Source organism: Pelodiscus sinensis, chromosome 29 (assembly GCF_049634645.1).
Source record: "Pelodiscus sinensis isolate JC-2024 chromosome 29, ASM4963464v1, whole genome shotgun sequence".
Classification (NCBI taxonomy): domain Eukaryota; kingdom Metazoa; phylum Chordata; order Testudines; family Trionychidae; genus Pelodiscus; species Pelodiscus sinensis.
The window spans coordinates 6,638,377-6,689,213 of NC_134739.1; the positions used below are offsets into that span (position 1 = coordinate 6,638,377).

The 50,837-nt window shown below is 44.6% G+C and overlaps 2 protein-coding genes across 11 annotated transcripts; both read right to left on the reverse strand.

Moving 5' to 3' along the window:
* Nucleotides 1-1,926: 1,926 nt before the first annotated feature.
* STRADA (STE20 related adaptor alpha) lies at nt 1,927-26,598 on the reverse strand. Of its 9 annotated transcripts, none has more exons than XM_075911650.1 (14): nt 26,470-26,598; nt 24,936-25,081; nt 23,746-23,807; nt 22,876-22,933; nt 21,234-21,262; nt 14,334-14,436; nt 12,667-12,788; nt 11,327-11,435; nt 11,082-11,205; nt 8,997-9,168; nt 7,094-7,198; nt 5,248-5,489; nt 4,104-4,146; nt 1,927-3,509 (listed from the first exon to the last, which is right to left on the reverse strand). In XM_075911650.1, exons 3-14 carry the CDS (start codon nt 23,755-23,757, stop codon nt 3,357-3,359), a joined length of 1,272 nt encoding a protein of 423 aa, XP_075767765.1. In that variant the 5' UTR covers nt 23,758-23,807; nt 24,936-25,081; nt 26,470-26,598; the 3' UTR covers nt 1,927-3,356. The 9 variants fall into 9 exon arrangements, with proteins under 9 accessions (XP_075767765.1, XP_075767762.1, XP_075767764.1 ...); XM_075911647.1 differs by having other exon boundaries at nt 24,936-24,963; nt 26,470-26,594; XM_075911649.1 differs by lacking the exon at nt 26,470-26,598 and adding an exon at nt 26,159-26,458 and having other exon boundaries at nt 24,936-24,963.
* A 6,196-nt stretch (nt 26,599-32,794) lies between these two features.
* Nucleotides 32,795-49,735, reverse strand: CCDC47 (coiled-coil domain containing 47). 2 transcript variants are annotated; one of them, XM_075911225.1, is made up of 13 exons: nt 49,352-49,735; nt 45,836-46,101; nt 44,198-44,305; nt 43,074-43,248; nt 42,614-42,735; nt 40,978-41,043; nt 38,939-39,040; nt 37,884-37,994; nt 37,214-37,299; nt 36,326-36,384; nt 35,263-35,372; nt 33,953-34,120; nt 32,795-33,610 (listed from the first exon to the last, which is right to left on the reverse strand). In XM_075911225.1, the coding sequence occupies exons 2-13, from the start codon at nt 46,094-46,096 to the stop codon at nt 33,530-33,532; spliced, it is 1,449 nt and encodes a 482-aa protein (XP_075767340.1). In that variant the 5' UTR covers nt 46,097-46,101; nt 49,352-49,735; the 3' UTR covers nt 32,795-33,529. The 2 variants fall into 2 exon arrangements, with proteins under 2 accessions (XP_075767340.1, XP_075767339.1); XM_075911224.1 differs by having other exon boundaries at nt 49,440-49,674.
* Between the last annotated feature and the right edge of the window lie 1,102 nt (nt 49,736-50,837).

Here is a 50,837-nt window from a genome sequence, read left to right on the forward strand (position 1 = left end):
CACCCCCACCCCAGGCTCTGGTGAGACTACATCACCCCCAGGCTGGAGCAGAGTAGACTGCATAGTAATCACACAATGCCTTGTCAGAGTGAGGCTCATTTTACAAGGCAGTCCTGGTTTGCCCGCTGAGCACAAGACGCAGCTGTTACGGGTGGTCTCTGCTCCCTGGCAAGTACGAAACCAGCCCAGTTTCTGCATCAGCTTGTCCTAGTGAGATTTTGTAAAATAGTTATACCAACAGGGGGAGAGCCCAGGAGCTAGATGCTCACCAGCTCCTTTAGAAGAGGCTAAACCGGTCCAGGGAAGCAGACTGAAGGAGGGAAAGACTTTCACAAATGTGAAGTTTCCAGTTCACAGCATTCAAAACAGCTTTCTAAAACCTCAACCCCAAGAAATTTCAGATGTCGTCCCCCCCCCCCCCCGCCGCCTTTTCTGGCATTACTGTGAAGGGCAGTGAAAGGATTTTATTTTGTCCATTAATCTTGCTTTTAAGAGAGCTGCTAGTCTCACATTTATTTATTCTACCTGCTGCCTGTGTAGCATTTCTTTACCACCCCTATGTTCTGTCATCCTACAGCAGGTAGGCCTGCCTTTCGCCGGCCCAGCTTTCCACCTCAGACTCCCACCTGTTGAGCACAGCAGTAGCTGAAAACAGCCCGTGCTCTTATTGTCCTGTCCTAAGTGCACTGAGAGTAAGCTTAGACTGCAGCCTCCTTCTGCTTTGATTTGCTTGCTTAGCCCCCATGCTGCACTAGTTTCTTTGAGCAGTGAAAAGCTTCAGGTAACCATGGTGTCACCACCTCAACTCAGCTATTTTGGGGAGCTTTAAGCTTCTGAAAATAGGGGCTGGGTAGCCGAAGGTTTTCACCCTGCCTACAGAAGTGACGGAGGGTGAAGAGGACTGGATTTGTCATGCACAAGGAATTATTTCTAGCATGTACTGTACTAAACAATTTAATAGATGTAATTTCCGAGAGCTTTGTTCCCCTTGATATCGTCAAAGGCTTCTTTTGCGTGTGCGTGGAAGAGCCTCCCACACCCCAACCCTGTTAGAGCCTTGCAGCAGTGTCTTGATTTCAAGGAAGCCCATTGCTAATAGAGGACAAGGGTCCCACAGGTGGTCACTAGAAATGTTGGACGTGCCTACTTGACTGCTCCATAGGCACAGAGCCCATTCCTACTCTGGGAGAACACAGCCCTTGGGTAATTGGAAGCAGTATGGAAAAGCCTCCCTTCCTAGGCTGTACTATGACACACACATATCAAAAATGAAGCTCAGCCAGTCCTTGAGGTTAGATCGCCCCTGAGATCCTCCTGTAGCCCATGCTTCCAGGGATCTGTGCTCTTCCTTTGCACCGACACTGGCCCTAATGACAGTGGCTCTGCTACCGAAGCTGCCGTCTTTTCAGGCATCACTAAGCTGCTGGCTAACCATATCTGTGATCCACCAGGAACCCTGGCACTTGTCCCAGGCATATTTCAATTCATGTCATTACCTTCTGCCTCAGGTTCAGTGGTGCTGTACTTGTTTCCGGTCCTTCGCTGTGGCCCTGTTAAATGGCCCAAGTTATCCTTTCCTAGTATTTCACCCAGCAAGGGCGAAGCCATTAGTGTAGGTAAAGCACCCAAGAAAAGGCCCAAACAGAACTATAATCCCTAGCTCTTTTCATCACTGTATAACTCAGCACTTTGCAAAGGAAGGTCAGTAGTCCAGTCCTTGTTTTACAGTAACTTTGCTGCCTCATAACAGCAATCATCCAGGCCTTCTCAGTGTAACATGCTACTGCAGATGATTAACAGATTAAGGCAGAAGGGACAATTGTGACAGTCTTGTGTGACAACTTGCATACCCACACAGGCTAAGTCAGGCTGGTGGAGGAAGACCGGGTCCCTTTAGCATCTGTACAGATCTATGGATACTTCAGAAATACTTAAATGTTTATTTGTTTTGGCAACAAAACTATAGTAACAAACTTTATTTGGGTTCAAGTACAGTTTATAAACACAAAAAGGACCTGCTGCCCACACCACTGCTCTCGGCGACCATCAGACAGGACCAGATTCTTGGTGCATCAGCGAGAAGGAAGATCTACGATGCACCTGGTGCTTAGAAAGGTTGAACAAAAGGCCTTCAAATGCAGCTTGGAGAACCTGATCACCGCAGCGAGGGAGGAGCTGCTACAGTAGCAGTTTGTCGATGGTGGGGCACAAGGTAGCATCAGTCCAACGGAACTGTATAAATGATCTAGAAAGGGTCTGAGAGCTGCTCTAAGTGGCAAGGGAGACCAATAAACCTGTTCAGGAGGAGAATTCTGCACAGAACATCCAAACAACAGGAGCAAGGAAGGAGGAGGATATGAGAGCGAGCGGGAGCACGCACGCTTCCAATTTACTGTTTCCCCTCCAATGGTAGGTTCTCAAAAACAGCATGCTGTGTGCAGAGACATTAGCCTTGCTGCAGGATGGGGCCAGCCAAGTAAATGGCATTTATCATATAGTATGGAGCAGTTTCAAAGACTTTTAAAACTACATCTTACCTTTAAAAAAAAAATGCCACCAGACCCGAAGGTGGCTACATGAGAAGACAGGAGCAGCTGGTTAGTCCCAGAAGCCTGGGATGCCCTTCTCACCTGCACTTGAGGGCATTCAGCACCATATGGCAAGAGTTTCATTTATAAAAACTAAACAAAACAACATATCTACAGGTCTCCCTGAAGAGACCAATCAAGCTGTGCAGAGGAATCTCCTCGCCTCTGAACATGATGGGAATAGAAGGGAACACCTTTCTCCAATACTGTCTGGTCTTCCATTTTCCTCCCAAAGTAGCAGGCTAAATTCATTATTGCCAAAAATGGGACCCCCCCCCCAGAAGAATGCTACAGAAGATAACCTGCCCATGCATTCCTTTCCCCCTTCCCTCACATTTGTCTCAAAGGCACCCTTGTAAAGGAAAAAAATAAAGGGTCTACCTAAAAATAGGCTCAAGACAGAGCCCTCTGAATTAGGGGCATCAGAGAATCAACAACATGAGAAAAAACAACATTTAGAGACCAGAGTGGGACCAACTCAATTCTTGCGAACAAAACTACTAATACAGCCACCACCTGGTTCTCAGTCGCAAGAACTGGGAGGTTTCTGGCATTCTGCAGGAAACATTCAACATTTCCGGCCATCCCTTTTTCCAGTTCCTTTCTGTCCACTGGCGATTCCCTCAAGTAAATGGCTCGGTGACGTTCCTTACCATGGTCATGTAAACTCTTCTGCGTGTAACATTCATCCCTGCTTCATTTGAGAGGGGTCAATAAATTACTATGTCCAGAAAGCTCTTTCAAGAACTGTGTATTTGCCACATTGCCCTAGAATTCCCAGTCATCCATCTCTAGCTGTTCCAGACTGGATACCAGTCCAAAAATGCCACTGGGATCTTGGGGCCGCGTACCTTCAAAGTTGGTGATGGGGGTGACAGGGCGCAGTAGTTCAGGAAGTGCCTCAGATGCACGACGTTTGATCTGAGGGTGGAAGAAGAGTTTGTTTTGGTTTGAGTCTCTAACGGAGATAGGTTTTACCTCAGGACTAGCATTTGCACCATGTGCATGACACTGTAATATGGACTGGTCTAAGAACAGCAGCACAACATGTCAGCACGTCTAACCCACTCTTCCCTTGCCTGAGTTAGTGCTGCAGTGTTTGGCACTGTGCCCTCTAAACCGGGAATAAACCTCCTCACACTTCATCTAGTGGCCCCCTCTAGTGGCCAATCCAGAGGAAGTGCTAATGCCCTTGGCTACTAAGAGAGGATGGCAGAGTCTGGGAAAGGGCAAGATTTTGGCGCCGACCCAGGATTCAATGAGATAAGTAAGAAAACCCTCATTAGGAAAGTGGGAGAGGAAGGAGGAAGGGAAACAAGCCCTTTGGACCTTGGTCCTTCTTGGCTTCAGGTCTAAAAGGTGCTTTCAGAGTGGAGCTACCGAGAGGGGAGGTGTCAACAGCAACATCTCCCACCCCCACCCTCTGAGCGCTGCACCCCACAGCTGAGGGGACAGCAGTGGCACAGCAAGGGGTCACTCCGGCCCTCTACCAGAAGATGAAAGGATCCTCTTTACCTGCTTGAAAAAGGAATGATTCAGCAGGGTGCTTGCGCTTGGCCTGTACAGAAGAGAATAAGAAGGGAACGAGTCAGCGTACAACAGACATGAGTGTGATTAAATGATGCTGACCTAACAAGCTCTCCTTTGGGCCTCAGAGTTCTTTACAAACACTCACCACCCTGTGAGATGGGTCAGGAGGAGTCCTATTTTACCGAGGGGGAAACCGAGGCACAGCCAGGGGCCACTCACATAGCAAACGAGGGGTGAAGGGTGAAACAGAATCCCAGTCTGACTCAGTCCTGTACCTCAGCCACAGGCCTCCCACTTCTATATGCAGTAGCAAGTTTTATCCTCTACACATCCCCAGGGGGCCCAACAAGGGAAGGAGTTAAGCACCTTTGCCATTCAAACCTGCTCCATGAGAGGCAAAGCTGTGGGCGGACGGCCAGGCTATCCCCTAAAGATTTCTCAAAATGCTTTGGGGTCAGTAGCCGATGAGACGGCTGTATGATTTAAGTGATGGCTCTCACGGACAACCTGTGTGAGGCAGTTCTCACAGGGACAATCATTGCCCTGAATACTCCTCTCTCCTGGACAGCGAAAGAAGCTGTACACAGGGACACAGCAAGAGCTTCTGCTAGCCCAGATTATGAAGAGTTGAGTACCACAGAGCAAGATAACAATACACTGTCATGGCTAACTATAAAATGCTGGTCTTGCTCTGTTCTCAGCGTTTATTCTTTGAAGTCTCCAGCTGAGCTCTCCTGGATGGATAATGAAACCTCTCTGCCTCAGTTTCTCCATCTGTAAAATGAGGACAACTTCTCCCAAGGTGGCTGGGAGGCTTAATTGAAATTCTTTGGGGTCTCTGGTGCATGGGCCTATCAAAGTGCTACCTACTCGTACTGCTTTCAGGAGATATATTTAAAGGTATTCCAGACAACTCTCTTGCTGTACGTATGGGGCACGATTTCATGCCACTGAGATTTTAAATCAGAAATCACTGAACAAAAAGCCAAATACTGGGACCCAACTCAGAAGCCATGTTGAGAGATCAGTATTAACTAGATCCTTGAACCAGATTCAGTATTAGTGTCACCAAGTCCCAAGTGGTGTTTGGCCCAGACCTGTAACTCAAGCATTCTCATTATGGCTGTACCTCAAGTCTGAGTTACGCTGCAGGCACTGCTCTACAAAGTGATGGAAGTGGGGCGAGAAGGTCCGATGATAGGGGTGCAGCATTGACTCCCCATTGGATGCCCTCACGTTGCTAACTGCCATGCCTTCCCCAATCCCGGAGTTGGCACACGAGCGGGAGGTTTTCATGGTCAGCTCCTCAGCGGGGATTGTGGTGGTGTCGAGCAGGCATGGAACAGTTCCATTCAACTTCTCCAACAGCATCTGAAATGGAACGAGATGAAAGGATGTCACAAGCATGGCATGGACGAGACACACGTAAGAGAGCAGGACTCCCTACAATAAAAGTATCTGACATTTAAATACTCTATGCAACAATCTTCAGTGGTGTCCTGCAAGTGATTCAGGGTCTGCATTTGTTGTATATTCACTCAGCGTTGCTCTTGCCACAGGATCGAGATACTACCATTCTTAGTTGCTGTTCTATCAGGGGAAAAAAGGGTAAGATTTACTATAGGTCGAACCTCCCTAGTCTGGCACCCTCGGGACCAGAGAATTTGCCGAACCACAGGAGATCAATATCGTGGTGACTGGCCAGTGTTCCTTGTAAGCAGAGTGCTTGAGAGAAAATCCAATAGGAGAGATTCAAATTCTGATTAGCCGAGTGCCCACAATCGGCAGCACATGTTTCTATTGGTAGTGCACATGCCTCAGTACACAACAAAATGTATTCTGCATGTGGATGGAAAAAAAAAAAATCAGAGGAAACATGATGAATGAGTCTCTATTCACCTCAGCGAAATAAAAATTAAAAAGAGGAACAATACTTGCAATGCTGCTTAGTCTGACTAATACTATATATGGGCCTATGCCTAGCCAAGGCTTATCCGCTCTCTTCATAACGGTAAGTGTTGTTACGCAATTTTACTGAATGTTGCAAGGAGCTACTAATAGCATTTACTCAAAGTCAAAACCATGTTTATCCTTAGTGGCATTACCCAGCACTTCCACTACTTGCTGGGCTCTTAGACATTCAGGATAAATTAGAGCTAAATAGCACAGAACACAGAGCCAGGACTGGCAGCCGTAAACAAACTTTATGGGACTGCGGGACACTTGGCCACACCTATGATAAGTGGACATCCGGCTAACTTAAATCATCCCTGACCACGGATGTTGCTGGACCAAAGAGTGCCAGCAACTTGTACACATTAAAAATGCTAAAAGATATTAAGTCAATCAATAATAATCTTACCACAGAGTCTTTCAGAGGGAACTCCACATTTTGAAACATTTAAAAGACAACTGGGAATTAGGGATGTGAATGGTTAACCAGCCATGTCTGAAGCAGCCCCTGCCCGTGGTGGGCCCAGTCTGGCTGGAGCAGCCTATGCCCCACCTGCCCTCATTAAACGGGATTTTACATCCCTACTGGGAATAGAGCACTAGAAAATGTATTGCAGGGAACAATCTTGCACTGGCAAGGAGAAAACCCCATAGGTCTTTTTCTAGCATGAATTTCTATGTATGCCTTCATGTACCTCTGGGACGGAGCCTCCACTGGAGCGGAAGTCAGCAGCAGTTTAAGAGGTAAAAAAGGAAAGAAACAGCAGGAATAAGGCAGAGACCGCACCCACTTAACCAACCTGCAATCTGACCAGGAGACTAGGGTTGTTACCCTTACTTTTATGCAAAGAGTGCCTCTTGATTTGTTCATGACGTCAAGAGGCCAGAGTGGGTTACATCTCTTTACAAACACAGCTGCTGCCAGTAACTTGGTTTTCATTGAAGTATCACTGACACACACAGCCAGCATGCAGCTGTACGGCTGGGATGCAAGTAGAGCCCACACCGCTTACGAAGCCTACCTGAGTAGCAGGCATGTCCTTGAATGGAACGTGTCCGTTTGCCAGTTCACAGGCTGTTATCCCCACACTGTAAATGTCGGATTTTGCATCATAACCCTGGAGATTCTAGAACCACAGGGGAGAGAGAATTAGCCATACATTCATTCTAAGGTTATGCTTAGGTCTGTGGGAATCTGATCAGGTATCTGAAGGGGAAGAACAAAGAACACTTAACCCAAAGTACCCTGGTGCCCACACTGAAGTATTTATAGATGTTTCACACAAGCAGGGCAACAAGAGTTGAGACTTTAATTGTATGAAAATGTAGCTCAGTGCTGCTCATTTGTTTCATTGGAAGGAGACAGAAAAAGGCCTGCCCGGTGGTTCGGGTACTAGCCGGGCATGCTCTATCCAGTTCCCCTCCATTTCACATAACTATGCAGATTCCCCTCTGGAATTTAGCCCCTGCATAGGCACAAAACCCCACAACCAATGCTCTAATATGGGCCTTTTTGAAAGCTTATTTTGCCCCCAGTGAACATGCACTTCCCCCTTGGGCTGGGCTGATCACACAGTTGCTGTTTATAAAGGAAAAAAGGAGGGATAGAGAAAGAAAAAAAATTCATCAGGAGGCAAAGTGACACTAAGGGCTCATCTAGACTGCATTCCTCTCTCGAAAGAGGAATGCAAAAGAAGCAGATCAAAATTCAAATGAAGCACAGATTTACAAATCTCACTTCATTTGCATAATTGCATGAGTGCTTTTTCAAAAAAGGGTTTTTTCAGAAAAAAACGCAGTCTAGATGGGGTTCTTTGGAAATAACATCCCTTTTTCAAAAGAACTCATTATCTTGAAAAAATAGGGAGTACGGGTTCTTTCAAAAAAGGGGTTTTTTTCCCCCTGAAAGAACCCCGTCTAGACTGCAGGGTTTTTTTTCCTGAAAAGCTCTTTTTCGAAAAATCGCTCCCACGATTATGCAAATGAGCGCAAGATTTGCAAATCCGTGCTTCTTTTGAAATTTCGATCTGCTTCATTTGCATTCCTCTTTCGAGAGAGGAATGCAGTCTAGACATAGCCTAATAGTCTCCGCTGGTTTAACTCTTTGAAGCAATGCACAGTGACTTTAAACAGTGAGTAGCCAGAAACCCACTTCTCACTGAACAGCATCATGGAGAGCCACGGGAACAGACTGACAGCACACAGGAATGTGTACAAGATCAGAGACAAGCATTATTATGCTGGTGATCACGCTAAGCTGCCAGCAGGAGTGTTGATAACAAGGGCTCACTGACAGACCTGGCATTCAGGAGTCCAGCCAGTTTTAAGAAGTCTGTTTTCACTGCTCTCGTCACCTGAGTGCCTGTCTGTAGGAAAGTAAACCGCCTTCCTCCCACTACACACAATGCCCTATGGAATGAAAAGGTGCCTCTACGTGCAGCTCAGAAGATTCACACTCAGTGTCACGGTGGCAGCCAGGCTAATGTGCTGTGCTTGCCACTGGCATAGGAAATGCTAAGCAGATGTTAATGGTGGGGGTCCAAAGCAGCATGCCCCATGAAGGCCAACAGGCAAGTTGTGTCATTAAATGTCCAGGGCCCAGTTTTCTTGATTGCAGAATCTGAGTCACTCCCTTTGAAACTCACAGCAGGGTGAGAACCAGTTGTCAAGGTCTGTTCTACCTTTCCCAAGAAACATTATATATAACTTATTTATTTATTTATTTTATTTATATATATATATATATATATACACACACACACACACACACACACTCCCCCCCCCCCCACAATCAGATACTCTCAGGCTACATCAGCCTGGAAATAGTTTGCTTATTGGCTAGAAATCCCAGCAACAGTGAAGGACCCGGGGAGAGGGGGGGGTCTGGCCACAAGGGGTGTCTGTAACAGTGGCTTTATACCTTACCTGTTGTAAGACTTCAGGACTGAGCCATGGTAGGACCTTGATGCTGTACTTGGGAAAGTCGTGGACAACTCTGAGCCGCTGCCCATGGTTGATCATGCTTAGGTTACTACGCAGGCCGGAGAGGTACACCTTCCCCTCCACAGAGATCAGGATGTGGCTGGCTTTCACACTCCTTAAAGCAAAGGAAAACCTCCCTTCAGCTGATGGTCTACACTTGACCAGGGTCTTATACCTTAGAAGGAAGCTAAATCCCTTAACAGCATCCATGTGAGATCACTCTATCGGGTTTCTGTAGAGGATTTAAGGAATGCATATTCTGAACCCTAAGCATACCTAGCATCCAGTGAAAATATTCACTCTGTCAGGTATCAATAGCCTAGAAGTATCACAGTTTGAAACCTACTTGGAAGTATGTGTGGCAGCTACGTTAGCGTTTATCAGGAAAAACATATCTGGTTAAAGATCCAGACTCTAGAGGCAATGCTTTCAGGGGAGAGATTAACAGGTGGTGCTTAGCCAGGTGAGATTTGCATAGACATAAATAAAGCCTCAGAACTTAAAATTAATGGTACCAAGTTGCATTTATCTAAAACAACCTAGGAGAGAGAACTAAGAGTGAGCGTGCCTGGGAAGAATGAAACCGTAATTTATTGGTCATTCTATTGGATGAAGGAACAGGCTATCACCTCCCTAACATGACACTGGGACTGTTCAGGGAACGATAATGGAAGGATGGGAATAAAGCAACCTGCTCATTCTCTTAAAGGCTGTGCCTGGATATTGTATGATGTCATTCCAACCACTATAGGATACAGGTGGTCCTGCTTCACTGAAACCTCAGTACAGAGGTGTAAACTGCATGCCAGGGGTAGAGAAGAATAATCACTCGAGGGAAGGCAAGTGGGTGGATGGCCATGTGCTCTCCCCTTTGGCCTATGCACTAGAGAGGGCAGCTTTAATTCCTACCTGGGGCTCCATGCTAGTTAGTATGTCCCCCAGCATGTCCTTGTCCCAGCTAGCCTCGTCCCAGTCCCTCCAATTCCCCTGGTAAAAAGGAAGAATGTCGCTGTTTTCTGCTGTCACAACTAGTGTTCCATTTTTTATATCCATGTGCATAATGAATTTTATTATGTGCACCAACACAGATGATGTGCAACACAACACCTCCATATTGATGCACATAAAATTAATTCTGCACACAGATGATCTATGGTGGCGCTGGGACCAAAGGGTTCACACTGTGGGAGGGGGGAGGGATCAGGGTTGGGGGGGATGAGGGCTCTGGAGATGAGGTGTTTGGGATGCAGAAGGGGGACTCCAGGCTGGGGCCAAGGAGTTTGGAGCGTGGGAATAGGCTCAGGGCAGGAGGCAGCTCAGGTTTGGAGTGTGGGCTCAGGTGATGGGGTGTTTACCTGGAGCAGCTCCCATCTGGGGGGTGTGTATGGAGAAAGAGGTAGCTCTGTGCTACCCCCCGCATCTCTCACTGGGTGCAATTCCCAGCCAATGGGAGCTGCGGGGACAGAGCTTCCCGGGGCTCACAGAGACAGGGCTCCAGCTGGGGGTGGGGTGGGGAGAAGGAAGGGCAGCTCAGAGCTGCCTTCCCTTCCCCCACTGCTTTATGGGTTGCAGCCCAGGGCTCTGGTCTGAGAGCCGCAAGTTGCAGCCCCTAAAGTTCCTTTCTTAATCTGGCCTTGCTGCTGAGTCCATAGCCTCTCCCCAGGCCGCAGCAGCCCTGAGCCTTGTGCGGGGCTTATTAGGCAGCCACGCAGTTTGGAGGGAGCCTTGCTCACAACCTCCCTCCTCTCCTCCTTCCACCTTGGGGATCCTGTGGAAGGGTTCACTTCAGCAAAAGTTTAATCTAGCCTTAAGATACTACTACACTTTGCCTCAGAAACTACTTCTGTGGCAGAGACAAGTCCGGGACTGAGGGCATGGACAACACAGCTCTCTACAGCACCAGCAGGGCAAGCTCCCCTGCGCTGGCAAATCATATTCTTATTCCGAATCCCTGGAGATACCTAGTCCCAACTGGCTTGATATTGTTTGTAAGCAGACTCAGTGATAAAGAGAGCATTTCCTTTTTACCTGTGTACATAGCCCATATGGTGAATGTAGTCAAGAGCTTTCAGCACGCCCTGGAGAATATAAGCAATCGCCAGTTCACTCATTCCATCCATGAAATGGGTACAGATCAAATCCTTCGCAGACCCTAATAAGGCAAAGAAATGGTTTTTAAACGGAGCAGGAATAACAGGACGCTTCACTGAAATGATTTCCCAGAAGCTTGAGCAGCCTGGTCGGATAGCAAATGTATTTCCCTCTCCACCTACCATAAGCCATGAAGGATGTCACTACCCATAGCTCGTTGTCAGCTACGAAGGTCGCTTTATATGGCACAATGTTAGGATGATTGAAGAGTTTGGAAACATGAAGTTCACCCTAAAAGCAAAAGGATATTTCGAATCAGAGATGGGTGAAATAAGTGCAAAAATCCACATATGCTAGGAAGTGTTCTCTTGTACATTTCAAAGGAAGAGGTGCAGTGGGCAGCTCTTATACATTTCAAAGGGGGAGAGGCACAGCAGTCAGGACCCCGCATGAGCAGGGATTGCTTCCGTCTTCGTTCGTGCTGTTTCCCCTGCTGTACCTCTGCCTACCCTGGAGAGACGGTGCTGGGGGGAAAAACAGCTTTTAAGCTAGCTCCCGCTAGCACAAGCTCCTGCTCTCCCCAACTTGGTACCTCTGATACTGAGGCAGCAAGGGAGGGCACTAGTCGAGCAGTGACTCAACTACCCGATAAGGATAGGTTTATGGGGTAGTCAACTAATCGTTTATATCCCTGGCACACATCTCTGGGGGTATGCAGAGGTCTTCTGGGGGTACATAAACTCCTCTAGATATTTGCCTAGTTTTAGCACAGGCTACATAAAAAGGTATTGTGAAGACAGTAGAAACATAAATGTTCATACAATGACTTGTTTATACTGCTCCATACACTACCCTCTCAGATGCAAATACAATACTAATATTCCAATTGACTTATTTTATAATTATATGGGAAAATAAGCAATTTTCCAATACTAGCATGCTGTGATGCTTCTATGTGTTGGTCTGATTTTGGGAGCAAGCAGTTTTTCAGGTGAAACTTGAGAGTACACAAGACAAATCAGACTCATCAAAGGCACACAGTAGTCTAGAAGAATTCAGAGGCACTGCTTTAGATTAATGCTCTGACTTTATAGCACCTTCCATCTTAGATCTCAAAGTACTCTGCAAACATGAATCACCTCACAACATGCTTGTGAGGTGGACAAAGACCCCTATTTCAGAGAACTGAGGCCCAAAGAAGTTAAAGGACTTGCTCATGACCAGCCAGCGACACAGCTGGGTCTAGAGAACCTAGAACACTCTCCCTAACACTCCAGTATCAGCTAACTATCTTTTACAAAATGACAACTCAGATCCTTACATCAGTAGATTTTTTAATTTGACTGTTTCTTCTTTAGGAAAATTGGTCTCTGTGGGCCAGTATTGCAACTACTGTTTTAAAGTTGCACGGCATTCTAGATGCTTTGCAATGGGTACCTTAGGAAACATTAAACAGAAGTCCTAGGAGTCACATTCTTTCAGTATAATTGAATGTGCCCCATTCTAAAAACTATAGCATCACCTGTAAGAATGTCACCATCTCATTGGTGCAGGCTTCCAGGTTAATCCTTCTGACTGTGACATAGTCTCCTGAAGGTTTATACCTGGCCAGGTTCACAATCATCAGCTCCTCAAAGCCTTGGCCTGAAAAGAGAAAGATTTACCCTGTAAGCATGAATATAATTGACTGTTTTGGGAAGTGGGTTGTGGGAGAGCCAGCACAACTGACCAGCAATGCTGGGCCCCTAAGCAAGGTGGGAGGCCCAGGTCCACAATCCCAGAAGGGGTGGGGTCAGGGCAGCAAGTTTATCATGCCAGCCCCTCCCCAGCCCTCAGTGCCATCCAGCCCTTAGGGCTCTTTAGAGTGTGCCACATGGTGTTCCAACAGTGATTTAAAGGGCCTGGAGCTCTGGACGCTTTAGAATTGCCAGGCCCTGGGACAGTCACCCCCTTTGCTCCCCACTGCCAGCAGGCCTGCGGAAAGCTTCCACTAAGCCTTCTCCTTCGCAATGATCTTCATCCCTACTCTCACTTTTAACTGTTGTCTATGGTCTTGTCCAGGGTGGGCAATCCTTTTTAATGTGGGGGATACTCCAAGATTTGGTAAGTGGTCAAGGGCTGCACTTTTCTATGGGGCAGAGGGGTGCAGGGCCTGAGTGCAGAAGGGAGCTTAGGGTAGGGAATTGGAGTGCAGGAGAGAGGGCGGGATCTGAGTGAAAGTTTGGGTGAAGGAAGGGGTTGTGATCTGGGGCGGAGGATTGGGATGCAGGGTCTGGGAGGGAGTATGGGTGCAGGAGAGGGTGGTGAGCAGGAGAAAGGGCTGGGGTGCCAGAAGCAGGCTGTGGCCAGGAGGCACTTACTTAGGCACCTCCCAGCCAGCAGCCCTGCAGGAGCCAGAGGCAAGCTCCCTACTTGTTGCAAGCCCCCACTGCTCAAAATGGCTGGCTATTCCACATTGCTCTCTGTTCCGGGTGCTGGAGTGGAAGGAGGCTTTGCGTGCTGCCCCCATCCCCAACACACCAGTTAACAGGAGCTGAGGGACTGGGCTGGAGGTGAGGGCAGCGCACAAAGCTTCCCTCTCCCCCTGGAGCAGAGCGCCACAGGGAACAGCCAGCTTAAAGTGGCATGGGGCTGCTCTGTGTCTGAGGATCCTGGCAGGGCCAGATTTGGATGCTTGGCAGGACTGCCCCTAGTCCTGACTAACACAAATATGCCTGTTCTACATCATCTTCCAAATGAAAGCACCCTGCATACAAGAACAACTACTTTAAAAACCTGCTGGAAAGTAGGTCTGTAATATTCCTATTTTACAGATTGGGACATAGAGACGCAGAGGTGATGTGACCTGCCAAAAGCCATACAGGGAGCCAATGGCAAAGCCAGAAATTAGATGAAAAGACCCTAGCTTGCCTCCCTTTTCCGTTAACCTCATAACCACTCCTCCTCTTATCCAGTATATGTCTTTTACTTTGATTGCAAGAGCTTCTCCACAGAAAGCCTCTCTTAATTTACATTTTTATAGAGTGGTTTTAATACTACTCCCAAGGAAGAAGGGATATTTTGCATTTTACTTTTCACATTTCCAAAACACACCATAACACCCCCCCCCCCCCCCAAAAAAAAAATGGTATCTTACAAAGGAAAAAGTTAATGAAGAATGAGAATGAGGTGTTTTTCTTGGAATATTACCTATTATGGTGAGCAACTCATAACAGCTACTGTCTGGTAAAAAACTGCTCATGGTGTCCCTCTTAGGGGAAGATGCTATCGACTCGGAACTTGCATCATTGGTCTAGAAAAGCAAGATAAAAATCAGAAACATATTTATTACACCTACTAGAGAGAGCAGCTGTTCCACGTTATATTTTTGCACATGGTCATATTATCAGGACATAGTTAAGTTCTGTGTCTGCTGTAAATAACTTTCATACAATTTGAAACCCAGGAAATGTCTTGTTTCAGAAAACCCAGACATCTGCTTCCTACAACATAGAACCAAACAAGCTAAGTTGCCATCTTCTATAAATCTTCTTTAAAAGGCCTTCTGATTTAACAAAGACAATTACTTCACCACATAACAGCGTTACTCCACTGCTTTGCAATAGCCAGCTCTCTCCTACCCTTTACAAACTTCTGTATCATCGGTGGTGGAGGGGTTGCACTCTGGCAATAAGCATTTCCTGTCTGAGTGTGCTACTTTTCAGTCACTTACTCATTCATGCTCTCAGTAGCAAGAGCCACCAGAACCGAACTTGTTTGCTGCAGGAAGGAGTGATGAACCAACTAAGAAAAGCCCAAGATGCACAGATCAGACACACATTCTCCAAATGTGAGCAAGAATTTACTGCAGCAAACAGCTAGTCCAAACGAACACTGGGGCAGCACTCCCATGTCTGCCAGCTTGCTTGAAAGAGGCAACATCTTTTTGCTACGGCCAAGAGAGCTCCCTGCTGTATCCACATGCACAAGCTGAAAAGACAAATGTTCTTCTCTGTTCATGCTCACTCATGCTAAAAACTGATTAAAAACAAGCTGTGCAAATCAAGGCACAGGCATTACAGTCCAAGTTGCATTACAGGAGCCTGTCACAAAAACTGACAGGTGATTTTCTAGATGCAAAAAGAGGCTGTAGTCTCTGGTAGCATTAGAAGCACAGCTGCATTCCAGATCTCCTCGGGGGGGGGGGGGGGGGGGGGGAAGCGGGGGTTTCAGGGGAGGGAGAAAAGTCTATAGACAGTGTTCAGGCATGTTCCATTATTGCAATGTATTCTGTTCTTCAGTTATGCTTATAGACGTAGATGAGCGACACTGGGAGGCTCCACATTTTTCTCTCTGAAGACAGACAGATCTTTTCATTTTATGTCATGTTTGAATTAGGTGAATTTTTCTTCAACTGCCAGAAACACTAACTCCACCTGGGATATGAAAACCCAGCTGTGTCCTTCCTGCCTCATCTTGCCAGCCATAAATATTCTACAAATCAGACTTTCCTGACTATTCTGCAATTGATGCATGAAGCAGGAAAAAACTCACAACTCTCTCTCCGGTAGCTGCAATAGAAGTGAAAACACTCACTTGTTCCTATCACTGAAGGAAGGAGGTTATAATGCAATGACAAAGAGCCGTAAAGTAACAAGGGCCATTTTAATCAGACCTACACTAAAGATGTGAAAGGTTAACCGGTTAGGGCTGCTTCAGCCCCATGGGACCTGCCACAGACAGGGGACTGCTTTGACTATCCTGAGCAGCTCCTGTGTCCATGGCAGAGGGGGTCGCTGGCAGGGACTGCTCTGTCTGGTCTGGAGCAGTCACTGTCTGCAGCAGGGTGGTGAGGGAGGTCACTCTAGCCCAGCTGTGCTGGAACCTGCTCCCTCATTAATCCCAGTTAACCAATTAAATGGGATTTTACGTCCCTAAGCCACACTATGGCCTGATCTACACTACAAAGTTCTGCTGGCATAACTATTTTAGCTAGAAGTGTGAAAAACTTACACCATCTAGTCAAAATAGCCCTGCTGGCAAACCCTGTAGTGCTGAAGCAATTATATTTACAGAAGAGTACTTCTTGTCAGCATAGCTAATGTCCTTTGGGGAAATGGGGGAGCTATGCCAGCAGAGCTCCTTTGGCTGGTATATGCTGCACTTCCACTCGTAGGCTTTTGCCACCATAGCTATTCTTGAAAAAAAAAAGCTCCATAGCATAGACATGCCCCAAAATAAATTCTGAACACTTTAATTATTAAGTATTTAAAACAAAACACCCCCATCTCCTAATGATTGTTTTTAAATATTCTTGATGCAAAAATGAAATACTTGATTCTTTAAGCAACAGCTGATTAGGATCCTTTTACTCAGTAGTGTCCTTAAGACCAATGGCTGATTCAAAACCCTAACAGCCGACACCACTTATGTATTAGAAAATGGACAAAATATTTTGGCTGAATCTGGTAAATTATTTTAATGTTTATGAAACTGGACGCATGAACTTCCCAACTCCATCAATATGCCTGAGTTCTAATCTGCAGCATGCTCTGTTATTCCAGTCCTGACCTCACTTCCCTCAGCTCTACCGGGCTCCCTCATTACTGAGTGCAGCACTCTCTAATATTGTAGTCCTAGGTTCTGTTAATGCACCCTCTTCCTGAGTTGTAGCTCCACCACCTATTCCAGTTCTGCAGACTCCTTCTCACAATTCTATTAAACCTACAGTCCCTGTGTTCCAATTGTGGGGCTCTCCTAAGCAGAGAGCTAGAACCAGCAGCAAACTGACAGAAACTTCAGCAACATTGGTAAGTGTCCTCTAGGAATTAGGTTTAGACCAAATTTACTGAATTTGTGGCTTATCTTGATTTGTGGCTTTAGACTCGGGTCTGAAGAAGCCTTAAGAAAATCCTATTTGGCATAAAATGTGCATGGGACAAACTAGAAAATAACTGACAACTTCTGAGACAATTGTGTTGGCTAGCAAGGCAGAATCTCTAGAAAGTTGCTGGCAACACCACAGCTTTTGGCAAACTTCAACTTTTTTTGATGATTATGTTAATTACATGAACATATGACCCCATTTTTTTTCTACCACAATTAAAGGATTGGGAATCAAGGAAACCAGCAGTTTGATCTTAAGCAGGCAGAGTAAGTTTAGCAAAGGGTAAAAGTTTGCAAGAAGTCTCCACGGGCATTGAAGAGAAATGAAGAACACCCGCACTATGTACTCCTTATCTGTGTTTCGGCCACATGGTCATTCAGTACATGGATATGTAAATACACTCAACTGAGAAATGCCAAGGGCTCCAATTCTAATTTTAGGAATATGGGTGACTAGGCTGTATCTTGTAAAACCTGCTTCAGTGCACTTACAAGATGTAGGCAGATTGTATAAATTATATACTCTACATGAGTGCAGACACTCATCACTATGTTTATAGGAGAGAATACTTCCAGACATGGATAAACAATCAAAAGAGGAAGCTACAAAATGGGCAATTTCACACCTTCCATTCTATAATGAAAATCAAATTAGGACTAAAACTTTTCAAAGATTAAAGCTGTATTTCAATCAAATGAGAATTGAACAGATTAGATACTTCAAATTAGAGTAAAGAGATCAGTGCTGGAAGTTTACTTGATATCAGGAATTGGATTTAAAAAAAGTTGGTAGTATGGTATTCAAGCTCTGCTCAGTATTCCAGATAGGCTAGTTGTTTCTGCTAAAATGATTGACAGAGAAACAGCTGACAATATCATCAACAGTAAAATTGAACATCAGAGCCAATGCTCTACTAGAGGCAAAGGAGGGTATAAACCTCAAAGAACTACTGTTTCAGTCAGCCAACATACTCAAGACTAGGATGTAAAAGAGTAGTCAATTAGTCAGCTACCCGATAAGTCTAGGCTTATCAGGTAGTGGAGTCGACTACTTCCCTCCCACCCCAACCTTGCTGGGTGCCCGGCTCCTACTACATTTATACTCCAGAGCCGCAGTAGGGCCCCTTATCGACTAATCATGTACTCAATACAAATGGTATCGGGTACACAAATAGTCAATAACCCACTTCTTAACATCCTTACTCAAGAAAATAATGTCTCAAAGGGCTGAAAGCTTAGTTTAAATTTTAAAAAAGCTTGAATACTGAAGAAATTAATGGGGCCACCAGAAAAATGCACAGTACTAGCTCAATCCAACGCCTACTTGGAATCGAAAACCCCACATCAATCAACAGATCAAGAGGGACTGTTACAAATAGAAATTGAAGAATCTGAGTTGTTCCAGTTAGCTGCACATTTTAAAATGTAAACCAACTAGCTTTATCAAGATACAAATTATTATGAGGGGCACTGAACCCTTAGATCATTTTAACTTTCAAAAATTAAATCTCCTATCCTTGCTGTTGAGGGCAATCAGTGCTGAATTAATGACTCAAAGTGTTAGAGAATATTTTCCAAGTCAGGAACTGTAGAATCACAAAAACTATAGATGGTAAAGATTCATCAGGTCATTGAGCCACTATTGTTGGCCACTGAAAGATGGTTTTCTGCCATAAATCAGCCTCAGTTCAGATAAAGCATCTAGTTTTCTAGAAGCTTTCTACTTTTCTCCTGAATGTAGATATATCTAGTGATTAGATCTTGGGAGGGAGCGAGGAGTTCCTCGGTTCTAATCCAAGCTCTGTAACTGACTCAGAGGGAGCTTGGGCAAGTAAAATGGGGATAATGCCTGCCCCAAATGAGAGGAAGAGCAAGGTTTAATATTTATAATCACCTCAGTGAAAGGCATTACATTATTTCAGCTCATGGAGCTGAAGCACAAGGAGGTAAAAACTAATCTCTGATTCAACATAACTGGAATCTAGAATCCCAACAGTTCCAAATCTTTTGCTCTAGCCGCTATGTGTGTCAACACAATCAACAGGCTATGAATTGAAGGCTACAACCCATACTTATTTCTAGATTTAATTTAAATATTCCTGCCAATTGTGACTTTCACAGTTAATGCCCAGTTCATCACATTTTCCATCATCTCCACTCACCCCTGTCAATGGCAAGACTGACACACAAGCAGATGGAAGCCTTTGAAGCCGAAAGGCACCACCAAGGAAATTAAAATTCTTCTGTAGCAATGACAGCTGCTCTGAAACTGCATTATGTAGGCAGTTTGCTTTACAAACACTTCAATGCACTTCAAATTTAGCAGAAGCCAACAAAACAGATGCAAAAATGAAATAAATCTAAGGTTTTATTTTTTTAACTATAGTGCAGGCTGTTTCAACCAAAACAGAATATCTGTTCCCCTTTAGAAATAATCCAGTACATTAGAGACCTTCATTCACTTCTCTGCAGATAAACATTAAGTTTGAAAACTCTACAATTAACCACATTATACAGAAGGAGCTCTATTGAAAAGTTAAACACTGTATGAGATTGAAAAAAATAAAAGAACCAAGTTAAACTGAAATGTTTTTATGAAATACTGCAAAAAAGCTCCCCAAGAGTTTCACACAGGATAACTTTTGGTGTGCAGTTAAAAATCAGGAAAGCTGTAATATGAAGAAACGTGATTAGCTCTATGAAGTATGACATTCATTAAGGGATGGCATTTCAAGCTTTTTGGTTAGGTTTTACATTGGATGTATGTTTAAGGAAATTAGTTTTTGAAAGTTACTTGTTCTGTCAATGCCACTAGGAAACCAGAACTATGCAATGTCAACAATGATTTCTACTTGCCAAATCAAACTCCTGTGGCTAAGATTTCTGATTCAATGCTTGAAGGAAAAGAAGTTTTTTTTTTTTTTTTTTTTTTTTAAACACTTTCCAGGTTTCTCTTGCTCACTTTTGACTCCAGCTACAAAAATTCCCTTTCTCCAACTATGACCCTCTCTCTACAACTACATAAGGGAATAAGATTTTTTTTTCCCATTTAAAATAAAGAGTATGAATATCACAAAGATCTTTAAAATCCTAGCATAGTCTCCCATTTAGGCTACATATATCTACACTGCATACCACTAGCACTTTAATCAGGACGAGGAAAATGACAGGGATTACAGGTAAAGTTTCAAACTGTCCTGTTTTGGACAACACTATGCATTTCAGATGGGCATTTCATAGCTCTAGGGAATTAATCCTCAAGTGGAAAAGATTTCTCTAGGCAGATAACAGCACCTCTTGATTGCACAAAATTGTTTGTTTCCCAAGAGGCCACAGTAACACCTATTCCAATAGGTAAAGTCCCATTTGAAATTGAGTATTAGATAATCTTCAGTTTGATGTTGGAATCCCTTTTAGGAACATGGCATAGGGAAGAGAAAGGAAAAAACGTCAAACTATACAAAAAAAAGTGAGCACTGGTTTTGAATGCCAAACCTGAAACAATGTCTACACTTGCACCCTCTTTCGACAGAGGGATGCAAATGAAGACATTCGAAATTGCAAATGAAGCCAGGATTTAAATATCCCGCGCTTCATTTGCATGTTTGCATTATGGCACTATTTCGAAACAGACGCTGTTAACCTCACACAATGAGGTTTACCAGTTATTTTGAGAGAAGGGTTTTCTTCCGAAAAAACTGCGTTTTTAACAGCATCTGTTATTTCAAAATAGCGTCATAACGTGAATATGCAAATAAAGCACGGGATATTTAAATCCCGGCTTCACTTGCAATTTCGAATGTCTTCCTTTGCATCCCTCTCTCAAAAGAGGGTGCAAGTGTAGACATACCGATAGTCAGGGCTCACCAGCTGTGCTGTCCGGCGAGCTGCGCGCGCACAGATTGTGCGCACAGAACCCAGCTCTTCCGGGTTGCAATCTACTTGCCAGGGGCGAGTAGATTGCATTATTTGTCGAGCCCTGTCGATAGTCACTTTAGGAAGTGTATGCCTAAGGAATTAAATCTGATTTACAGCTAAGACATCACATGCAACAGCTTCAAAACCACACACCAAAATCTCTTTTCCAGGGTGAAACCTGTTTTCACACATGTAAAGATAAATATATAGATGGAGTACAAATAAGGTAGAAAGAAAATCAAACTTCCATGAGGAATAATCTCCATGCAATGGACCACAGCACTACAGCCTGCAAAAATCACTTACTTTTCTCCGAGAGTCACCCGGAGGCTGCTCTGGAGTAAAGAAATTAATTGTTCACCATGTTTTCTTCAACAAACAGATACCCAATTCAAAACACAGTTTGGAGAGACTTATAAAAAATAAATTAAAATAGCTTCAAAGCATAGTTTAGATACTGGACAATTATAAGGATATATTTCCAGACAAAATATCAAGTTTTATCAAGTTTAATTGATAAAATTTACTGCTGTGATGTTAATTGTAAGCAACAAACTTTAAAAAACATCAGGAATGTTATAGGTTAAACCTAATTCTAAAAGTAAGAAGTTACACAGATTCAAACAGCCTTACGTACATTTACCAAGCCAAACAGATTTTGGAGATTTGTTTTAATTTTAGATTGTAAACGTAAACCCCTTTTTTAAAAAAAATAAATTCATTTCATGAATTTAAATATTTGGGATAAACTATTTTGGAAGTTTAAGAGGGAACGCAACCAACGTAGAAAGTGGAATTATGTAAAATTTAACTGCCAAGTTTCCAAAAGTAAAAATTCACATTTCAACAAGGACACGTATAACATAGGGTTTCTATGTAACTAGAGGCTTAGATAAAATGGTCCACGTTCAGCCCTGCTGTAAGCAAGTACAATCCACACTGAAATCAAATAAAACTGCACTGTTTATATTGCGGTTGAATTTCATTTCAGAGCAGAGCTTCTAGTCAGATTTGTACATTAAAACATTACAGTTATTTTCAAAAACTATTAGCATCTGATTATAAGCAGGAATTTAAAAACAAAAACCAGTGCCAGCCAAAACCATGCTTATCTCCTTAACATAGTAAAAGTTTGTAACCATGGTGAGAAAGGATAGTATAAAAAAAGATTTGATAGAAATCACAATTGAAACGGGGTTCAACGTGACTACAAAGCTCAGTGTAGAAGGGCAAATCCGCAGAATTTACAAGTGTTAATAGAAGATTTTGCTAACTACTAGCTCTACCTGGAAACTAAGCCCAGAGCTAGGTTCTCTTGCCTCATCTGTCATAAAGATTCTGCAATCAGAATTTAGCTGACAATTTTGCTAGTGATGAAAGCAGATTAAAATCCAGTTTATGTGGTTGTCTCTACCCCGGAAAGAGAAAGTGTTACTGTTTTAAAACTAGTTTTTGCCAGTGAAATCAGTAGGCCTGATTCAAAGACACTCAAGGAGAAAGATCTATTGTGTGAAGTGGCACCATATTTACATAGTTACTTTATTGGCCACAGTTACACTTAAAGGCTTCTCTTCTATCAGCTTTAATATTTGAACTAGACTCAGCAACAAACACTTGGAGAATTTTGAGTTGATAATTTCTGTAATTATCCTTTTCAAGTTCAAAAGCTGTATTTAAAAAGAGGAAAAAGCTAGTTATTCAGGAAAGACAAGACTGTACTATTTTACTGACAACATTCTGAGGTTGGTACTACTACTGACTTTAAAATGAAAGGCTATAAAAAAATTGGCAAATAACTTCTAAATTTGCTTTTGTTAGCCAACTTGATGACAGTGCTATAAATTGATTTGTTCTTCCTATAGCACATTTATACATACCAAACTGACGGGTGCTTTCAAGTTTAAAGCAGAAGATTTCTATTTGAAGTGTCAAAGAATAGAGTACTTACCTCCAAACAGTTCCAAATCTCTTAAGCCTTCTACAATGAACTTTTCGGACACCCACCGCTAAAGGAGAAAGCCCAAAGCCAATTAGTTATATCCTCTAGATGTATTTCACAGCTCATTCATATTTATTTTATGTTAAGCAAAACAGAATTTACATAGATTACTTGGACCATTCTAACATACATCTCCTTTGCAATTTAGGGAAAATGAGAAAAAAATGCATTCAGCAGCTGCAAATATTAATATTTTTAAATAGTAACAGACATACTGATAAACTGTTATTTTCTTCCAGAACACCAAAGAATAAGTCAAAGAATGTTTAAAACTCAGAGTAGCCATACATCCTGCTCGTGACATGATCTCTATCTCTTTAGTTCAATTTTCTGATTTATATTAAAGTAGATTAGATGTTAGAAATAAACTAAAATCCTGAGGGCATTGACTATGTCATCATAAGCGTGCATAGTATTGAATACACTGTTAGCACCCAGTAAATACTAGCCATTTTACTACTCATTTATGGCAAAAATCTTGGTCAGCTTGCTGATGCAACCAACAAATTTACTTACCCTTACGTTACTTCAAGTAGAGGTAGATTAACTCATAAATCAAAATAATTTTATTTTTATTACAAATCTTGTTCTCCAGTAACAAGCTAGAGAATGGGCCAGTCCCAATCCTGCAACAAAAACCATGTGAACAGGGCCCCCTGTGGAGCTCCAAGAAAGTAAATGAGGTGAGCTCCATCCTACAATAGCTATTACAGAAACAGGGCTTCTCTGAATGTACGAAAAGGAAAGTTTTACAATAACAGTGCTTTTAAAGCTAGACACTGTTTAAACACTCACCCTAATTCGTTCTGGGTTACTTACAAGAAAAGACATGGAATCCAGATTTGTAATGCTACTCCAAGTTCGTGAAATCAAAAAATATCCTGAAAATGAGAGCAAGACAATTGTTTTAAGCATGCAAAGCCAATGAGTTGCCCCCAATCAGCCTTTCTAGCAAATGTGTTACTGCTGTTTAACTGGTTGCATTCTACATAGCAGGTGCACATATGAATACTAGCTTCAGGGGGGAGCCGAGTTAGTACCATGAATACTAGGTAGCCCCACTGACTGTTGAAAGATTAGAGCACAAGAGTTTTTCAAGATGAATTTTCCCAAACAGGTTCAGAAATATCTGCACAAACCATTTAAAAAAACTTTAGAAAAAGATATTTCACAGAGGTGGATATGCAATGCAATATCTGGTAGACAACAAGTACCACAGGGCAAGAACCTTTATCCTACCTCTGTACTACAGCTGTGTAAATAACAGATTAGTTTTCTAGCAATTCAGAAAAAGCTTTTAATTTAAAAAAATAAAATTAAAGGAAATTTCTAAATAAAAAGTTTTTCAAATAAAAAGCCTCAAACATTTCATTTCAAAACTGTCAAAACCAAAATATTTTGATTGTTATTGAAGGGTTTCTCTCCCACCATCAAAAAAATTAAATCCACATTGACCTGCAAAACGTTTCTGTATAACCTGAAATTTGTATCACTTTTGTTCAAAAATTTCACTCTGCTCTGGCTGTACAGCACCTCGCATAATGTAACCCGAATGCTTTTTATCAAAGTCGTTTAATGTGTCTAAGTCCTACTATAATCCAAATGGTAAATAATTTCCCAGAGAGAATAGTAACAGAAAAGTACACCACATTACACAGCTGTTAAGCACGTTGCTGAGAATAGGAATATCTGAGTTCTAATTCTGCTACTGTTTTGGTGCATTTCAACATTCCCCGTAAACTGTGCGCGCTTGTGTGGCGACTCAGGAGAGATTCGAATGTTAGCCAGCTGATTCGCAGAGCACCCAGAGCTAGGTGTTTTGTTTCTACTTGGGGTGCACATTCATACATGCCTTGGTGCACATAAAAATGTATTCTACACATGGATGGAAAAATCCACACATGGATGGAAAAGATTAGAGGAAACATTGTGCATGACCTTTAGCAACTCACTCACTTGCCCTGGTCATCATTTTCCCATCAGCAAAATGGAGATTAAAACACACTTACCTTTGTAAGGCACCTCAGATGAAAGATGCTGTATAAGAATAAAGTATTGTTATCTTGTAGGGGTGCACAAAGGAAGTTGTATGAAATGAAATTGCTACAGTGTCTCAGTTGGACCAGAATGAGATGTCCAGACTACATCATCCTCACTGACAATTACAAGAAAAAAGAATCATCTAATTGGCCACTGCCCAGGGGGCAAAACCCACAAAATTACTTGATTATAACTAGGGATGTGAAAGTGTAAACATGTACACGGTTAACTAAGGAGCCTGTGCTCATCATGCATGGTTACACACAGACACTTCCTCTCCCCACTGCCTCCATATCCTGCAAGAACTCTTTCCCAAACACTCCCTTTTGGCCCTTAAATACAATCTTACCACACTCACAACTCAGAAGCAAGCTCCTCACAGACCAGAGCACACGAATTCAAAGCAACACCAGATGCTGCCCGAACAAGACACAAAACGTGCAGACATCTCTTTGCTGCTATGATGATCAACCCACTCCTCCCGCCCCCATAATACACCTTTCAAAGACCCATGAATCCTGCACGGGACTATCACAATATGTGGCATACCTCCTCCCGTGCATCAAATGCCCCAACAACAACCTGGCTGAAAAAAAGACTGCTCTTAAACGAACACACAGAGAAAAAAAAAAAGACAGTAACACCCCATCTCCCGCGGGCAAATCCTTTTCACCCAAGCAAAATGCAGGGCAACGTAGCACTTTAAAGTCTAACAAGATGGTTTATTAGATGATGAGCTTTCGTGGGCCAGACCCACTTCCTCAGATCAAAAAGTTTTTGATCTGAGGAAGTGGGTCTGGCCCACAAAAGCTCATCATCTAATAAACCATCTTGTTAGTCTTTAAAGTGCTACGTTGTCCTGCATTTTGCTTCAGCTACCCCAGACTAACACGGCTCCATTTCTATCCCTTTTCACCCAGTATCGGCTTGCTCGGTCCTTGTCCTTTAAGGAAACCTGCGCAACACACTCACAAGCTGAAGAAGTGGGTCTGCCCCACCGAAGCTCATCACTTAATAAACCACCTTGTTAGTCTTTCAAGTGCTACATGACTTTTTTTTTTTTTTTTTTTTTTGCTTTACCAAGCTCAGACGGCCACGGCCACCTCTCTGGGACTTTTTAAGATGAACCGGGGAACTGAAGAACCCTACGAGCAATGACAAAGCCCAGAGCCATCGTAGTCACGGGCCGTACCATGGGGGGCTGCTCCCCAGCCCGCCTGCGTCCCGGGACTAAACCGGCTCGTCCCCGCTGCGCTGCGAGGCGCCTCCTGCCCTGCAGGTGACTCCCTCGCGCTCTAGGGCCCGGCACAGCCGAGACCCCGGGGCTGCCCCCCCCCGGCCTGTGGCGCGCGAAGCCTCGTCCCGCCCCTCAGCGGAGGCTGGGAGAGCGACGGCCCCGCCACAACGGACGGCCCCCGCCGGGGCGAGGAAGGGGCGGGGCCGGTGAGGGGGCTGCAGGGGGACGAAGCGAAGCGGGGGGGGGGAGGGGCCCCGCCGACTCACTCGCTCCGCTGGCCCCAGGCGCCGCTTTCCCGAATCCCCGGTTACCGGGAGAAGGGGGGAGACGCTGCGTGCCTGGCGGGATGACGTCACCGCGCTGCTGCGTGACATGCGCACTGGGCCTCGCGACCCCCAGCCCGAGGGTTAATGGTGGGGGGGGGCAATCTCCGCGCCACCCCCCCCCCCACCGGGTAAAGTGAGGGCGGGGCAATCGCCAAGCCCCTCCCCGCACACACGGTAAGGCGGGGAAGCAGTTCCCCCTCCCCCCCCGCGCTTCGGTCCGAACCCCTCCCCCACACAAGGTAAACGGGCAATTTCTAAACCATCCCCCCCCCCCACACACAGGGTAAGGGGGGGGCAATCCTCGAGCCCCTCCCCCCACAGAGTAAGGGAGGAAATCCCTAAACCAACTGCCCCCCCCACACACAGGGTAAGGGGGGGCAATCCTCGAGCCCCTCCCCCCACAGAGTAAGGGAGGAAATCCCTAAATCAACCCCCCTCAACAGGGTAAGGGGGGGTAATCACCGAGCACCTCCCCCCACACATAGGATAAGGGGGGGGGCAATCTCTGAACCACCCCTGCCCCCACAGGCTAAATGTGGGTTGGGTTGCCCTCTCCAAGCTAGCCCCCTCACTGACTCATGCACACACCCACAAGGGAGGGGGAGAACAAGTCCCCAGTTACGTGGGTGCAAAGAGAACCCCTAAGCCAGTCAAATAACTCCATCCACCTCTCTCCAGCAGAGTGAATGAAAGAGATCCAAGCTTTGCACCCCATTATAGAACACTTTGGCTACCTCTACACTGGCATGATCGTGCACAAGAACTCTTTTGCTAAAGAGTTCTTGTGCAAAAACTCTTCCAGAAGAGAGCATCTATACTGGCATATGCCTTTGCACAAGAGCATCTGTGCCAGTGTAGACGCTCTCTTGCGCAAGAAAGCTATGATAGCCATTTTAACCACAGGGCTTTCTTGCACAAGAAATCCATGTTGCTTGTCTACACTGGCCTCTTGCACAAGAACAATTGCTCAAGAGGGCTTATTCCTGAGCGGGAGCATCATAGTTCTTGCACAAGAAGCCCTGATTTCATACATTAGAATGTTAGTGTTTTTGTGCAAGAACTCGTGACCAGTGTAAACAGGCAGCAAGTTTTTGCACAAAAGCAGACCCCAATGTTGACACAGCCTTTGCGTGAAGCTTCCAGTAAGATCCAGCATTTTGTCACAGAAAGAATAGCAGGATTTTCCATCTTTCTTTGTCTGAAACCCAATATTGCCAAAACGTGACGTTGACAATCCAGCTCAGCCTCGTAATGTGTTGTGCATGATTTATGTGGTAGGAGTCCAAAATAATGCAGTAACTACTGCAACCTACTAGTTTTCAGAATTACCAACTTTTCTTATAGCTCAGCTTTGAAGAGGCGCATGGGAGAATTTCAGTTTTCATTTAAAATAAAAAACGTCCAGCCCCTTTGAGCTTAGTGGAAACAAAACAAACAAAAAAATTGGAACGTGGGATTTAACTGTACCTAAAAGGAGATAACCACCCCAAAACTATTATTTTAAATCTTGTGATGTTCAAGTCAACCATTAGTTTGGTGCCATTGTTTAGAAGGCACGGGTTGAACTGTTTTCAAAAACTTCCAATAATAGGAATCTTCTGGAACCCTATCCTAGGGTGTGTCTAGACTACAGGATTTTATCAACAAAAGTCCACTTTTGTCGACAAAACTATACCTGCGTCCACACTGCCTTTGAGTTTTGTCGACATAACGTCGACAAAACTCAGCAGTTTTGTCGACGTATGTAAACCTCATTCTACGAGGAATAATGCCTTTTATCGACATGCCTTTTATCGACAGAACTATTATTGCATCTACACTGTCCTTTGCGTCCACACTGTTATGTCGACAAAGCGGCTTGCTTTGTCCACAGAACTGGATGTAGTCTAGATGCTCTTTGTCGACAGAAGTTTTGTTGACAGTATCTGTCGACAAAACTTCTGTCGACAAAACACCGTAGTCTAGACATACCCCTAGAGTTTATCTATCCTTACACTTAGGCTGTGTCTAGACTGCAGGCTTCTTTCTGAAGATTTTCTGGAAGAGATCTTCCGGAAAAACTTCTTTAGAAAGAGAGCGTCCACACAGCAAAAGCGCATTGAAAAGGACACTCTCTCACATTTAAGTTGTGATTACTAGGGACAGAGTGGCCACCAGTGCACCTGTGCTTTTTCCTAGAGGCCTCTTCTTTCGAAAGAAGGCTTCTTCCTTGTAGAAAGAGATTTACCGCTGTCGAAAAACCCGTGTTGTTTGGACTTTGTCGAAATAATGCAATTGCAGGGTAGATGTAAGTGTAGTTTTTCTGGGAAAATGGTTGTTTTTCTGGAAAAACTCTGCAGTGTAGACATACCCGTAGAAAGTTTTCCCCAGGATCTAGTCATTCTTGCTGCAAAATAGGCCCATGACTTTTCCACTTACCTTAAATTGACATGGAGAACAATTGATCATTCTTCTGTGTATAAGAGACCTTAACATATTTGAAGAGTAATCAGGTTCCCCTACCCTGACCAGCTGTCTTTTCCTCAAGACTAAACAGGACTTTTTATCCTTTGCTCATAGGTCAGGTACTCTAAACCTTATTATTTTTAAAAGCGGCGAGGAGTCCTGTGGCACCTTATAGACTAACTGCAGTGTAGGAGCATAAGCTTTCGTGGGCAAAGACCCACTTCGTCAGATGCATGTCTACGAATCTGACGAAGTGGGTCTTTGCCCACGAAAGCTTATGCTCCTACACTGCAGTTAGTCTATAAGGTGCCACAGGACTCCTCGCCGCATTTGCAGATTCAGACTAACACAGCTACCCCTCTGATACTTCTTATTTTTGTTGCTCTTTTCTGGGCTCTCCAGTTTATCCATATCTTTCCTAAAGTCTGTAGTCCAGAAATGGACACAACACTCCAGGCAAGGCCTCACCAGTGCTGAACAGAACGGGAAAATTATTTCTCATGTTTTACATGCGACACACATTAATACACCCCAGAATGAACGTAGCCATTTTCACAACTCCATCACATTGTTGACTCATTCAATTTGCCATCTACTACAAGCAAGGCTACGATTACGTAATGAATATCATGGAATCTGTGACTTCCATTGACCTCTGCGACATTCTGCCCAGGGACTGAAGCTCCCATCTGCCCTCCCTGCCTCAGCTCCCAGCCCTAGTGGGGGGCACCCCTGCAGCTACCCAGCCATAACAGCAGGTGACAGGCAAAAGGACCTCACGGCTCCCCCATCACCACAGGGACAAGTGGAACCCTGGAGCTCTTACACACAGTGGATGACAGGACTCCTCACCTCCCTATTTTGTCAGTGATATTTTTAGTGAAAGGGACAGGTGATGGGCTCCTGTGAAATTCTGTTTATTGCTTTTGTGACCTGTCCATGACTTTTACTAAAAGTCTATGCCAAAATCTTAGCATTAACTAATCCTCAGATCCTTTTCAGCAGTACCACCACTTAGCCCATTTTGTAGTTTTGCATTTGATTGTGCCTCCTTAAGTGAAATACTTCGCAATTATCTTTACTGAATTTCATTTTGTTAAATCCAGACCAATTTCCCTATATGTCATAGTCATTTTGACAAAACACCTGCAACATCTCCCAACTTGGTGTCATTTAGAAATTTTATCTGCACTCTCTCCACTCAAGTCCTTAATGAAAATACTGAATAGAACCAGACACAGGACCAACTGCTGTGGGGCTCCAATAGCTAAATATTCACAGTTTGACAGCAACATATTGATAACTACTTTTGGAACACCATTTTTCACCCAGTTGTGCCTCTACCTTATATTAATTTCATCTAGATTACGCTGCCTCATTTGCTTATGACAATGTTGAAATATACAACGTGTCTTCAAGAAGCAAAAAATTAATATCCTCCAGTTCTCTGCCTACTTACAAGAGTAGCCTGGTTTGTACCCAGGGACTAACACATGGGGGATAATTTTAGGACTGCTATTCTTGGCTTTTTACAGATTCCTAGCTTCTGATGTTTAAAAGGCTACAGTTTATGTTCTCTTTCCCATACCTAGATAACAGAAGAGGCGAAATGAACATGTATTTAGAGGGCAAGTAAGACACTCCATGTGCCTCAGGATTTCTATCACAGATAAATCTGAGAGGCACGGGTGGGCCTATATGTAGAAGATGGGAATAGGTGTGAGTAGTAGAGTTAAACTGGTGTCAGAATCTCAGCTGAGATGAATTCCCCAACTCAAATACTACAAAGGGAAAGGGCTACAACAAGGGCATTTAATCTGTGGCAATCAAGGGCTCCAGAAGTCATTGGAAACTTGCTTGTTCTCGCTTTGTAAAAAGAATGGGAATTACATTCCAACCAGAATGCTAGACAGGTTTATACAGCAAGGTAAGAGCTTCTATTAGAAGACAGCAGTCTTAATGACAAAACTCTAAAGAGCTGTTTCAATGTAAATATTAAACATAACAGGAATTCTCATGAAGGTTTAACAGATGCCATACTCAAAAGGAACAAGGAGTCCAAAGCAAAGAAGACAGTTGGAGTGTTTCTATTATATTTTACTCTTTTCATAGATAGTTTGTATGAATGTTCATATTACAAAAGTAGCTGCCATGGCCCAAAAGTGTAAGGAACTTCAGCAAAAGCATTCTATTTACTCAAAAGAGTGTGCAAACTAACTATACAGGCAGTCCCCGGGTTACGTACAAGATAGGGACTGTAGGTTTGTTCTTAAGTTGAATCTGTATGTAAGTCGGAACTGACCAGCAGCTGACTACAGGAAGCCCGAGGCAGAGTCGCTCTGCCCCGGGGTTCCTGGAATCAGCCTCTGATCAGTTTCAACAGGCTGAATCTGGACGCCAGTTCCGACTTACATACAGATTCAACTTAAGAACCCCAGGCGTCCCCAAGTCAGCTGCTGCTGAAACTGATCAGCGGCTGATTCCAGGAACTCTGCCTCGGGCTTCCTGTAGTCAGCGCTGGTCAGTTTCAGCAGCGGCTGAATCAGGACGCCTGGGGCAGAGCAGCTGGAGTGCTGCCGGGTTGGTCCAGTAGCGCCCAGAGCGGCGCTGCGGGACCAACCAGCAGTGCCCCAGCTGCTCTACCACAGGCATCCAGAGAAAAGCCTGGACTGCTGCGGGGGGGGGGGGGGGTACTAGCTGCGCCCCCCCCCCCCCCCAGCAGACCAGGGAGACATGGGCGGGGGACTGAGACGCACCGCCGTCCCGCCGCCCGGGTCCTCCGCGGCTTTGCTCCCCGTCTCACTGGTCTGCTGGAGACCAGCAGACCAGGGAGATGGGGAGCAAAGCCTCTGAGGACGCCGGCAGCAGGACAGCCGCAGCACGTCTGGGCTGTCCGCTGCCCGCGTGCTCCCTGGCTTTGCTCCCCATCTCCCTGGTCTGGGGAGACGTGGAGCAAAGCCACGGAGCACGCGGGCAGTGGACAGCCCAGACGCGCCGCGGCTGTTCCGTGGCCGGCGTCCTCAGAGGCTTTGCTTCCCGTCTGCCTGGTCTGCTGGTCTCCAGCAGACCAGGGAGACGGGCAGCAAACCCCGTTCGTAACTCGGGGACTGCCTGTATTTTCTTTTTAAAGAACTTTGTGAAACTGTATGACTCACTCTCTAAAGCTAAATAGAACTAAAAGTAAAATTACACAATTTTATGCTATTTTTGGCTTTAAATTACTTTTCACCAGCTGTTATAAAATTATATTTGTATGTCTATCATATTACATATTTTTGCATTCAAATCAGAGTAAAATCTCATGCCGTAACACAGGCTTTTAGCACATGCTGTTTCAACAGCAGCTCATTGTTATTGCCTTAGAACAAAGTTTATACAAAGCCTCAAATAAGAAAATGCAAGAGAAACCCAAATTATTTCCCCAGAATAACTGCAGAGAGTATGTTACAAGCAACAATAAAATGCCTTCTAGGTAGGAAACATCTATAAAATACAGAACTTAGAAAGCATGATACTTGTGCGGTTGTGTTCCTTTTCTTCATCCCAACCTCTCCCCCACCTTCAGCTCAAAATCCTGAAATAAATATTTCAATGAATCAGAAAGATATAACTTCTAACATTTTTCTCCTTGCTTAGGGAAAAGGGAAGTTGCCCAGATGTTTAATTGCAAATCTAGCCTCTTCCTGAACATTAAATAGACAGCAGCTGCCATAAAAATGACAAAAGTATTTAAGAGGCAATTTTGTACAGTTAAGAATATTCAAATCTAGATGAAACTGCCAACTCACCATGCATTCATTTCTGAAGAAAAAACACAAAATACAGCATTCACATTGTATTAAGCTTGCAACATTCACAACTACAGATAGGAAACAGTGTTCATGTATACCATTCCCTGATATCTAACCAATCTACAGCTTTTATCTTTATGCCACCAATAGCATAGATTGTGCAATACTGTTTCAGTGCCCTGTGTTTGAAAATCTTTCTAAACTATACTTATTTTAAAATCCCTGAAGTATCCATACCGTATATGGAAGGCTCTATGCTTTGCACCTTTACAAGCTTGATGCAGACATAGAAACACACCAACATTTATTGTGCAATTTCACAAACATGGGGAAGCTATTTTCCTCGCTCCCTAAAGTAAGTGGGAAAAAAATTGCCTGTAACTTTAAAAATCTCAATCAAAGCACTGATGTGTTACAGGCAAAGATTAAAAGTTTTTTAATCTTAAAAAAAAAAAAAAAAAAAAAAAAAAAAAAGATCACAAAAGGAGTTTAAGGGATATTGCAAGTTTGAGGATTTTTTTTAAAGCATCAGAAGTAGCAAATAATCCAACCGTATGGAAGAAAGTGGCAGAGACAAATCATCCTCTATACATATCAGTGTGTTGCTGTAATACCCAAATTAATTGTTAAGTAGTGTGAATGCAAAAAGCATTTCTCTTAATGGCCGACAGTGTTCGAAGAAGTGTAAGGTTATGAAATTGACTAGTTCTTTATACCCTGTGAATTAAAGTCTACATGTGGCATAGAAATTTTCCACAATGGTTTCACATGGCTTTCACTTTGATTTGCTTCATCTTCATCTGCTTCTTCTCAAGCTTTTTCTGCTCACGTCGCAAAGCAGCTTCCTGGAGGAAGGATATAGAGAACTGAATGAACATCACCACTTTTACTGAAAAGCAAGTCGACAATTTGAGAAGATCAAGGTAACAGGGCTAATTAAGGTACTGTGTCCAGGATGCAGTTTCCTCTAGACACAGACTGGCATTCCTTCACACCAGCTTGCTTTGGAAACAAACAATTAACAAAATCAATACAAAAGTAGAGCTGTTTTTCCACGTATGTGTCAGATCTCCAGCACGACAGAAGATAATACGTTGCCATGCTTCTGGAATACCTACAAGTGTGCCTCATACTGTACAAGAGACACCTGCTATTAGTTCTTGAACTGTTCTGAAAATCCATTATACCTCCAGCCGACGCTGTTTCTCTGGATCTTCTTCGTTCATAATTCGCTCCTTCTCTGCCCTTTTCTTCTCTTCCCGGCGGGACTGGGCAGCCTCCTGCCTTTGCACATGAGTCAATTTAAGGAAGTTCTCTTCTACTCGTGCCCTGTTCTTATCAGCTTTTTGTTTACCCTTTCCCACAAAAAAAGAAATAAAAACAGTTAATATAAATAAATAATTGGTACTAAGGCAATGTACCAGAGACAGCATCTGGAATAGCTACATATAATAAAAACAGTTTATCTCAGGATTTAAATGGCAGTTCTAATCTGAAAGAGTGATTCCACATGTATCGCCTTCAAATTAAACCTGTCCGGTTTACATGTAAGAAGTGTTGTTACCTCACCCTCTACAGTATTAGTCAGATGTACAAACTCAGCCCAGGACCTAAATATGAAACTGGATTCCTTCCTCATTATTTCAGCAGCAAAGATTCTACAAGTCAAGTTAGGCACACATTCACACAAATATAATCCCACAGCACAGGGAACTGGAACCTAGTTCTGTAGGCCTTGTACAAGGAGGAAGAGAAGCCACTTCACACACACCTGAGTGAAAAAAAATAACAAATTTAAGTACTAAAGTAAGCAGGTCTGATTAATGCATGTATGGAGCAGATCTGCTGTTGAATCAACTGGGGGGGGTGTTTAAAAATATAGTAACTTTTCAGAGTGAAAGAACCACACATTACTAAGTTTGGGCAAGTATATTGTCTCTTACTTCAAGAAACCTTTAAAAACTTGATGAGGAAAATTCTTCTTCAATATGCATCCCAGGTATGGAGGATCATCTAAAGGCATTAAATGCAATAGTCTTATAAACCACTTTTCATCTAATTACCATTTTTAAAAAGTTATTTGCAAACACTCTTTCCTGTGGCCTCTGGTTCTCTACCATCTGAACTCTTCTCCTTCTCTTCAGACTGAACTACCTCTTTTTTGCAGCTATTCAACTGTACATCACTGTTGCCATCTCTTATCACCCTTCCCTGATCAACCTCCCTGCCTCCCATGACCAAGTAAGACTATGGCTGAGTCAATTCCCTTGAGTTAAGCATACAATAGTTTGAATACCTCTCTTATGCAACAGGAAGCAGAGAATACCAAATCCAAATGATAATCATGAGATGATTTAAGGCAAGCAGAATAATCACCATAGATGGTGATTTGAATTTTAAGGCTCCTTGCTTTACAAAAAAGTTACCTTGGGATGTTTAACCATAAGTAGTTTTATATGTTAACTGACTATAACACACACAGGAGCACGTGACTTACTTCTCTATTTAGACGGAACTTTTTCGCTTTGTCAATAGAATAAATGACCATGTTCATCAAAGGCAACAGAGCTTCCATATCTTTTGGGGAAGTATTGCCTGAACCAGGCACTGTAAAGCAAAGAAATCTTCATCAGATTAATTCAGGGACATTGATAAGGTTTTTTATATTAATTAGAAGAACCTCTACACATTGCTCAGCCTGTTCATAGAAGTCCACAAAGAACAATACTCCAATTCTCCTTTAAAATGAGTTAATTAACAAACATTTCTTCTGGAAATTAAATTCAGATTCTTCAGATAGCAGTAGGCACATTTTTCTCTTACTATACTTCCAGACTGAATCCATGTTTTTATACTGATATCAAATTTCTGCTTTTATCATTGCAAAATGCAATTTAAAGGCCATGTTTTGCCCTCTGACATGCCCACGGCTTCCACTTTAGTCATTAGGAGGCATGTGTATGGATCAGAAGGTAAAATATGGTCTTTGCTGCTGAAAATAACTGGAATCCCTGAGGGACGGGTGTTTTCAATTTCAATGTCACTAAGCCTGGCAGCTCTGACATCTTCTATTAATTGAGAAAAACAATATAGCATACACAGCAACAGGCATGACCATAAACTGTCCCTCGCCATCCCAAGGCTGATCTACTGGGATAATCATTAGGAATGATAGGGTCTGACCCACCCAATTCTTGACTTGTGGAAAGTTGGTCGTTTAGCCATCATGGCCACTTGTGCTGATGACTTGTGAGAGATGGACACCTGCCCACAAAAAGTAGACACAAAACAAATTCCTTCCCCAAATACTGCAATCAAACTAGAATAACTTTATCATTGTTGACCCGGGGCTGGATACGAACTACTTATCTAAAGAATCAAGGCTCCTTTATCCCACTACCAATGCTATATGCCACTCAGTTATTTACTGTGCATTATTGCATCCTGTTGCATTACTGAGGGATCCTGTGCCTTTATCTACTGCCTACTATCTCCCAAGTGGCATGGCTTTAGCACTCAACTTATCTGCAAAATCTGATTAATCATAAACCTTTCCTTACCGTTAAATGTAAACAATAGTGTCCTTTTAGTGTCAGGCAGTTTTAAAGGCTGACCCTCCCTGGCAGAAGAGAGGAAATAAAGGAATTGGAATAAGAGAACACAAAATATGGACAAACACACACTAGGCCAGTGCAGAACTAACAGCCACTTGCAAACACCAGGTAGCATTTAAAAAGCAATGTAACTGACACTAAATTATTTTTCATTGACATAAAACAAGATTTCAAGCAATAGATCCCTGAAATGAAATGTTTTTCTCCCGTTCAAAAGATATTCATAAAATTAATGTTAAAGTTTAAGGTTTGTGATAGGGACGTGAATGTTTAACTGGTTAGCTTCACTCATAATGGGTAAGGCTTACTGGTTCCAGTTAACCAGTGGGGATTGGAGAAGCTTCCCGCCCACCACTGGTAGAGGGCACTCCTGGATGGCCGAAGCAGCCCTTGGTGGTGGCAGGGGAATCTTTAATCAGTTAACCAGTTAACCATACATTTAACCAGTTAACCAATTAAATGGGATTTTACATCCTTAGTTTGTCATTGGTATTTCTAGGTTCTTCATCCTTACTTTACTTAGACCCTTTGCTAGCAGCTAGTCACTTCCTAGGCAGCAGTTAATGCTATACCTGGCAGTTCTTGGGTGGAGTAGCCCAAGTTCCAATGCAGTCAGATCACAAAACTGAAATGAAGGCAGCAGACACTTTGATTTTAGAAAACTAGTACAGCTGCTTTACATTTTGGGAAATTCTGATTATCTGTTTTATCTTTACCTCTTCATGTCTATACATCTCCTCCAATGCAACATGTAGCTGCTATAATACACAAGTATGCTAGTCTATATTTTGTCTGCTACAATAGCCATTAGAAGATGTCTAGTTTCATACATACTCTTGCATAAGTTTTGGACCGGAGAACTGGTCTGAAAAATGGACGGACTCGATCTTATCAGCATAGTGCGTGAGGAAATGTACCATCTGAAAGAGAAACAGATTAATTTTTGTATAACCAATTCATCTCCAACCTGTCCTGATACGGTTTACTGATAGTGCCTCTGTGTCCTGATTTTGGAAAATTCTTGTGCTCAAGTTACCACCAGTGTCTCTTGTTAGAGAAAAAGTCCATGCAAATAAACAGAAGCCCTGACACTTAGTGAATGTTAGCAAGTTAAAGATGTAGGACAAAGTTCTCATTTGGGACATGACACTTCCTCCAGTGATCAGCCACAACTTCAAAGGTATATATTGAGGCTCTTGTAACATTCAACCACATTGGCAATACTGCCTTGCTTACTTCAAATAACAGCTTAAGTCCCACATTTACAATGGATATACTAATATATAAAATCAATACAGATGTTTTCTCCATTGACAATTGTATAGATGTTAACTCTTGCTAATACTTTGGGATCTTTGTTTCTCAGGATTCCCAAAGGGAGAGAAAGATGTGGCATTCAACTCCCATGCTGTCTCTTTTGAGAGAGATTTCACACAGAACTCCAGCCTTAAAACAACCTAGCTTATCAAGAAAATGACAGAGTTTCTACTGGTTCTTTCACTACCTTTGTGTCCATCATTCCCTCTGTGACCTCTCCCATCTCTGACAGGATAGCCAGTGACTCCGGAAGACTATACTTTGCCCCAGACTTCGGTTTGTCACTGCAGAACTCACTCTATTAGAAGGAGAAGAGAGAAAAAAAGTGTGTATCTTTTATTGTGTTTGGACAGTGCCTAACACAGCCAGGATCCTGGCTAGTACTGAAATAAAAATAAATATGATATGTTTCTTAATTCCATCTGACCAGCAGGGCCGGCCCATAACATTTTGGCACCTGAGGTGGGGAGCTCAAATGATACCCCCATGCCACTTTTTTCCTGCCTGCCTGTTATGTCTCTTGTGCCCTCCTTCCTCCAGCACAGCACTCCCCCATCTCTGTGCATCTAGAGCAGAGAGAATACATCTGCACCAGCAGCAGACACAATTGTCTACACTCTGGGTCCTAGTGGCGCCCCTCCCCACCACAGTCTGGCACCTGAGGTGGCCGCCCCAGTTCACCTCATGGTAAGGCTAGACCCGGCTGACCAGAGACAGAAATTTTCAGTATGAAGTACACTCTTCACAAGATCATAACATCCCTGATACTAGGAGATTCTTTAATTCTGCTGAAAGTGATGGCTTAGGCTTGCTGACTTGCCAGAGAAAGTTCTGCATTCATCATTAGCGAGTAGACTTTTCAAAATCTGACAAGGTAATTGGTGTTGCACTAAGAGAGACCAAGCAAAAATTTTGCAAACCTGTCAACATATCTAAACCTCCATTTTGAGACACCTCTTGTAAAGATGACAAAGAAGTTATCTTTCCCTGGACCTGCTGCTAAAATTGCCAGTACAGAAGCCAATGAGTGCCGGTTACTTCAGGATGCAGATATCGGTTCATTGGGAACTGGACTGAGCATGGTCTATAATTAATTCTTATAGGTCACTCAACCTTCAGATAACTTTCAGTTATTCCCAACTGGCTCTGGACTTGAATAACCAAGAGATGAAAAGCTTTATAAACCATTACCAATTGCATGAACCATCCATTTACTTCCAACTTTCACATACGCGTACATACCAGGTCCTGCATTTCCTTCTGAAGTCGCACTAAGGCTTTTCTTGTTCCAACAGCAAACACGTAAGTGTCCATGTCTTCATCATTCATTGTTACTTTTATTTGCTGAGAAAAAGAGAGACACTAGTAGTGACTGGATTTATACTATTACTTACTAGCACATTTACCTGTTGTTGCTCAGGTCCTTAACTCAGTTAAGATTTTAAGACATGGAGCACTTGCCATGGACAAGCACTTCCAAGTCTTACTGTGCAAACATTTTTTTCACTACAAAGTTAACCCTACCTTTTCCTTTGAAAATATCAAAAAGGAAATCCAAGTGCAGCTACTATATTCAGGTGTTATTCAACGGGGATAAAGCCATTTTATCTATGTCTGGATTTAATAGCTTTGTTTCTCACTCCTAAAACCATATGGTAAACATCTAAAAATTAGAAAGCTGGGTTCCCAATCTCAGCGTTTATTAAGGATACGATAGTGTAAATGGTCTGGACTCATCAGTTAACCTTCACAGATACATGCAGACCACCTCCCACATGCAGACCACCTCCCACCCCCTCCTGCTGCCTAGAGGCAGCAGGGCAGGGATGGGGGAAGCGGAAGATGGCTTCAGCAGTTACACATTCACCTGAATAAATACATTTTAACGTCCCTAGTGTTCACTGACAATGGGCATCAAAGCAAAGCTGTAGGAGTACTCGGTTTGAAAGCATACTAGATAGCCAACAGTACTGCTTGCATGCATTTACCACTTCTAAATGAGATAGACTGAAGAATACAACAAACTATAAAACTAATTAAAATACTCCCCTTCCTCCCCGTTTTTCCTTACGGCTCCTGTGTCCCCTGTACTGGCATTTACACTTTGACAAGACATACATAGAGTTACCAGATGGCTTCAAAAAAAATACCGGACACACTTGATCTCAGATGGTGGGGGGGGACTGGCCGGGAGGGGAGGGGAGGGGAGCGGGGCTGGCCAGGAGGAGGTCGGGGGAGCGGGGCTGACCCGGGAGGGGGAGAACCAGCCGGCAGGGAGCAGGGCTGGCTGTGAAAGGGTCAGGGGGAATGGGGCTGACCCTGGTGTACGCAGATCCAGGGTGCTGCCCATCATGCACACGGTCCTGGCAGAGTGCAAGCGAGTCCGACCCCGGGGATTCCATCCCACCCCAGCTCTGCCCCCCTCCTCTCTATTGTGTAGCTGCGTACTGCGTGGCTGGTAGACATGTGCACACAGCGTGAGCGTGTCTTCCAGCCAGGCAGTACACAACTATGTACTGATACTCATAATAATAAAACTAACTTAATTAGAATATACCGGACATTTATATGTCTGGTATTTTCTCAATTTATTTCCCTGACAGAAAGTTCAAAACCAGACACCTGGCAACCCTAGACATACATATGGGGATATAATATCAGAGGGGTTATAATATCATGTTAGTCTGAATCTGCATAAATAATGAGAAGTCTGGTGCAACTGACAAAATGGGTCTTTGCCCACGAAAGCTTAAGCTCCAATAAATCTGTTAGTCTATAAGGTGCCACAGGACTTCTCGTTGTATATGGGGAGATAGTGTTGGGAACAGTGGGAACCCCACAGCTGATAGACAACAATTAGCTTTACAACTAGCAGAATACCAGGCATGTAACAGACTACCTAGTGTGATTATAAAAGGGTCCAAAAGACAAATCAATTGTTGGAGACTGCAAGTCACAAAAGCAAGTTTTGTCAAGATTAAGTCAAAGTGTGAGGGCCCTGGGTCACAAAACTCCATGAATAGTAAAAACCCACAGACACACAAACAATGAATTAATCATCAGAAGTTTAGTGCATCATAAAAAAAGGGAAAGAAAAAGTACATGAATGGTGTTTGAAGATCATTTCAGAGTTACTTTATTTTAAAAAAAAGACAGACGAAAGCTGCATTTCTGTTTGAAGCCCTCTCCTGGTGAGTTGTGGGAAAGACATAAAGCCCCATAGAGCTGAAGGAATGCAATGAGAAGGATGCACAGTAAAATCTAAACAATTCAGAGCATACCACTTGGTCACAGGCTGGCCTCATCATTCGAGCAAGTACATTCAGAAGGTCTTGCCTCTTGAGAAACTGAAAGAGAGAATGTATTTAGCAGTTTACTGGAATGTAGTAGAATCTACAGTATGGCTAAGGCCTTCTCTGAATTAACTTAAAATGGCTTAGTTAACTGTAACTTTGTGTGATGATTGTTGGTTTAAAACCGTCTATATCAGTTTAGCTTCTGCCACAAAAATTATGCCAGTTTATCTAACTGGTATAAAAATCAGTTTTAGTTAAACTGGTACAACTTTGTACCAAGACCAGGCAGGTCTTAGAAAACTACAAAGCTTTCCATTCTGCATTTGCTCCAGTTATCACCAAAAGAACCTATTTGGCACGACAGACAATCAAATATTCTGCTTTTTGATATGGAAGACATCTAAATTTCTTCACTGGAATCTTTTTTTTTCTAATACTCCTTCTGCTAAGATGGAAGTAAATGGACATTAATATGAATAAATGTAGTTCTCAAGTTGTGAACAGACAGATAATTTGGGACTGGCTATACATAGCATCTGGATAGGAAGGTTGTAGTCTGAACTTCCTCTAAGACTGAAAAGCTTTTTTTTTTAAACCCTAAACCAGTGGTCTCCAACCTTTTTACACCCAAGATCACTTTTTAAGACTCAGAACAGGTGAAGGTCTACTGCCCCGCCCCTTCCTTGAAGCCCCGCCTACATTACATGAGGAAATCTAATGTAAATGTACTGTGCAGGTGGGCAGTTCAGAGAGGGCTCAAGAGCTACTCTTGGAGCCCCTGAGATCTACCGGTAGATCGCGATCTACTGGTTGGTGACCACGGCCCTAAACCATCATGACGGCAAAGTCAGTTAAAATGTAAAATTTGAAATATCTGGTTTACTTCTGACCACTTTCTGCTATTTTTTGCATCATTTTCCTTCTCCCAGCTAAACACAGATGCTGCAAACACTTCCCACCAAGCACAGCATAGTGCTCATTACAAGTAGTCGCAAGGTTTCATTTTTTGGTTCTCATGTGCTAGCTCTAAGCTGTAGTGCTCAGCTTGTAAATATTGCAGGGAAGTACTTACATCCAAGCACAAAACTTTCCATTGAAATAGGGGGGGAAAAAAATCATGGAAATATTTCTACTGATCTTTGGTTGTATCGCTCTGCCAAGCTAATATAAATAAGACAAATTCTCCCTTCTTCAGGGGATGAACATTCTTCTGGTTCAAAGCCCAGGCTTGACACATTCAGTAACTTCCACTCCCCAAAAAGCACTATTAGACTGCCAATTACTCCCAATCTCTTATCCACCATTATGACCAGGAACAATTGCCCCACAGGGCCAGCCAGGAGTTCTCAATTTTCCAGAAGTATGAAGTATTCATTGCTACTCACAGACTAGATCTTAAAATGCTGGTATCACAAGATACAGGACTATGTAAAAATGGCCACTGCTCACTCAGCATATCTGCTTCCTGCATGTATTCAGAATCTAGTCAGATTAAAAAAAAAATCCTAACCAGGCCCCTGATTACCCAACCTGGAGAGAGAAAGGGGCACGGCACCTTACCAAATTTTCAATTTCCACCTGTCAGTAAGTGGAACAATCCTGCAAGATCTTCCATCCTTACCTTTAGCTGGATAAGCATTCCCTCACAGCACACCCTGCCAGAGCACCATAAGTTGTATATGTGTTCATTTTCTTGGTTGAGCTTCCCTGTGCTTGTGGCTTCTTTATTTGTGCCATCATCCCCTGAAAACAACAATATATCTTCTTACTATATATTTTAGTATAGTATGTAATCATGGAAATTTTCAGGGGTTACATAGTTGCTTAATTAAATGTATTATGAAATCCCTACCGCTATCTACTATATACTTCAGAGGGTTTGTCTGTATGTCTCTGTCCCCCAGCTGGGGGACATACATCCCTCCCCCAGGCTGTGCCCACTGCAGTGCCCAAGACACTGTCCTCTCTCCCCAGGATAACCTACATACTGAACCCCTCACCTCCAGCCCAGGCTCACAATGATATAAGCCAGTCACATCCAAAGAAGCAAACAGTTGGGCACAGCAACTGCAAAAACCTACCAACAAGGGCAAAGTTACTTTCCAGCAACTCCCTGTGAGTGTTGAACCAGGCTTGAGCTAGCCGGTTGTTTTTATTCTTCCCAATGATGTAGTTCATGATGTATGCAAGAAGGCCAGTTACCATCAAGATCTCCATGTAATAACTCTCCCAACTGTTTTGAAGATGCGCAGGGACCTGTAGTAAGTGAAGGAAGTTATTTTATTACTGGATGTAATGGATCCTGCATAATCATTTGTTTTGGAACAAATAAGTTACCAGAGAAGCTTCGCCCTTGAATGAGCGTGATACGGTTTACTAAAGTTATGCTATAGAGTTGAGGATACTTAGGGCCAACTTCATCACTGACATGAGTTACTCTTTGTCAGCAACAATCATGCTGAGCATAGCTGATACAGTATTCTGTGACCTTAGGCCTGGGGTCATTATTAACTCCAAGAATTTGGAAAGTGATCAAGGGCCGCACTTTCCCGTGATATTAATGGACCGGATGTGGGGTCTAGGCTAGGGATGTTAAAATTATATTAATCAACTAATCTAATAGTCGATGGAACTTCCATCAACTTTTCGATTAGTCGATAAGGGCACTTCCGCTTTGAAATGTTACAAGAGCCCATGCAGCTGATACTGCATTTCAAAGATGAAAGGTGCATGGAGCCTGGGACCAGTCCCCTGCTGGCCTCTGTGGGGATTTCTTCCCCCTCCCACAGAGCTGGGGGGAGCTGTCTTTTAAGCTGGCTCTCCCCAGCAGCCCCCCATTCCCTCTCCCTTGCTGCCTCTTTTTGACAGAGGCAGCAAAGGGTTGGGGAAGCTTACCTCCTTAGTCTAGGATGGAGGTTCGATGCAGAAGGGAGTTCAGGCTAGGGGATTAGGTTGCAGGAAGGGGTCTGGGAGAGGGTTCTGATCTGGGAGAGGGGTTGGGTGCAGGAAAAGATTCTCACCTGGAGGAAGGGTATTGGAAGGAGAGCGGGTGTTTGGGTTGTGATCTAGGGCAGGAGGGAGCTATAACCTGGGTCAGGAGCTAACACAATGATGTCTTGTTCTCTGTAGGGCCCTCTAGGCTCAATCATACCAGAAATAAATCATAAAATGATGACTGGAAAGACATCCAGACATTTATACCTACATCAACAATGGTTATGGGGTCTTTGCTTTTGCTGGGAGATACATCTGTTTTTTCTTCATAGCCTTCAAATTCTTCATCATCATATGGCTCATTCTCGGCATCTCCTTCCTAAGGGTAAGTACAAGCAGCCTAAACATCTCAAGCCTGATAAGTGGCAAAACACAACATGTGGATAAATCCCTGTAATATTATCATTTCTCCTATAACTTTGTATTAAGAGAAACTTTCCTTTTGATAGATAGATAGATGGATATTGTAAGAAAAAATGTCTTTTGAGCTCTCCCATTTCCTTGATTGCCCTGTTGAAATGAATGAGGTGTGAATGGAGAATGAAAGGTGAGCACCTCCAGCAGCAGTTGCAAGGGTGGAGGTCTGGGAGCCAGATCCAAGCCAATACCTGGAAAGTGAGCTCATTAAGAAGACTGGACATACAGATGCCATGGGAGTCAAGCAGCAAGTGCTTGCCCTTGGAAGAACTCTTTGAAGCAGCATTAAGAAAGGCAAGGTGATGACTAATTGGCTGCATGAGAGAGATAAATATGAGGCATCTTGCAGAGGGACCCTGGGTTTTTGTCTTGTCAACATGGGAGCATCGATCTAGATAGGTAGGAGCCCGGCTCCACTCCTCCCGCCATCTAACTCACCTGGCCAGTGCAGTTAGGGGGAGCAACTTTTGGTAACAACAAGATGGAGCGTTCTTGTGTGTGTGCATGAGTGTAATGTATCATATGCATATGATAAGTATTGATTGATCTATGTATGTTCAATAAATGTGGCGTGTTGCCTTATCCCTCTGAAAAAGATCCTGGGTGCTTCTTTTAAGCACAACAAACATACCCCAGACAGAAAATAAAGCCATCTGCATCATCTCTCTAAAGCAGCAATCTCTTTTACAATGTTACAGCTGAGATTTTAAAGTTAAAATAAATGAAAATTGCAAAGGTTTTTTTTAATTGGAACACTTCCGCAATAAAATGTTTATTCACAATTTTATGAAGACTCAACAGCCATGTTTTTGCATGCATAAAGTGCCTTTCAACTCCACGGATCTCACAGACGTCTATATATTGACACCCAGATGATTCTCAAAGGACAGTTCTATCACAGAAATGCACCTACCTCTGCAGTGGATCACAACATTCTCAAAACAGGACACAGCAAAGCATTATAAAGTTTGTGATCAGAAGAGGAGATGATTAGATGCCATTGAAACTGCATGGACATTTAGGGAGGCAATATAGAATCACCAAAAGTGGACCAGGCTGTGGAAGTTAACATCTTTACTTCTATAGACGTGCCATGGGATCTTTAATTACCACAACTAGTTGGAATCTCCATTTTATAATTCACTTGGAAGTTGTTCTATCCAACAGCACAACTTTGCCTAGCACCACAATAGATTCACTACTGAATCTGAAAGAAGCGTACCGCCGTCTGAATTCCATAGGTGTTCCCTTGAAATATTCCAGCCAAATATTGACAGATCCAGATCCCACATAGCTTGGGAGATCTGATGGGATCGCAGCATAAGTACTGCAGTACAGTATAGTACAAGAACAATCATGGATCTGGGTTGATAAGTAAAAGGATAATTTAAATGAGAGGCTAAAAGGAGCAAGAGCATGAATTTGACATTACCTGCGCATCTGCATCATCAAAGTCCTCCTGATTTTCATCTTGACCTTCAAGTTCGACAGTGGCCTCCTCCTCATCATCTTCTGTGGTTATGATCCTCTGTGGAGATTCTGTGGTTACATCTTCAGTAACATCTTCAAACTCAGCAAAGTCATTATCATCATACTCCACAATATCATCCCCATCCTCAAATTCATCAAACTTAGCTAAAGAAAAGCCCCATGGGATGAACAAAACAGCAAGGAACACACACAATGGTCTCATTGTCACTAGAAAAAAATCAAATACAAAATATTTAGATTAGAAAAAGTATCTGAAGGACAGTATAAAATGATGGACAAAGTTATCAACTGTGTACTCCTAATAAGACTAACTCTAACAGTATCACTCATTAAGTGACCATCACACTCAAATTTTTATTCATTTTAAAGAACATAAGAGACTGTACCTGCTATGGTTATTACCCACGTAGTCAGGTCACTAATGGAAAAATAGGCAGCACCACCACCAATATCACAAATATCTAATAGTTTCAAACGGTAAGGCAGAAATCCTGTTTTGTTACTTTGAAACAGCATATTTCCAACATATGCCTTCAGGAACAGGCCCTGTTCAGCAATTTCTGCTTTTTAATGGACCGATTTGTTATGTGTTTAACAAGAAAACTGAGAAGAGTATGTTACACTGGGAGGCTGTGTGGACCATTGACTAAGATAGAGGTGGGCAAAAGGGCCTCTGCAGGCCGGATTCGGCCAACCATGTGGGTTGATCCAGCCCATGGAGGTCCTACTGCTCCCAGGCCCCCTGGCCAATCAGGCCCTAAGGGTGGGGGGTGAAGGGGAAGCATGTCAAATCTCCTCTCACCTGCCCTTGCCCTGCAAGGAGTGCGCTTAGAGTCAACGGCCAGCTGCTGCTCAGCTGGCCGGTGACTAAGTGCAGCGCTCCCTTGTAGGGCAGGGGCAGACTTCAAATAGTCCTCCCTCTCCTCCAAGGTCCTGAATGACTTCGGGCGGGGAGGGGGAAGTGCACAAAGTCTCCTCCTATCTCCAAGGGCACAGGCACCTAGAGGGAACAGCCAGCTGTTCAGAACAGCTGGTGGTTCTCTGGGGGGGAGAGCGGGGGCAAAGACTGCACATGCTACCCCACCTACAGACCAATCAGGGTCTGTGGGTGGGGAAGCCCAGAAGTGTCCTGGCCCTGCCCCTTGTGCAGGAGGCCCTTCTGGGGCAGCCCAGGACACTTCAAATTTTCTGAAGTGGTCCCTGGTCAAAAATTATTGCCCACCCATGGAATAGGGGATTAAATTGGGACTCAGTAAACTTGAATTTTGTTTCCAGCTCTACCACTAGCATATGGTAGTGTAACTATGAGCAAGTTACTTCAGTTTCACCCTGGCTGCCTCTCTTTTTTTTCCTACTGATCATATACTCTTAAAACAGTACAGTTCCTAGCCTAATGAGGTCTGAACTGGGGCCTCAATAAGCAATATTAAGTCAACCTCAGCACTTCACAGACACCCAAAAGGGAGTTGCAAGGGGACCACAAGTTTATTTGAGAAGGGTCTTGGTACTGACACCTTTACTTCCTGGCTGCCTTCATAGCTGAACAACTGGAGAATGGTGGCTATAATGTTGGCCATGTACCCAGCTCTGAAGACAGCACCCACACAGAAATAAAGGTCACAATACCATACCATGCCATCCTAACCTCTGTGCTGCTACTTGCAGTAGCTGTATTTTCAGAGCTGGATTCCTGGCCAGCAGACGCCACTCTCCAGCTGCCAGCTCTGAAAGCAATGCTGTTGCCAGCACCTGCACAGAAGTGTAGCAAGATCATAATCCCCACAGAACTCCTTTTTGGGTCAGGACCCCTAAATTACAACATTGTGAAATTTCAGCTTTAAATAGCTGAAATCATGACATTTACCATTTTTTAAACCCTGTGACTGTGAAATTGACCAAAATGGACCATGAATTTGGCAGGGTCCTAACAATAAGAATAAAAACATTCTCTTCCTAAATTTATATGATCCCCCTTTCTTCTGGAATAAGGAATTACCAAGTACCCTGCAGTTTCTGCAAAACGATATGAACAACAGATTGTGGTATCTATCTAACAGACTTGGGTGTCCACTGTGAATATATTTGTAGCAATGGAGGCCTAAACACAAATAACTGCTTCAAGCATCATACTTCATAGTGGATCCTGCATGGGCACCATAATTCATGTAGTGCATTCCCCCTTGAAAGAAGGCAGTTCACCCACTGATCTGCCTCTCTGGTGGTAAGCACAGAGATGACTGTAACTCTCAATTCCCACCACTGAAAATTGGCTACGAACAATGCCATGCAGTGCACACAGCCGCTGTGCTATCTCAAATTTAGGACTTTATGTTATGGGCTGTTTACTATTCCTTGCAGGGAGCACATACTGCTCCAGTATTAACTTTTTCCCCTTCAAACAAGAGGAGTTTGCAGAAACTACTGACAAGTCCTTAAAGACACACACTCAAGGTTAGAGCCGCTAAAATTAGTTGTGCCCTAGTTCTTGGGTGCACACCACACTCTTCAACCGGGATCCACCTGTCAGCTCTGTTCTTGGGAGCAGGCACCATCCCAAAAGACACTGCTGGCTCACCCCAATGAAGCAGCCAAGCAGCACGAGGCTCTGCATGCCCAGGGCACACCTGCCATGGCGGAGAACTCCAGAGCCTTTAAGGGGGAGGGGAATTGCCACTGCCACACAAGGCCCAGCGAGAGAGTTGGAAGTTAGCCTTGCTGGGGGGAGATTTATTTCAAAGGATCAGAGAAGTGGGGTCAACTGGGGCCTGTCCCCCCCCCCCGCCTGTCAGGGAGACCACAGCCCGGTGCAAGGCTCAAGGAGAGCTGCTCCCTGAAAGCCCTGCGCTGCTCCCCCACAGGCAGGGGGCGGGCCGGTTTTACAGCAGGAGGCTCTGAGCTGCTCCCCCACACGCAGAGAGGGGGCCGCTCCAGGGGGCCCCTAAACTACGTCCTGGCAGGGGAAGAGCCATTGTCCCCTGGGGCGGATGCTCCAGAGCCGGTCCCCCTGCACGGACCCACGGGGAGGGGGGACCCAGAGCCGCACCCCCCCCTGCAAGGCCCCACGGGGGGGGCAGAGCCGCTCCCCCCGCAGGGAGCCCCGGGGAGACGCCAGAGCCGCACCCCCCCGCAAGGCCCCACGGGGGGGGCAGAGCCGCTCCCCCCGCAGGGAGCCCCGGGGAGACGCCAGAGAGGCTCCCCCCGCAGGGCCCCACGAGGGGGGGACCCCAGAGCCGCACCCCCCCGCAAGGCCCCACGAGGGGGGGACCCCAGAGCCGCACCCCCCCGCAAGGCCCCACGAGGGGGGGACCCCAGAGCCGCACCCCCCCGCAAGGCCCCACGAGGGGGGGACCCCAGAGCCGCACCCCCCCGCAAGGCCCCACGAGGGGGGGACCCCAGAGCCGCACCCCCCCGCAGGGCCCCACGAGGGGGGACCCCAGAGCCGCTCACCTCCCCACACCTCCCAGCCCCGGGGTCACCGCCTGGCCCCACACGGCGGGGGGGGGGGGGTCCCAAGAGCGGGGAGCCGCGTCAGCCGCCGCCTTCACCTGAATCCGGGCGGCGCTCGCGCTCCCTAGGCCCGGCCTCGCCGCGCTCCGCTCCCCGCTGCTTGCGCCCCCTACGCGCTTTGCGTGTCTCAGCGCAGGCGCAGTGCGAGCAAGGAGCCGGGCGGGACTAGGAGGGGTTCTGGGCGGCGGCGGCGGCTGCTGCTCCCCGCCTGCCACGGGCTGGCGGGAGGGAGGCGGGTAAGGCCGGGGACGTCCCACCCCCAAACGTCCTCGTGCGTTACTGCCCGTACAGCGCAACCGTCGGGTTGCCAGGCAACGAGGCGACAACGCGTGAGGTCACTCCTTGACAGCAGGGCACTAGCCAATCCCCTTGCTCCAGAATCCGTGGTATTGTGACGTCACCTCAAGCAGAGCTGTGATGTAAAGGATTGAGAGGTGATAGCAACCCAGCAGGCTGTCCTGCCACAGCCCCTCAGCACGCCAGGTGGTCCCCCCATGGCCTGGCACGGTTCCCTCAGCACACTATGTCGTCCTGCCACGGCCCCTCAACACGCCGGGTGGTCCCGCCATGGCCTGGCACGGTTCTCTCAATGCGCTACGTTGTCCTGCCATGGCTGCCTCAGCACACTGGTCGTCCCATCATGGCCTGGCACAGCTCTCTCAGCACACTGCATCGTCCCGCTAGGGCCTGCCATGGCCGCCTCAATGCACTATGTCGTCCCACCATGACCGCCTCAGCGCATTACGTTGTCCCGCCATGGCCGCCTCAGTACACTATGTTGTCCCGTCATGGCCTGGCACGGTCTCCTCAGCGCACTACGTTGTCCCACCATAGCCTGCCATGGCCATCTCAGCACACTACATCGTCCTGTCACTGTCTGGCATGGTCCCCTCACTGCCCAGCTCCTCACTGCCTGCCCATCCGCCCACTTGCCAACCCCTTGCCACCATGTTGTCCCTTCGCCGCCACGCCCCACCCTGCTGACCGCTTGCTGCCTACCACCAATTCCTCAGCACCCACACCTTGTTTACTCCTTGCTGGACTCTTACAGCCCACTGCCCACCCCCTCACCATCTGGCCTCCACACCCTCAGTCAACTCGCCACCCCTTCACCAGCTGGCCACCCCTTCGTGCCCCCTCCACTAGTTACTTGCCACTTCTGCCGCCGCTTGTTTGCCAGCCCCTCGCCGCCGGCTGCTCATCGCCCACCTGCTTGCTGACCACTCACTGCCGGCCCCTTGTCGCCTGCTTGCTGACCACTTGGCAGACCCTTGCTCACCGTCTGCTCACTAACCTGTCGGTCGCTTGCTTGCTGCTTGTTTGACAGCCCCTTCCCGCTCGCTCACCACAATCATCCACCCACTCAACGCTCGCTTGCTGCCCCCTTACTTGCCAGCCTCTCACTTGTTGGCCCTTCACTGCTCCATAACTGGCCC

Excerpts from the sequence above, each read along its gene's own strand:
- STRADA (XM_075911647.1), bottom strand. The coding sequence starts at position 26,577 with ATGTCACGCAGCAGCGCGGTGACGTCATCCCGCCAGGCACGCAGCGTC. Across the intron at positions 24,964-26,469 it reads GCCTGGGGCCAGCGGAGCGA|CATCTTTCATCTGAGGTGCC; the intron begins GTGAGTCGGCGG and ends ATTCTTATACAG. Across the intron at positions 11,206-11,326 it reads GACATCCTTCATGGCTTATG|GGTCTGCGAAGGATTTGATC; the intron begins GTAGGTGGAGAG and ends TTGCCTTATTAG.
- CCDC47 (XM_075911225.1), bottom strand. The coding sequence starts at position 46,096 with ATGAGACCATTGTGTGTGTTCCTTGCTGTTTTGTTCATCCCATGGGGC. Across the intron at positions 44,306-45,835 it reads TTGATGATGCAGATGCGCAG|GAAGGAGATGCCGAGAATGA; the intron begins GTAATGTCAAAT and ends ACTTACCCTTAG. Across the intron at positions 36,385-37,213 it reads GGTCCAAAACTTATGCAAGA|GGAGGGTCAGCCTTTAAAAC; the intron begins GTATGTATGAAA and ends CTCTTCTGCCAG.